The following is a 72,089-nucleotide window of genomic DNA, read 5'->3' as shown; positions in this document are numbered from 1 at the left end:
CTCTTCTTTCAATGAAGAAATACTCCCCAGTTCTCATATAATTAATGCTATTGCATCAGCATTGTTTACCTCAAGAGGTAAGCAATGCGTTTACCTCTTGAGGAGCCGCCATTGTTGTTTAGAACGAACAGTCACCTCTCCGTGTCGTCTCAACCACCAGCCAAAGCCATAGCTGCCAGTAACTCCTCACAGGACGCTGATTGGTCAGTGATCTGGCTTACCGGACACAAACACATTACTTGAAGCCTGACCAGATTTTCTTGTGACATGTGATCCCGCGATTTTCGGGTGATCTTGTAACATCGCGTGAATCTATCTGCTGTACAAGGTAACCAAACGTTGGCATTGGACGTAAATCGTGAGATGTAGAATTATGGGTGTGGGATATGACGATAATAGATCGTGAACGATCTTCGCTTCCTAGCTTGGTGCTTATTTGTGTGTATGCTGGATTTGCTTATCGAGTTTTGTCAGGCGAAGTATGCATTTAGCCGTCGAGACTTAATCAACGTCGGGTTACAGCACTGTACCGCCGTTACAAGCGTCTTCAAGCAGACATCTCCAGATCACCGGGGTCTACGTGGATTGTTATCGGCTCTGAGAAGCGACGTAGGCGGCATAGAGAGAGGCAGAAGCAGAAACGGGGATGTCGGGCGGGGCTGCTGGCTAGGCTAAGGAAGCATCCACACAAACCACTGCTACCAAGCATCTTTCTCTCTAACGCCAGATCCATCGTTCACAAAATGGACGAATTGGAGCTACAGATGGCAGCTAACAAGTCCGCCAGTTACTGCTGCCCGATGTTGCCCGACGGACACGTGTCTTCACTCGCTGATAGCTGACGCTCCAGTGCAGCTAGCAGGCTGCACAATCCACCGCCTGGACCGAAGCAAAGACTGGTACAGTAAGAGCCAAGGGGGACGGACTCTGTATCTATGTGCATAATGGCTGGTGTACAAACAGAGCCTCTAAATCAGGGGAACGGTGACTGTCAGTGATTTGGCTGTCAGTTATGTGTCGACCCTTCTATCTGCCAAGAGAGCTGACAGTAGTAATTATTACGGCTGTCTATATTCCATGGATCTGTGTCTAATAAGCTACCTGATTTACAATTCCAAATTCAGTTCCTTTTAATGTTATGTAGCAAGAGTGCACTTTACTTGAGTGTTGTTGTTTACCTTTTGAAACCAATGTTCATTTTGGGATGGGATTTATGCAAAAGTCTAAAGCAAGTCAGAATTATTGTTGAATGTTCATACTTTGCATAATAGCACACTTAATTAAAACCTGTTGAGCCTTAATTATCTGTTAATCTTTTTCATTATGTTTTATTACCTTATAGGGCTGTACTTTTTTTAAATGGGGAATTAGTTTGGTTGTAATGTTCGGTAACTTGCAAAATTGTCTTTAAAACCAGCATGAAAAAAAAATTGTGATAAGATCGTGGATCGTGATCCTACCTGAAAAAAAGTTGTGTTATGACATTTTTGCCATATCGCCCACCCCTATTCAGAATCATCTGATTTGGACCCAATTCCTAGGGATACTAAAGTGAGTTTTCCTCAAGCACACTTGGGTCCAATAAATAGAAACATCCTATCAAAGCACACATGATATCCTTAATAAAGAGCCTCGTGGGAATGTTGAATCACAACAGTAATCAATGTTGTGCACCATCCTCAATTCAAACAACTTTTTTTAGAAAATCTTCAAAAAATGCTTCTTTTCTCTGCACACTCACAAAACAGAAAATATAAAAATTGAGAGAAAGAAACCAGGGGGGTCTTGCCAAGTCTGGCAGGCAGGGAAAGCAAGCTAATTATCCCATGGTGCTTGGAAGCTGAAGTGCTCATTGACAATCACAGGACTGCTCTCAGGGTGTATATAGCTATTAGGCTGAGAGACGAGGGTTGGCCAAAAGCACTGATCATTGTGGTCATGCGAGCCAAACCAGATCAACCACTAGCCTACAGCTGTTTGACAAGTAGCATTACAGGACAAATCTCTGCATAATTTATCTGACTCTCCAAATATTGGTGGTGAAAGCCTTAACTAGAATAGAAAGGGGACGTGGGAAAAACAAGAATACATTAAAAATATCAGTAACCCATGAGTAATGTGGTTAATGTGTTAAGAGGAAACCACATCCCATGTTTGTGTATTTCATTAAGTGGAGCTGAACATGTGTCTGTGCTGGTGCTGAGCCTGAAAGTCTCTTATTATCATCGACGCTAGGCATTTATTTAGATTGCAATCCCATTGGTGTATACTGTATGCGCCATAGCGCCCTAGGAATAGATTCAAATCTACTTGTTAAAACAAACTCAGAAAGTAGTCATCGAGCGATGGTTGCTTAAAGTTTGTTCAAGCCACATACACAGTTCCCATTCCCCTCCTCACTAGGGAGGTGACCCAGGTGGTGCTTGTCATCTGCCAACAGACTACCGCAACTCCTTCCTCATCGAAGCCCCGGCGCTTGCCACCGAACCTCTGCAGATAGTCCAGAATGCTGCTGCATGTCTGGTGTTTAACCTCATGCTTTCTCACTCCCCAGTCTCCCACCTCCCTGCAGCTCACATCCAGTTTTAAAAGAGAACCTATCATGATAAACTCACTTTTTCAGTGCTTGTGCATATGCATTTGTATATCTGGAGTTCCTACCAACCCACAGACTTTGAAATAGGACAACCCAGTCAGTTTTTTGGGGGCTGCCTCGATCAGAAAATATGTGATTCTACAAGCCATTCAGATTTGGCTCCCCTTCCTATGTCACTCATTAGAATATACCGCACACAGCTTGAGAACTATCTTCGCAAAGGTGCGCCGTGTTTTTCTTGAAAGCCAATCAGAGCAGACTGGACTTTTTCGGAAGGGGGTGTTAAAGAGACAGGCGCTGATAGTTTCACACAGATGGTGAAAATAGGTATATTCAGACAGACAGTACGATACAAATTGTGTTTTTTTACCAGGTACAATTGATAACATTGATAACCTTCAGCCATAAGATGTTTCATTCTCCCTCCACCGTTCCACTGCATTTACTTCACAAGTCGTTGCCAGGCACTTACCGTCAATCTAAGCCAGGGGTGCCCAATACGTCGATCGCGATCTACCGGTCGATCGCGAAGGTAGTGTGGGTAGATCGCATGGCATTAAAAAAAAAAAAAAAATTAAAAAATTAAAAAATTAAAAAATAGACGTCAGCCTATCAGAGCAGATTGAGAACTGTCTGTCAGAGTTTGACAGACGCTTTCAAGACTTTGTTTTACTGGTGCAAGTCGCTACATTCATGTGCTACCCTTTTCGGGAAGATGCTGAGGCTGATTCACTCGCATCAAAAATTGCAACACTGTTTCACCTGAACTCATCTGGAGTGGAGGATGAGATTTTGACACTACAAGCTGACATTCAGCTTAAGTCCAGGGCTCATGGACAGTTCTGGAACTTACTCACAGAGGAAAAGTACCTCAACATGAGGAAATGTGCTACCTCCTTGACTGCATTATTCGGCTCCACTTATTTATGCGAGTCAGCCTTTTCCCACATGAAGATTATTAAGTCCAAATACCGTTCCACCTTGACTGATGATCATTTGGAAGTGTGCTTGAGGCTGGCTATCAGCAGCTACTGTCCAGACTATGCATCCCTGGCTGATTCCATTCAGTGCAAGTCATCAGAGTAAGGTAATGACAAAAAATGTACAGTTATATTGTACAATATGGGTTCATGCAGTTATGCAAGGTACACCAACATATATTGTACATATAAAGAATACTCAATATATTTATAAATAAATATATGTTTTGCATTTTTATAGTAGGTAGATCATTTTGACTTGGTCATTTTATAAGTAGCTCGCATGCTGAAAAAGTGTGTGCACCCCTGATCTAAGCCATTTATCCGTTTTTTTCCACACTTACTGACGAAACAGAGATACCACGTGATACCTACGTCGTTTAACCATTAGCTCACAAGCCTTGCTAGAGCAGGGGAACAGAACATCAGATAACTTCCACATAGATAAACAGAACATTCATTTTAGACCCGCCAAAGAAAAAGATGGTCCACTTGGTCCACTTCCAAGCAGACTCTGATGCGGTTTATTTGTGGTGTGAAAAGCAAAATGTCCAACCACAGGATTTTGTGATAGTAGAAGTGCAATTTTAGCATGATTTCAAATGCTAAACTACTATATATTGGCCAGATGGTACTATTAAACTGTTTTTTTTCTTCAGTCACAGTGGGTCACCAGCTCAGTTATTAGTGCCACAGTGATCCCTGGTACACAACTTTGCCTTATTTATGCCTGGTATTGGATTAGTACTTGGTATTTAGAGATACCCTGAGCTTAGGTATAAACATCGTTATCAGGAGTGAAAAAGTCTTTGTATATGGCGAGGTAATCATGAGTTACCGACAAAAATTTTTGATAGCAAATACAATCATCAATGTCAACGCTAACTACAATGGTAATAGCACTGATGATGGGTAGAGAAAAAAACAAAAGGTGAAGACCGTGACTATATTTACATGCACACCAATATTCCACTATTATTCCGAATATGACAATTTGATACGGGTCGTGTAAATAGCATATTACGTTTGGATTTTCTGAATGAGGCATTCTTCCGAACGGAGCAATTTCCGATTAAGACATGTGGGATATGCCGATATTATTCGGGTTTTAGGTGCATTCTTTGGACATGTATACAGCGCATTTAAAATATGCATCTCAGTTGTGGTTTTTACAGCACTTTGTGACACACAGCCTCTTGTCTGTTTACGGCCAGCCCTGCGCATTTGCAGAGATGCATGCCCCCCAAAAGAAAAGCCCGCATTTCTGGTTGGAAGGGGAACTACTTACCTACCTAAAGACTGTGCATATCCAAAAACATGGTGATATCCCAAATATCGGAGGAAGCAAGAAAAACGACACTAGAATGGACTGTTAGTCCGTGCGTGTGCATTAATTGCGTGCCCGCCTCACAAAACGTGTTTATTTAGACCAGTCGAAGGTTTTGATCAGTCTCAGGCTTGATCTTTGTGTGAGAGCCGTAAACAGCCCGTTGAGAGAAACTCCTCAGTCTTGGACTATTCATCCAAGTGTGTGTAATTGAAGTGCTGAGGCACTCTGCAATCTACTGCTAACAGTATCACCCCCCACTCCCCATCCCCCCACCCCAACCCCAACCCATGCACACTGACAGAAAATGGACTTGAAAGTAAAAGTGGCTGAAATTTGAATCATGCATCCAATCTTGAACACTAACGACAGATTTATGCAATTACCCCCTGTCACATATCTCTCCCCGATTGGGGTGAGGGTGATGTCGGGTGGGGGGGTGGGGTATAGATAATACCTACAAGGTCCCCATCTGGATGTAAATATGCCTGTTCTTTTAAATGAACGGCTTTATAAGCACAAAAAAGCCATCAGAATCCTCACACCTCTGCCACCCTCTGGCAATGTAATCACTTTGTGCATTGGATATTGCATTTATTTTTTAATATTTCACTCTCTCCCCCCCCAACCCCGTCTGTTCGTCTCTCCCTCTACCGCAGCTTTCCTCCCCTGTATGCATTCCATTTTCATTCTCCCTCTAAATGGCATTTCTTCCCTAGAAATTAGATATCAGCCGGGCTGTCCCTTATTATTTCAACCCAGGAGTGAGGACTCCAGTTACGACCTGGATGCCGCCCTCTCCTGTCTTTTTCTCATTCTCTCCTTCCTCCCCTCTCTAACCCTGTCTCTTTATCCCCTTCATCTCCATTCTCACCTCTCCCCTCCCTGTCGCCCTCACCTCCGAGGCCTCGCCCCTCCTCTCCTGCCTCACCTATCGCTTGCATTAAATCAAACGGAACACATTAAAAGCGGCACGCGCGGCAGACAATGGCTTTTATGATTGCCTGCCGTGTTCGGCCTGGTTGTGCTGCACGAGCCCCGTAAAATGCCATTTGTATCACCTCATTTCATAGGGCCCTCACTACACAGGCAAAACAGAGAGGGAGACTGAGAGGGAGACACGGCGACCGAGCAGAGATATAGTAGGTTGAGCGCGGAAGGCGGGATGAAAGAGAGAATGAAAAAGGGGGGTGCTAGCGTAGTACAGACGGGGCCAAATAGTGAGAAAGTGAATTAGAAAAGAAGATATATAAAACGAGAGCAGAGATAGGGGGAGGGGGGGCAATATGAATAAAATCGGATGATATAGCAAAAGAAAAACATCTGCGAGAGCGACGGAGCCAGACTGAGGGGGCAAGACAAGACAGGTGAGAAATGAGGGATAAATGAATGAATAGGAACAGTGAGATAGGAGGAATGGGTGGAGGAATAGGTGTGAGCAGGCAGAAAGGCCAAGAGAAGAAAAGAGGAGGTGAAAAAAGGGTGGGAAAATGATATTGGTGAGAGGGCTACACAGTGACTGAGATTACCCCGGAAAGCCCCGACACTATTCAAATAAGAACAAGCTGCCAGGACAACTACGAGGATTTAGAGCAATAAGAAATATATAGCAACCCAGGGAGAGAGAGAAAGAGAGAGAGGGATGATGAGGGCACATCTCTCCCTCCTCGCCTCCCTTCCTCTCTCTCCATTAGTACAGTGAGCATATTGGGCTTATTAAATTCTAATTGTCTGTAATGGCCGCCCAGGCTCTCTGAGGCACTATGTGACAGGGTGAGAGTGAGCGGAGGTATTTGTTTTGCTAATTGGAAACCGTTCAGCTCCCTTAAGTGTTCTGCTGTTCGCCGCCGCTCGGGGAGCAGCTGATAAAAAAAAAAAAAAAAAAGAAACGGTGGAACGACGGATGGATGGATAGATAGCGCAGGTACCGCGGGGAGGGGAGACCGGGCGGCGCGGCGAGCGTGGAGGGCAGAGTGTAAGAGGAGCACCTTGGGGGTATTTACCGGTGAGAAGGAATATGAAAAATCAATGAGGACATAATGAGCTTCATTTAGAAAGTTGTCAGACAGCGGCGGAGGGCTGTTTAGCATGCTGGATCCGCTGTGTTGAAACAAAAGCTGTTTACACAACACACCACGTACAGTACTGAGGTTTCAGGAAACATTCAACAAAAGGCTCGGATTGCATTCAAGCAAGACCTCTTTCAGGAATTATATAACAATGTATTTATGGTTTGTTCTTTATTTTTCTGAATATATTGTGTCTGGATCCATGTGCTGTGTTAGCCTTTGTATAGCCGTATATCAAGGTTTGTTTATTTCCCTCTGTGTTCAGGAGTTCCTTGACCCCACCAGCCCCCGCCAATATCTCTCACGTCCTTGCAGCGTCCTTACACACAGCATGTCTCAGAAAGCCATTTAGAGTTCTTCACTTGTTCCCTATACCTCCTCACTACCCTCTAGCCTTTTCCCTTCCTCCCTACGGCAATATAAGCAGCGGAAAGACCAGAAGGTGCGAAGAGGTGCAAAAAGCCTCTACCGTGTTTCCATATGGCCTTGCTTCCGCCGAGCTCCGCACACACACACAAACAGACATGCAGGTAAAACATGCACACGCTGTATTCGAGGTCAGGAAACCTTCACCACACAGTACCTCAAGAACCCTTTGTGGTGTCAAAGGTAAAAAAACGAGGGATGTCACTCGATTAAAATGGTTAATCGTGATTATTACCATGATTTTTGCGTAAAAATATTGATTTCTTTGGTAAGAAGCTGTGTAATAAGCGGGATAACGTACAGCTAGCGGGTCATTGTTGTGAAAGAATCCCCTTCAGGGCGATGAGAGATGCGGCATCCCTTACGTATTAATGGTATTCAACTAATGCTTATTTTCTTTGTCGATTGATCTGTCGATTATTTTCTGACTTAATCAATTAGTTGTTTTGTGTATTTAATGGTGAAAAATGTCGATCACTGTTTCCCAATGCCCAAGATGACGTCCTCAAATGTCTTGTTTTGTCCACATCTCAAAGATGTTCAGTTTTACTGAATTTGACTTTTTTATCTTTAAAAAATTACTCAAACCGAAAACGATTAATCGATCATCAAAATAGTTGGCGATTAATTTAATAGTTGACAACTAATCAATGAATTGTTGCAGCTTTATGTTCAACCACTGCCTACCAACACCTCTAAAAGTCAACAGGTTGGGTTTCTTTTGTTAAAAACATACAAAAACAGAAGTGTAAAAGCAAAAAATGTGGTTCTTAGTGGGGGTCATTTACGGGACTATTTCTTGGCCGGGAGCAGTAACATTCTGACGTTTTCAGGAAGAGTTTGTGTGGATTAAACAAATGAGATATAACATGTTAATTAGTAAGCTTTAAATGTGCTGGTGGTGTGATTTTGTTACCTTCGAACAGAGCCAGCCGTGCGGTTTCCCCATTTCCAGGTTTTTTTTATGCTAAACTAAGCTAACCGGCTGAATGTACACATGAGAGTGGTTATCGGTTATCTTCTCATCTAAATCTCTGCAGGAAAAGCGACTAAGTGCGTTTTTCACAAATTATCAAACTATTCCTTTAAAGTCCTTCCAACCATTGATTTGCATCGCGTGTAATCTTTCCAGGCCTTGTTTTTGTGTTTTGGAGGGTAATTTAGCTTCAACAATATATTTTCTGTTGTTGTTCTTGGCAGCCAATGAGTCAATCATGGCAGTCGATTGAAATTTCTTCTCCCTGTGGATTGGTGACAAATACCCCCCTTCCTGGCGTATGTGGGTGTCCCATTAGAACTAAACAGAAGTGCTTTTGGCTGCCTTGTCTCCTTTCCCCCTGGTGCCTTTTTAAGTGCTGCCGTGTTATTTTTACATCGCTGTGTGTCAAGGCTTAGACGGATAGGCACTGTATGACTGGCTGTTGGGAGACACGGAGGCAGGTCCCACAGCGATTTGTCTCGGCGATTGTTGGGAAAGTGCGTATGGGGACGGTGGGTGTGAAGATCAAAGTGTGTGTGGGGGCGTGAATGCATTTCCATGTCTGATTTGTACGTGTTCTTTCTCGCTTTTCGCATGTGCCAGTACGTGCACGGGGTGCATGTGTGTATCTGAGCACAGGGATGTATGTATGTTCAGTAAAGGCTTGTTAGCGTGTGATGTTATAAAAGAAGTCTAAAAGTGAGGCGAAAAGGAACGGGGCGTTGAAACGCAGATGGATATATATTTTGGGAGTAGCAGTGGAGAATATATTTGTTTGAATCAAAGAAATTGGAATACCGTGGCAACATATGGCGAGATGCACAGTGAACTAATCAACGGATGTCTCGAGAGATACGCAACTATATTTGTTAAACGAAGTAGCATATGCCAAATGGTGTATTTGCAGAAAAGCACAAAAAAAGGCAGATGATAAAATAGAAAGATGGATGAGTTTACAAAAACAATCTGGATTAAAGGATACGTATCTTGCTCATTTCCAGGTTCATACGTGTATTTTGGGTTTCTACTAGAACATGTTTATCTCATGCTGTTTGTCTGAATATACCTGTAATCACCCTCTTTCTGATACGCTCCGTTTTACCACATGTCTCTCTAAGACCCCTCCTGAAAAAGCCCAGTCTGCTCTGATTGGCCTTTGCGAAGGTAGTTCTCAAGCCATGGGTGATATATTCTTATGAGCCTGCATGTGACATAAGAAGGGGAGCCCAATGTGAATGGCTTGTTGAAGCACATGTTTTCTGATCTAGGCAGCCCACAAAAAACTGGGTTGTCTTATTTCACATTTTGTTGGTTGGTAAGACTCCAGATACCCAAAAGAATCTGCACAAGCACTGAAAAAGTGAGTTTTTCATGACACGTCCCCTTTAAGTCAACTTTACTTCACAAACAGGTGCTAACACACAGTACACACAAAATATAATTTGCACAAACAAAGACTGTTTAAGGACAAAACCCCATCAATTTTCAGTATCAGTTGATGTCGATTCTTTTGGTGATTATTTCATTAATAGTTTGGTCTTTGAAATAATGGCTGAGTGGGCTGAAGTCATTATCACAATATTAAAAAGGATATTCTCAGATACTGAAACAGATTGCACGAAACTAAATATGTTTCCCTGTCAGGTTTTCAAAATAAGGTGTTAACAAATGGAACTGTATAATATACAAAATACATACAGTATATGGAAATAAGATTGATTGGATTATATTCACCAGAAGTATAACACATTACATGTCCCTCATAAATTAAGAAGAAAATACCACTTATTTGTCAGGGAAATGTCTTTATTCTTTGATTTCGGGGTCGTTGGAAAGAATGTAATAAATAATGCCTGACTATTACTGATTTGACTTCAGGACATCTCTCACTACATACAGGCTGAAAATCAAAGATTCTTACAGTATTCATTTAGATATTGTCCAAAGTAAAAGTCCCTAGATATGTACGATTCAACCTTTTCCCATGGTCTAGTGTTACAAAAGTTAACAAAACTCAGACGATCCAAAACCCAAAGTTATTTGATTGATGATAGAAGGAGAACAGAAAAGCAGCTCCTCATATTTTGTTGGAACCAGTGATGATTTGGCGTTCCCCTTGATAAATGACTTCACTGATGATGAATAATCGATCACTGAAATAGCTGTCAGTAAATTTTGACTAATAATATCAGCACTAATTAGAAGACAGACTCTATACCCTTATTGTAATTTTTAAAGGTGCTCTATATGATATCAAACGACTATTGCTATGTAAAGATATAGTGGAGTAATGTCTACCTGAGCAGATAATGAAGTCATTCTCCCTCTGTGTGGGTTGTAATCAGAGCTTCTCTGTGCTTTGTTGACATAGACCCCGAGTGCATGTTTGTGCATGTGAGCATGCCCCACTGGCTCAGCCATTGCCATCTTGAGAGCCGAGTTGAGGCATAGTAGGACAGTTTTACCAAGCATGCTTTCTAGGGGGGGGATTTTTTAGCTTCATGAGATAGCTTCGTCTATGAGGAGGTAGAAGGAAGTTACTGCTTTTATTGTTGTAGTCAGATTAATGTGACGTCCTATGCGTTCCGTAGCCGTTACTAAAACAAACCATAGCGAGCAGAAAAGACAACGCAGAAAACGGCGGATGGTCCACGTGGATATGACCTGCACAGACACATTTTAAATCCAGAGTGGTAAACAGTAAACACTACACATACAGTAAAGTATGGAAACACATTGCCAGGAAAAGGAGCTGTACATCATGGCTAATGATGCATGCTAACTCTGTCATGGACAGGAAACGTTATTTATTGCAGTAACGCGCGGTCAAGCCAGCCGTCATGCTTATCTCCATGGTCAAATCAGCCGACGTTACAACTGTAGAGCACCCATATACTGACATTTATGATGGAGCGGACCATGGATGCATGCGGGATATCGCGGGCGGCTGTGGTTCAGAGGGTAGAGCAGGTCGCCCGCCAATCGGAAGGTCGCTGGTTCGATCCCCGGCTGCTCCGGTCACATGTCGATGTGTCCTTGAGACACTTAACCTCAAATTGCTCCCGAAGGCACAGCCACCGTTGTGTGAATGAGTATTTAGATTAGATCCTGATGGGCACAGTGGTACCTTGCATGGCAGTCTCTGCCATCAGTGTATGAATGTGTGTGTGAATGGGTGAATGCTGACATGTAGTGTAAAGCGCTTTGAGTGGTCGGAAGACTAGAAAAGGGCTATATAAATGCAAGTTCATTCATCATGTATAAAGAGAACAGAGCTGACAAGAGAAGTTAGAGGAAGTATACACGTTTGACTACGTCCGGTTTTCAAAATAAGGTGTTAACAAAGGGAACTGTTTATACAAAATACATATATGGAAATAAGACTGATTGGATTATATTCACCAGAAGCACATACAAAAAAAAAATTCCATGTCCGTTATAAAAAGCATCAATTTCGATATTTTCCAAAGTAAAAGTCTCAAGAAGTGTATGATTCAACATTTTCCCACTTTTAAAAAGTTAACAAAAATCGCAATAAAGTTATATCAAATCACAATAATTGTAGAATCGCAATACTTAAAAATTGCAATACATTTCGAATCGACACCCAGGTATCATGATACGGGAGATATGTGTATCGTCCCAGCCCCTAATGGTTTCACATCGGCGTCCCCCTGTTCTCTGCCTCCCATACATCTGCATAATGTGAGCCCTGTCAACAGCCGAGACAAAATACTCTCCACCGCTACACACTGACTTGGTAATCCCCAATTAGACACAATAATACTATTTAGTGAGCAGCTGTCCCCACAGACACCTGACACACACACGTAAACACACATGCATTAACACAGCCAAGCACACGCGTGGCAGCACGCACACACGCACACATACACACATGCCGTTTGTGCACATATGGCCTAGCCTGCATGCTCTGCTAGAGCGTGTTAGCTGCCTCACCAGATGCCTGCTGGATAATCTAGGTGCCATAATGTGATGTTTTGCCAGCCAGTGTGTGTGTGCGTGTGACTGTGTGTAGTCTCGCCTGCCAAGATGTGGGCTAAAAACTCTGTCAATTGGCTTGTTTGCAATTTAAGTACCTTTTGGGTGAAGTTGCTCATCTTGTCCGGTGTCTTTTCACTTCCTCCCCCCCTCCCCTCTCTGTCACCCTCCTCCTCCTCCTCCTCATCTTTCTTTTTCACCTCTGTTTTTTTCACTCTTCACACATCTCTCATTTGCACTCTTTGCCCATCCTCTCTCTGTTTGGATGTCACCCCAACACCTGTGCCTTCCCTCCCCAGCCTCCACTTCATGCCTCCTAGCAGCACATGTTCTACTTAATGCGCTGTCCAAAAAATCCTCAGTGGTTATTGTCTCTAATTTGTTATGTCAAAGCCAATGTCTATTCGGATTGCTTTAGACCGCACTGATGGCAGACACTTGATTTAGAGTGGCATGAGAATAGGGGAAGAGCAAAATTTAAAAAATACATAAAAAGAGTGTTTTTTGTGGGTAAAGCTACTCTATGAATTGGAGTGAGCAAACCTCGCCCAGTTTGTTACATTGCCATGATAAAAATGCTTCTTTGAGTGATTTCCATCATGGTTGCTATATATGTATCACACACACACTCAAACACACCCACACCTCTGCATAATTTCTGTAACAAGTAGCCACTTATTTACAGCAAATCTACATTTGCCACTTAACTTGCTCGCTGTGGCGGCCCACCACAGTGACACAGTCATGGTGGACATTCATCTAAGTCTTCCTCAAGCCACCCTCTTGCTTTTTTTTTGTCTCTTTTTGAATTGCAGCTCTCTGTTTCTTATTATGTCAAACCCCCCAATTGCTCTCCATCTCTTACGTTCTTCATGTGAGTGAAGGAGTTATCGCACAGTCACCAATTGAAGCTGGATCACTTTGTTCATACAGTCTGAGACCTGTTCTGGGACAGATTGCTCCTCAAGAAGAGGATCTGTAAAGATGCTAATATGGGATTCTAATTTTGAAAAAAAATTTAACTTTCTCTGTTCAAAATGTACCTTAAAGGGACATTTGTCAAGTATTCAATACTCTTATCAACATGGGAGTGGGCAAATATGCTGCTTTATGCAAATGTATGTATATATTTATAATTGGAAATCAATTAACAACACAAAATAATGATAAATATTGTCCAGAAACCCTCACAGGTACTGCATTTATCGTTAAAATATATGCTCAAATCATAACATGGCAAACTGCAGCCCAACAGGCAACAACAGCTGTCAGTGTGTCAGTGTGCTGACTTGACTATGACTTATCCAAAACTGCATGTGATTATCATAAAGTGGGCATGTCTGTAAAGGGGAGACTCGTGGGTACCCATAAAACCCATTTTCATTCACATGTCTTGAGGTCAGAGGTCAAGGGACCCCTTTTGAAAATGGCCATGCCAAGCCAGGAAGACATGGTTGGTACCAACGGATTCCTTTGGTTTTCTAGATTCATATGTCAGTGTCTTCACTCTAGCTTACAACCTAAAAATCATAAGTTGCGTTAATGCGTTATCGCGTTAACTTTGAAAGCCCAAGTAATTCATAATCATTTTGAATTATAATATTCTAAATATAGCGTACACTTAAACCTTTTTTTATTCAGGTGGTTACGTTTTTCTGCTGCTCTCGTCCACAGCCGCTTCACCTCGCCATCAGACAGCCCCTTCCATCGGGGAACTGAAGCCATTATATCGCTCTCTTCAAAGCCACCAGACTCCATTCACAAAAACAGTCATTTTACATGCAACCTCACTTCAAAAAAATTAACTAAGAGTTGTTTCATTGTCTATTATTCTGACAATCATTTTCACACTCTCTCATATTTTTTATTCATTGTTTGGTAACTCTACTTCAGAAAAAGTTCCCAGGGTCCAAGGGGTCATCTTCAATTTTCTTGTTTTGCCTGATGTCCAAAATCCAAACACATTCACTTTACGATAATACAGGGAAAGCAGCATTTCATAATTTTCAAGAAACTAAAACCAGCAATTTTTGGGGCATTTTTGCTTGAAAACTTATTGAAAAGATTCATCTTTTCTGTTGATCGACTAATGGATTATTTATTTTTTATTTCAACTCAATTGCATTCTCGGGGTGTCGATTGGCTTCACCAACTCCTGCTTGTCAATACAAGACAAATGGAACGTGTTACAGCAGAAACCAAGTCACTGCAGCGTTATTCAAACACTGCAGAGCAAACATTTTTGTTAAGGCTTAAAGGTGCAGTGTGTAGGTTTTGGTGGCAGCTAGCGGTGAGGTTGCAGATTGCAACCAACTGAAACTTCTCCCGTGTGCCAAGTGTGTAGGAGAACTACGGTGGCTGACGCAAAAACGTGAAAGACCCTATCTAGAGCACAGTGTTCGGTTTGTCGATTCTGGGCTACTGTAGACACATGGCGGCCGGCTCCGTGAAGAGGACCCACTCCGTATGTAGATATAAATGGTAGGGCTGGGCAAAATATATTGATATTATTACCTCCGCCAAGGCCAAAGGAGGAGGTTATTTTTTCACCGGCTTTGGATTGTTGGTTTGTTTCTTGGTGTGTTTATTGGTTTGTCCGTTTGGACAATAACTCCAAAAGTCTGTGATGGATTTGAATGACATTTTTTGGAAGGGTGGGGCGTGGCACAATTAACAATCCATTAGATTTTGGTGGCGATCCGGCTTCGGAATTTTTTTTTAATTACTCCGCTTAGCCTGCGCATTAACACCAAAGGCCACCACAGGGGGGCAGCGACGTACATGAAACCTGCCTTGGCAGAGGTCTGCGCTCTCCGAGTGCACTTCTAGTATTGACATTGCAATATGAGACTAATTATCGTCTTAGATTTTGGATATCATAACATTGTAAGTGTTGTCTTTTCCTGGTTTTTAAGGCTGCATTACAATAAAGTGACTGTTCTAGCTGTTCTATTATTTGTCTTTACCCACCTAGTCATTATATCCACATTACTGACGATTATTCGTCAACAATCTTATTGTGTAAATATTTTATGAAAGCACCAATAGTCAACCCTACAGTACCGTTGCAATATCGATATTGAGGTATTTTGCCCTAAATATTGTGATTTTTGATTTTCTCCATATTGCCCGGTCCTGATAAACGGCTCATTGTTAGGTAATAAAAAGACAACAATTACTATTTTCAGGTGATTATACACTTAAGAAAACATAGTTGATATTACATTCCATTTCTGCCAATAGGTCCAATAATCTGCCAATAGTAGGCGGTGGTATAATGTACAAATGAACACAGAAGTGGGCCAAAAAGGCAAGAATGAAGAAAACTCCAAATGTTTTATAAGGGAGAGAATGTATTCAGTATATCTGATAGGCCTCAAGCATGCACACAATGCACTTTGCTGAGGTAGAATGTAAAACAAATAACTTATATTACAAGAAAACTCCTCAAGTGGTTTAGATAAATCTGTTAAACTGTGATTTGTGTCCTTTCTGACTCTGTTGCAGCGATGTTATAATGTTCCCAGATTTGATGATTTCATTTAGCGAGTACAACGTTATTATAACTGCAAGAAATGATGATAACAATTCCAGCCATGGGAATCAAAGTCTTTGTTGTATGCCTGTACCCTTCTCTGTCTCTCTCCTCCTGTTTCCAGTGTGCCTCTACATTTTCATCTCTCCAATAAAAGCAAAAAAAAAATGCCCCCAAAAATGTAATCTTTAAATTCATCCCGCGGAATAACACCACCACCACCACCAACATGATTGGATCCCCTGATATTCCCCCATAGGCACACTATGATTAAACCTATAGGCTTGACGTAATGCCTGTTGTCATTTGAAATGTCACTTCACTGAAATTTCAGCATGCACAGATTGGAATTGCATCTCTTTATTTATTTAAGTCAGAAAAAGGGCATTATTTCCATTTGTTTATACCCTTTCAAACTGTTTGAAGTGTTTTACAATTACAGGCCAGACAGAGCAGACAAATGATGTTGACGGGGAGTCAGGCCAAGTGGAAGACAGAAAGGAATTGTACTCGCTGAAGTTAAAATAGAAAATAGCGAGCGGTATTCAACCGATGACTGTAATTTAACCAAACCTCTTCAGGGGTACTTGACAAGGCATATTAAACAGGGCGACGGCTTTTGTTGGAAAGCACAATAACAATGACGATGTGACTGAGAATTGGGTCTGTATCCTCGTGCTTTTTTGTTTTCGGCTTTAATTATTAATTACGAGGCACGTCGAAGGGGCAACAAGCTCAAGTCTTGAGATCACAAGAAGTTGGGATCTCAGGATCGATACAGAGGGTAAGGAGAAAAATATGGGATTCCCACAGCTAGAGCTATAGTAGCTCTTTCAGCCCATAAACACCACTGATGTGCCATGAAGCAGACACGCTCAACCTGCTCCAGTACATTTACTCAGGGGCCAAAAAAAATGCCAAACCAGAAAGAAGGCACATATCTCCCCCCACAGCTTCCCAGAGACAGAAAAGAAAAGTTACTTTGTCAGCCAACTTCGCCTGCATACCAAAGGGGTTAAAAAAAAAAAAAAAAAAGGCAGAGCTGCTCTACACACACACACACACACACACACACACACACACACACACATATATATAACATACAGACAGGCAGTCCGACAGACAAGGTTGGAGAGAATAGATGTGGGCAGGTTCAGTGATTCCGATGTCAGAGGCGGTCTGAACGCTCTCTGTGTCTATCCTCTCTCCACTAGACCTTACATGGCAGTTCTCCTCTCCGGGGTGTTCTAAGAAGACAGGAGGGGCGGCGGGAGGGTGAAGGCGGCGGGGCGGAGGGGGGGGAAGCACGATGGCAGGTACTAGGGGATTGTTCCAATGCCCTTGACATGAGGGAAATGCTGGAATGAGAGAGAACAAGAGCCAACGTATAAGAGGGGGATCAGAGAAAAGAAAGCCGGAGGAGGGGGAGTTTTGTGTGAATGCATGAAGGAGCGTTTGGTTTTGCTTTATTTTTATTAGAGCTGAGACGATACACCTCCTTCTCCTGATTCAATACTATCACGATTACAGATGTTCCGATACCATTTTGTCCTTCCCGATACCGATTCGGATACCTGAACTTTTGGTATCAACCAATACCGAGCGCTGATGCGATACCAGTGCGATTCCAGTGGCATCCATGATTCATCCAGGGGTGACAGCACAGTGAAGGATACTGTTTTGGAGCTGCGAAGAACAATTGATTTCCGGTTAAACAAGTTGATTTTTTTCTGGGTTAATAAATTATGGTATCGGATCGGCGCATAGACTGGCGTATTCGCTGATACCGAATTTTGGGCAGTATCTGACACATTTCCGATACTGGTATCGGAACAACTCTAATAGTATTATGATTCAATATTATAATTTATTGCGTTTTTTGTTAACTTTTTAAACACTAGACCATGGGAAAATGTTGAATCGTACACTTCAAGGGGCTTTTACTTTGGAAAATATATAAATTAATACGGTAAAGATGTCACAAATTAAAGGTATTTTCTTTTAATGTATAAGGGACATGTAACGTTTAATACGTCTGATGAATATAATCCAATCAATCTTATTTCCTTATATGTATTTTGTATATATAGTTCCCTTTGTTATCACCTTATTTTGAAAATGGGACGTAGCCACACGTGTATACTTCCACTAACTTCACCAAGTCTTATTGTTAGCTCTCACATCAGCTCCGTTCTGTTTATACATCCATGGTCAACTCCACGGAATCCACGGAGAAGCGAGTGACGGACGGGTTGACCGCACGTTACCGCGATACGATAGCGTTTCCTGTCCATGACAGAGTTATCATGCAGCTTTAGCCGTGATGTCCAGCTTTGCTTTTCCTGGCAATGTGAGAAACCCAAAGTGTTTCCATACTTTACTGTATGTGTAGTGTTTACCACTTAGAATTTAAAATGTGAGGGTGCAGATCGTATCCATGTGGAACCTTCGACGTTTTTTACTTTCTCGTTTCGGCTCGTTGAGGTTTGTTTTGGTTTTTGACCGATATGGAACTGATATGACGTCAAGTTCCTCAGACTATTACAATAAAAGCGGTCACTTCCTTCTACCTCTGCATAGAGTCAAATGAAGCAAATATATCGATATGTAGATTTATTTTGAGTGTGTAGCCTCGTTGCAAAAATCAAGGCTTGTGTATTTTACAGGTTCCGGCAGAGTGTGTGAGAGCAGTTCAATGTATGAGAGTAAGTGTGTGCTCACTGCCCAGACCCAGTATGAGTCCCAGGCCAGGGCTTTTCTTTTGGGCTAGCAGATGTTTTGCTCTCACCTTGCCATACCTCATAAAGCGTGATGGCTCAGGACCCTGGGGCCAGTCTGGCACACACACACACACAACCACACACACACACACACACACACACACACACTCACACACTCACGCACACAGTATGCATGCCCCCCTCCATGCCCCGCCCCACCACCACAAAGCCAAGCACACACACACACACACACACACACACACACACAGAGAAAAACACATGGAAATGCCCACACGCACACACAGATGCAGACACATAGAAAATGGGCAGAGGTGCGGTCCGCCGGCCCGTCTCCGCACGCTGACATACAGAAAGAGAAAGTGTCAAGGGCAGAGCATCGTGAAAGTTTGGACGCCACGAAATCTAAAGCCACAGGACAGGCAGGCAGGCAACCAGCATACAGCACTCACTCACACAGAGAGGAGGGAAGAAGTGAGAGGGAAGACAGCTGAGTCTACTTTTTGAAGTAGCGGCCAGAATATCACAACTGGCTACACAATAATAAAACAATCACAACGCATGTGTTCCACGCCAGTCACGAGATAATGAATCCGTAGGTCGTTTGACCAGAACGATAATTATACATCCTGTCATCGACTCTGTCTGACAGCGAGTGTAGTCTGCGTTCATTTTAGAAGTAGTCGTTTTTATCTATCCATCCATCCAATTTAGTTTTGTTGGGGTTGTATTTTAAAGGTGCAATCATGTAGTTTGGTATTTCGTATGCAACTGGATACTGGAAGGTATGTGTGCTAAACTCTATGTAATCACGTCATACTATTGCAATATACTATGTTGTCCAGAAACCCTCACAGGTACTGCATAAGCATAAAAAAATATGCTCATCAATCATAACATGGCATAACTGAAGCCCAACAGGCAACAACAGCTGTCTATTTGACTAAGACTTGCCCCAAACTGCATGTGATTATCATAAAGTAGGCACGTAGAACCCATATTCATTCACATATCTTGAGGTCAGAGGTCAAGGGACCCCCTTTGAAAATGGTCATCCCAGTTTTTCCTTGCTAAAAATTTTGCACAAGTTTGGAGCGTTATTTAGCCTCCTTCGTGACAAGCTAGTATGACATGGTTGGTACCAATGGATTCCTTAGGTTTTCTATTTTCATACTGTACCAGTTTCACTATAGCTTTAAAACTGAACCAGCTACAACCCTAAAAATCGCAAGTTGTATTAATGCATTAAAGAAATTAGTGCCGTTGAAACAAAATTTGCGTTAATGCGTTATTGCATTAACTTTGACAGCCCTAAAATAAATGCAAAGAGACTCTTTTAGAAAAAGTGCAAACAGAGCTTTGAGCTTCCCCTTTTCTCTTTATTTGTTTAAATATTGTTTTCTCAAAATGGGCCTGTTACTGCCCTGCCAGTAGTTTTAATCTTGGCTTGAATGTAGTTAGTGTTAATGTGTAGATGCTCACTAGTGAGCCTGGAACTTGGGTTTTAATACAAAATAATTGATTCGATTGGCTCAATTGAGTGAAGCCATCGCCATATTAACTGTATTAGCTGCGCCCGCGGTCCGCGACTGTCAAAAAAAAAATACAAGACTGAATATTTATTATCAATAAATTCACAGTCCGCCATCTGGTGAAGAATGTTTTACATGACAACAGAAAACAAAGTTCAACACCCTCCTCCACCCGACAGTAATGTATGTCAAAGCATCAGGTTATCATAGTTTATGAAAATGCAATGACAACATAGCCCTTCACTGCTGAACCATGATTAATGAGTTATATGAGGCTACATGATCAAAGGAAGTTTTTCTTTCACTTTTGTCAATATCATCTCTCTCTCTCTCTCTCTCTTCAGGGAGTCACTTCAATGACATCAATTATTATAAGCATTATTAATCCACCAAACCTCCAAATTTTAGAGCGACCCCTAGTTATCTGATCTATTCCATAATCAAAAGCCTTTCATCAAATCACACATCCTGTTGTGCTTCGAAGTGTCTCTATACAGCAGCAGTTACAGTTACCTATACATGCCCTAGCTATAGCTGGCTTGATTGAACTCTCTGCAGGAGTCTGCCTGACAGAACGATCAGCGCTCTGATGTCTTCGGTAATTTTTGATTCAGCGGGAAACACTTCAAAAAGCTCCTCCAATACCTCGTTCACGCGCGATAGAAAATTTCCGACCTGCTGCGAGTCCGCGCCACTTCACAGGAAGGATGATTATTAATAAATGCAATAAACCTTTTTGAAATCAACAGATGGGGAAACAACGCAGCACCTCGTTCCTGCCACACATACTATTGTACCTTTATTATAAACTGATGGGGGGGGTTTCATTTATTATGAAAACAATAAATGACCAGTTCTCTATTTGTTATCCAGTACATTGTCACAGATTTATTTTCTCTTCAGCCAGCACAAATTAAATGCACTATTTCACCTGCATTTATATAATTTAGCTTAAGGCTACGGAGAATAGAAAATGCACAAACTGATCCACACATTTCATGAACGTACATGTTAGTAGCTTTACGTCTGAGAATGAAGTGTATGCAGAAAAGTTGTAGGTCTGTTTATTTACTTTCCCTCCACAAAAACTAATTTCATTTTATTGAATTTTTCATCTTCTTCTAGGTTACAACACTTCTGAATAAAGGACCAGACAGAAAAGAGAAAATGGAGACATTAGGAGACACACAAAGAGACAAAGAGCCTGGAGAGAGCGAAAGAGGTGAAGCCCCAAAGTGAGTTTTAAGGTAAGCCTCTACTTCGAAAAAGACTGTCAATAATAAACAAATAATACAAATAAATAAATAGTAAATATTGATAAAATTAGTGATAAATAAGAAATAATAAGAACAATTAGAGAAACAATGCTGCTGAAGAATGATGAATATGCAGAAAAGTTGTAGGTCCGTTTATTTCTTTTTCGCCACAAAACATAATTTCATTTTTATTGGATTTTTTCAACTTCTTCTAGTTTATAACACAGGTGAATAAAGGACCAGAAAGAAGAAAGAAAATAGAGACATTAGGAGACACACAGAGAGAGAAATGCACATTCACAAACACACTCACACACACTCACACACACTCTCACACATACACAGACAGATTGAGTTGACACACACAGAAGCAGGTTTGACAGAGAGTCCACAGGGCAGTCGACACTACAAACAGCGCTTGAGATTCTCATTAAAACCCCGGAGAGCAAATCCTTTTCAATCGTGGGAGCATTACCCCGGGGTAATCCACTGTGGATTATACTGAAGTGTAATACCGAAGGCAACCGCAAGGTGGCAGAAAGCCTGGCAATACCCCAGCACACACACCACAGTGCTTATACACAAGGATGCACTTCATGTTTGTAACTCTCAAGTGACCAATCAGGGGCAGAACTGACTGCAGACATACTGAACGATTTCTTCACCTTGTCAGTACATGTCACTGTTGGGATGTCATTTGGGATTATAAATGATCACAGGAAACAGAAAATAGTGTCCACTTATATAAACTGAAGTATTTTTTTCTTGTGTTGTGTATTTTGAAGAGGCCATATTTCGTTTAAAGCCAACATATTGACCCTTGTGTTATGCTGACATTGGCTCTACTTCCTCATTGTTTAGGGTTCCTCAGATCCCACAGCTGTATGTGTTAAAATGATCATTATTTTAAAAATTAAATATGAATGTATTATTTTCTTCTGACCTTATTTAAAAATAACACAAATTAAGGAATTATTTCATGTTTATATGTTATCCAGGTATTGTACACTGGGATTGTGCTCAGAGTTTAGCAGTCTGGAGTCTTTTTGTTGATACATGTGCAATGAAATCGAATAGAAAAATAATATTTTATGTAGCTTGAAGTTTTCAGACTTGTGTGCATTGATCCAATTTCCGTGTGTATACAACCTAAATCACCTATTTCAATACTGCAAATATGTAAATATTGCAGTAGTTTCATCAGTGAGCTATAGGCTCAATCTTCATTGTGTTACCTCATTTGACTTAACAGACATTTATTTAAATGAAAATCTTCGAGATTGCCACTTTAAGTGTATGTCTTTGAGCTGTTAAAGAGGGCTCTGGATCCCCAGTACCCCAAACCAAGCCACCTAGAAAGAGTGCCAGGCCTTGAAGCAAACTTTTGTAGTGGCCAAATAGTAGAATTACAACTTCCATATCCACCACATGATGCCATTGGACCCAAAAATACTTTTTCCCATAGACTTACATTGGTAAAGAGACGTCTGTAACTCTGTGGATAATTTTTTTTTCAGGTAAATCAACTTTCCAGTACGAACACTTGAATAGCCCTTATTTAAATCATTAGGACCTAAAAGTTGTAAAAAGCACTAATAGCTGAATACAGAGTTATTTCCCTTCCTCCATTCAAGTGAATGAGCCTGATACTGAGGCCGGAGTGAGGGCTGGGAGGCGGAGTTAAAGGAAACGCTATTGCGCCTGCTCTATTGGCCCGATGAATGCGGAAGATCACCGGATGATCCGGGATCTTTGGCACTCGGCAGTCGAGCCATTTTGGCTTAATGCGCCACTGAGCAACTCTCATAGGAAAGAACGGGAGCCCTCCTCCCACGCTGCATCCAGTTACTCTTTATACATCCATGCCCCAAACACAACATTAAAGGTATGGAATTTAGAGCGTATCTATTGCCTCTCCACGGCTCTCAACTTGGCGACGGCGGCTCGCAGCTAACGGTGCTAAACAGCACAAACACTGCAAACAGCAACAGTGCTGAGAGAGCTAACAATGTTTACCTGAGGCGGAACCAAAGGTTGGGCGCTATACGCTTCCAGGCCGTGAGCTAGCCAGTGGGGCACGCTCACATGCACTAACAAGAACCTCAGATTACAACACACACAGAGGGAGAGTGACTTCATTCTCTGCTCAGGTAGACATTACTCCTCTATATCTTTACAAAATAAATAGTTGTTTACTGCTATGTTAATGCTCTGGATATCAAATAGAGCTCCTTTAAAGAATAGGTTCTTTTTCTAATTATGTCTTAAAATAACTCTCACATGTCCATATGTGCATTGAATGAATGAGTTATTGGTCGCTGTAATTATTTCTCCTCCAGCTGCGATGAGTCCTATAGAGAGTTAGGGGACACAATCTGCTCTTCTTGTTCTGAGCAACATTGCTTTTAAAGGTTTAGCTGAAGCATATGCGATGCTTCAGCAGTCTGAGTAAGTGTGCATTTTGTTTTGTATTGGTCTTTTTCAATTCCCTCATTCCTGGCAGCTTAGGGGTTAAGGCGCTGGCCATGAACAGCTTATGTGGTTCGCTTCTGTGTGGAGACATTCGTTGCATGTTAATGTTATTACCCCTCCTTCCACCCTGTTTTCCTGTCATCTCTCTACTCTCTGCTGTCAAATAAAGCCATATAATGTCCAAATAATAATATTATTAAAAGTATAAGTAACTTTTGAAGATGCCTCAGACTGCTGAAGCCTCAGTAGGCTTCACAACTTTTGCATGAAGTACTGAGAATTTTGTTTCCCATTACTCACATTGGAATTGGCGTGACGTATGAGGCGTGTGTTTTTCTATCCGGAGGGAAGCGGGGAGGAACAGGGAAAGAGCCTAGAGAGAGCGAAAGAAGTGAAGCGCCAAAGCGAGTTTAAGGTAGCGCAAGTACCACAATTGTGTTCCATCATTTTACAACACCACCTAGTGCAGAACATTGCAGTCACGCCAGCCTCCACTTCGAGAAAGACGTTCAAACTAGCCCTCATGTTGTTTTTCGGTACGTGTAACCTATATATTACGGTTTGAATGCAGTGTGTAATTTGTTTTAGATTACGGTTCTAGTAATGTAATGAAGTCATGAATCAAAAGCTGTAGTGTTTCCGAGCACCAGATTCCCTTAAAATATTTTTTTTCACTGCAGCAGGGTCTGACAGTCTGCCCCGCGGAGTCCTGGTTCTGGTTCTCCAGTGCCTCCCTTCTCTCGCAATATGGCCTGGGTGTCCAACAGCGTGGTGACGGTGTTGGCTCCTAACGGGGACCAGTGGAGCAGCGAGGCGAAGCTCTGGCTCCTGGCCGGGAGGAAGAGCCTCTTCTGCCGGGCGCAGAGCTCGCCACCTCCCACCGAAGCTCCGACTGCAGGGAGGCCGGCTCTGGTTCTTGTCCGCGGCGGGCTGGTCACTCGGTGAAATGAGCTGAAGGATTTTCTAGTGAACCTGCATGATTTTGTCTGTTTACAACGTTAATACAACAGTTTTTCTCGGCCCTGTGAAGGGCATTTTGATCCCTTTACTCCGATTACAACTAAAACGTAACATCATATTTACACAAGACGGATCCTTTCTAGCCATAACCGTGCCGCCCGGATGAAATCAGGAAAATCTGATGTGGAATTTTAGAATTAAAGCCCTTTAAAATGTCACATACAAGCTGTGTTCCCTCTAAATTCAGATTAGTTCACTAGAATGATCTCGCCGGTATGATCATGCACATCAAAGCGTTAAATCGGCATAGCCTAAAAATATTGCAATATTATTTGTAAGCCATATCACCCAGTCCTCTAAGTATATAATGATAAATACAAAGGAGGTAGAGAACTTTGTGTGTGGTTTTACTAGGTAAAAAATAAATCATAAAAACCGTGACCATTTGACCATACAATGTACCGTGTGTATCTTCTTCTAACTTGCCCTTCCTTGACCCCGGCTGGCCGTCAGAGCAAAACACCAGTCTCTTGCAGGTTGAAGGAATGGTAAGCAGGCTGCCGTCATGTGTTTGTATTCGTGCATGCCGGTGTGTGCAGTCTAACACAGCGTACCACCTTTCATCTGTATTTGTGTTTTTTAGAGGTACATGCATACACAGACGTAGACGCACACAGTGACGGGCTGTCTGTTTTTTTTCAGGCACTGTAGCGCTTTCATCTTCCCGTGTGTCAATCCACTTTGGCCTATGTTTTTTATCCTTTTGGATGGACACGCACACACACCACAACACACAGCGAGAAAAAGCTTTTATGTCTGCATGCCTAACCTAATATTCAAAGCCCGAAACTTTCCGAATGTTATCTTCCTCAGACTAGTATAAATGGAGCAACTTGAGAGGTGCTAGGTTTAATCTTTGGGCCCATCACAGATGACAGCGCAGTGAAATAATCAAAACCTTCTACAGCCGCTCTGCAGATTCCATTGGTTATGAAGGCCAGAGATAAAAGGATGCCTTTGAACAAGAGATTCTATGCCTCTCCCAATTTAGCCTAAACTGGTTCACTACCCCCTGACGAGACCCCCGCACACACACGTACACATATATGCACCTATACTGTAGTGGAAAGGCCCGCAAGGACATGGTCATGCATGGATGTTCAGCACACACCGAGAGGCATATATATACGTGCAAAGAAAGAAAGCACATGCCTGCACGTGCACACAAGCACACAAACACACACACGCACACACGCAGGCACAGCACTTGTCATTACTCGCTCCGTCAAAGTAGATCATACAGGCATTAATTGAGAGTGCAATCATGCTCTGAGCCCACGGTTCAAAGGAGCTGATAATAAGCTGTGATAGGTCCAGCTGATGGAAAAGCCAGGCAGGCTGCTGGCATGCGCAGACACATGCTGTTTTTTTTGTATATGTGTGTGTGTGTGTGTGTCCTTGTGTTTCTAACCATTGTGGAAAAATCAGGAACCTTTTCAGAGAGAGATATTTTTTTTTGTTTTAAGGCGAGAATAAGTTTAATTTTAGGGGACAGTTAAAGCTGGACTGGGCAGATTGGAGCAAATATGATTTAAAAAAAGTTGTTTTCATAAAACGGTCAGTATATCGTGACAGTAGTGCATGAGACAGGTAATCTGAAAAAAAAAAATGTCATATGCCTCTGGTGTCCTCCGGTGCTCCTAACGGCATCTGTAAGATTTCACAGACCGAAAGAAAACAACCAATCAGAGCCGAGCTGGAGTCTTGCCATCTCTGAGTAGCTGTCAATCACTCGTGAACTCCGATCAAACGGTCAAACTAGGCAGCGCCGGTCAAATATTAATCCATATTCTGTTACTGTAATGCCTATTTCTTGCATAAAATGTTTTCAGAAACATCTTGTAGTGTACTGTTTAGCTGTAAAATGAGAAAGTTTGTGTCCCGGCAACTATGTTTAGATAAGTTTAGGAAATACCAAGCACCGCCCACCAGCCGGAGCAAACTTTCTCATTTTACATATGGCTGACAATCGATTAAAATAGTTAATCGCAATTAATAACAAATGAATCACACTTTTATCTGTACCTTAAAAGGGAGATTTGTCAAGTATTCAACACTCTTATCAACATGGGAGTGGGCAAATATGCTTGCTTTATGCAACCGATGTATACTGATGTATGTATTTATTATTGGAAATCAATTAACAACACAAAACAATGACACATATCGTCCAGAAAGCCTCTCAGGTACTGCATTTAGCATTAAAAAATATGCTCGAATCATAATATGGCAAACTCCCAGCAGGCAACAACAGCTGTCAGTGTGTCAGTGTGCTGACTTGACTATGACTTGCCCCAAACTGCATGTGATTATCATAAAGTGTCTGTAAAGGGGAGACTCGTGGGTATCCATAGAACCCATTTTTATTCACGTATCTTGAGGTCAGAGGTCAAGGGACCCCTTTGAAAATGGCATCCCAGTTTTTTCTCGCCAAAATTGAACTCAAGTTTGGAGCGCTATTTAGCCTCCTTCGAAACAAGTTAGTAAGACATGGTTGGTACCAATGGATTCCTTAGGTTTTCTATGTTCATATGTTTCGTACCTTTAAATCTGAGCTCACTACAACCTCCGAAAAATTGGTTGCGTTTATGCGTTAAATAAATTAGTGGCGTTAAAAACGAATTTGCGTCAACGCATTATTATCGTGTTAACTTTGACAGCCCTAATTTTACAGCTAAATAAAACTCTAAAACATGTTTCTGAAAACATTGTATACAGGAAATAGGCATTACAGTAACAGAATATTAATGAATATTTGATCAGCGCTGCCTAGTTTGACTGTTTGATCGGAGTTCGCGAGTGATTAACAGCTGCCTCCATTGAATGAACAGCCAATAGGAACGCTCTCTCTCTGAAATGACCTGTGATTGGTCAAAGTCTCCCGTCACGGGCTAGACTTTCTAAGGCTTAAAAACAGAGCCATGAGGACGTGTAGAAGTCTATGTTTTTTCTCAGAACACTTGAATTACAATATGCTGAAAAGTTATTATGGAAACTTTTGCCCAATGATGCCAAAAATATTCTGCCTACTGCCACTTTAAATAGCATTTGATTCCATTTTCATATGCAGGGGTTTGCAGCTTGATTCCATCTCTCCTCTAAAATATCTTTCTTTCACGGCTCATGGACAGATATTGGAAGGAAACCTCATCTTTGCACCTGGGTTCAGGCTCAGTGCACCGCACAACCCTAAACCAATGCCACCCAAGCCACAAATCTGGCTTTGTAGTTGTTACCATAGCTCTATATATACTGAATGTGTGTGTGTGTGTGTGTATCCGCTTGCATCTGTGTGTGCGAGCAGCCACTCTAGCCGCTAACTTGTCTTGTAGCTGGCTCTGTATTCCTGGCATTGCTGTGGTCGATAAGACAGTGGCATGCAATATTAATGCTGCCTTCCACTGTGGTTGGTAAGAGCCTCGGACAGCCTCCGCTACTGTTTCAGAGAGAACCGAGAACAAACAGTGAGCCTGAAACACAGAGGTGAGGACAGAGCAAGAGAGGAGGGAATAAACAGAGGAGGGAAAGTGAAAGAGGGAGGGGGGGATGGGGGAGGAGGAGGAGGAGGAGGAGGAGGAAAACGGCGATAAAGACAGAGGAAAAGATATAAACAGAGTCAGACGGATGGAAAAGTAGAGCAATAAAGAGGAAGGGAGAGTAGCTGAAACACAGGAGAAACAGAGGTCGAGGTCAAGAGAGGCGGAAAAAAGAAGGGAATGAGCGGTGGATGGAAAAAGAACGACAGGTCGAATAAAATTGGAGGCATGGAAGCAAGGTGGGGAAAATGAGAAGGGGATGAAAGACTGATTGAGAGGATGAGTGGGTGAAAGTGGAGTGCAATGAAAGAAAAGCTAACAGCAAGATGAGATGGAGGAGGGGGGGTGTGAAAAAAAAAGCTTAAATGGAGAGAAAGTGAGAATGCGACAGGGCGAAGAGCTTACAGAAAAGTGAGAGATTGTAAAAGCAGTTAGGGGGGGAGAAGAATGATGTGAAGAATGATGAGAAAAAGCGAGCGATCGTGATAATGAGCAGCATCGAGGACAACTGAGCAAGGCAGATGGAGAACATAATTGCACATTGTAAGGTCATCCAATATCAATACAGTCATAAATACTGAGCAGCAAAAGTCTGTTTTGCACTTTATGTGTCACTCCCAAATATGACTGCACATGCTATTACTCACCCCGGCAAAGCCTCTTTAGCCGTTGCCTGGCAACTTTGAAGCAATTAAAAGCAAGGGGCGCCTGTAACCTGACAGAATTTATGAGTTTGGGGGGAAAATGCTCGCAGTTTACATGACTTTTAATTGACAGCACAGAGAACCCTGACCTAAATTTGCACTGTTTTTTTTTTTACGCCGCACTCGGCTTTTAAAATGTGGGATCCTCGGGAGAAAGTTTTCAGAAGTCAGTTCTTCTTAAGTGGACTAGATTTCTCAAGGGAACGTCTCAACTGCTTTGGATGTCTGTCTCATTTGCCATATTTCTTACTGTATATTTCTCTCTCTTTCTGGCTCCCTTCTCTCGATGCATTCAGCGGGGGAACTCCAAAAATGTTTTAAGTGTCAGCGGGCGGTAATTTATACATGTTCTGTTGGTAGGTTAATGATTGCACACCAAGAGCATTGAGAAAGAAAACCTCCAGCTCAAGTTCAGCGACATTTCCACGAAACGGCACTTAAATTATGGCCTTTCAACATGTAAATTCCCTCGGCTGTGAAGTTCACTGATTTGTCAGCAGTGCTTTTGATGGAAGCTCGCGTGTTGCATTTTTTCGGTCGGCGCTCGGCGGAATCGGAGCGGCACTGTTATTTTGCAAATAGAAGAGAGGGGTGATGGGTGGTGGTGTGTGTGGGGGGAGGGGGAGTAGCCATGAATCTGCATTTAAGTAATTCAGTTTCCGGTTAGGATTTTTCATCTCTGTCTGCCAAAGTTGTTTTCAGGGAGGGAGAGTTATGTGTGGAAAAATGCATAACTCAAACCCATTACGGCTTGCTTTTAGCATCAAGTAACACTGAGTGAAGTACACTGGTGCTGCACTTGATGATGCATTATCAACTCTCAAGTGGACGGATTGTGGCTTTGGCTGTGTTCATAGCCGTTTTCAAAGTCAGTGTAGTTGTTAATTCGAGAGAAAGGGAAAAAAAAACCAACACATTTCTGAGTCCTGTCCAGTTTTAAACCCTGGCATTTGTATCCTCAGATTGTATAAGCCTTTTTTTTTGTAGGCAAATTCAATTTTAGCTCCAAAATACCACCATATTTTGGTCTCTATGCTGTAGAGAACCTGCCATTTGTACAGATTCAATTAACGAGGACCTATCATGATCATTTCCAGGTTCATACCTGTATTCTGGGTTCCTGTATGTTTGCATGCTTTAATGTTAAAAAAAAAATGCTTCACTTTTCTAATACCTGCTTTGTTCCAGCACCTAAGGAATTACAATTTAAGTGTAATCCTTTTTAATGCAGCAACAAATTGGTCAAAAACTTAAACAGGAATTCAAATTCCAGTATTTAATGTATAAAGAATATAAACATAGAATTTAATTTAATAGATCGGCCCCGTTGTCACAGATATCCTATCCAGTTATTTGAGTCAGTAACTGCCCGGTATCTGACCCGGTATTGGTATCAGTGCATCCCTAGACATCACCGCGTAAGGATAGAAAAGGCGGGACTTCAAGCGAGGCGTTCAGGAGCAGTGTTTTTGTGGGGGAGATTAACTCCCTCTGGCATGGACTTTGGGCTTTAAAACTTTGCAGACCTTTTACATGCCCAAAAAAACTATATAACACACTCAAGGAAAGAGAAAAAAACTAAAAAAACATTAATAAGTCCCCTTTAACTTTATATTCAGTAACAGAGAGAAAGGAAATAAAGTAGATGATTGACTTTATTGGGATTGACCTTGGTGAAACCAAATTAGTATAATTTAGTTTATAATTTTAGTTTGCTTTGATTAAATTGACATCAAAAGAAAAAAACTGTATCACCTACTTCATTGTAATGATTCACTCCCAACCTCTTCATTCAAAAGCTTCTCATTTTCCAATCTCATCCCACACACACACACAATACAAATAAACACACACACACACACACACACACACACACGGCCAACTTCTATGTGTTGCGCTCATATCTTCCCCTTCAGCCCACAAGTGTTTGGTTTTCTGTTTTCCATTTGAGTCCTCACATCGCCAACACTGTATCTATCTACTCACATTGACACTTCAAACCAGTAGGGTCAATGGCCATGTGGCACTGCTCTGTACACCAATAATGCCTCTCCCTTTCTCTCTCTCTCTCTTTCTCTCTCTCTCTCTCTCTCTCTTCCTCTCTGATTCATTTCCTTTACCCAGTATACTCTGAAAATTCACTTCAGTGTCGATTCCTCTACAAACACACAGACAGTCAGACGGTATCTCAGCATCTACAGATCAACTGGCCAGTGTAGCTTCTGTTTAATCCCTCTATCCTATAGTGTGTTCTTGGCAAGGAAACTACACACTTTGCTTGATCATAAGAAAGATGAGCAGTGGGTTTGCGTGAGTGAGTTTGTGGGGTAGCTTAAGGGTGGTAGATTACATATGAAAGTGTAACAGATATTGATTATTCTAGGGATAAAAAAAATCTACATTGATGTTACATAGTTATATCTATAAACTGAGGTCCTAGCTTTTGGGCTATTGATTTTCAGAAATTATATGTTGGATGAGAACACTGGCAAACTATTAAAAACCTATAATTTGCATGTATTTGCTGAGGCGCTGGCTGTAAAAAGACATTGCGCCTTTAGTACTGTTTTTTGTTCAGGATGACTGTTTTCTGAACACCAGATATGAAACATGTCCTATGAATGTAAAACGAAACAAACTAATGAATAAATAGAATGATTTATGCCATTTTGCAAAGAGATGGGGGACAGCTTAAAAGAAAGACAAAAACCCTGAATAAATATGAGGAGAAAGATAATGAATGCAGATGCTTTCATACAAGGAGCAGGGGTCACTGGATGAGTATGAAAATGATGTGAATCATATGCTGTGACCTTCACTGTACTAGACCTCAGCTGAATTGATCTATTTTTTGAGATTTTGGGCCGACATGTGAGGCGGCGCTCTAGACGGTGCTGACCTTTTGAGGGCGAGTTCAAAATGGTGGAAGCTATTGCAGCTTTTTAAGCCTCTGCCAGAGTGTAAACTGAGACTTGAGTGGAGGTTTACGAACAGTGGGCAACCTCCGGGTCTGAGAAGAGAAGCCAATGCGGAAGTGCTTTAAACTTGCATCCTATCTAATAGCCAGCAGGGGGCGACTCCTCTGGTTGCAAAACTTAGTCTGATTGTATAGAAGTCTATGAGAAAATGAGCCTACTTCTCATTTGATTGATTACCTCAGTAAACATTGTTCATTTAGTAAATTATGGTCCCATTTAGAGTCAAATAGACCATAAAGCAGGGGATGTTTTAGGGCATTACTACCTTGTGATTGACAGGTCGCTACCACGACTGTGTTTTTGTATTACAACTTTCTCAGTTCATGAAAGTGAATTGTAATATTTTTGGTCGCCTAAAAAAGACTACCGGTAAGATGCGCCGTGTCGTCTTTGTAGTGCTGTTATTTTTCTTTTATTCTTTCGGATGCACGCAAGTAGGCGGGGGCGGGGAGCTTTCGATTTTGATGGTAGAAATAGTAAGCTAATTTCGATCAATTTCAGCCTTAGAATCAAAATCGTGACACCCCTAACAGGTACTATGGGTTGGTTGTATTATTGCAATACATTACCGTTTCCTGTCCATGACAGGATGTATGCAGCTTTAACCATGATGCCTAGCTCTGCTTTTCCTGGCAATGTGTGAGACCCAAAGTGTTTCCATACTTTACTGTATGTGTAGTGTTTACCATACTTTCGATTTGAAATGGTAGGGTGCGGGTCGTATCCACGCGGATCTCAGACTTCCTCGTCTGTTTCCTCCCTTCGGCTTTGTTTTTCTTGAAATGGATATGACTTCACGTTACTCATAGATTACAATAATAGAAGCTGTAACTTCCTTCCACCTGCACATAGACTAAAATTAAGCAATTGAATTAAAATGATATCGATTCAGGCATTCAGATATCCAGCCAACTGAAGCAGATTGCAGCAAACTGAAGCCACTCCCGTGTGCCAAGCGTGCAGAAGAAGTACGGTTACCGACGCAAAAACACGAATGGCCTTCTCTAGAGCCAGTTGTTGTAAGACTAGCATAGGTCATTTGGAGCAAATGTGCGAGAGAGAGAGAGAGAAAGAGAAACAGAGAGAGCGGCAGCGAGTAACGTTATCGCTCCAGCCCAGGCAGGAAAACTTAACAGTGTTTGGTTTGTCTGTTCTTGGCTACTGTAGAAACATGACAGTGCAACATGGTGGACTCCGTGAAGAGGACCCGCTCCCTATGTAGATATAAACGGCTCATTCTAAGGTAACAGAAACAAAACTATTCTTATTTTCAGGTGAATATACACTAAAGAAAACATACTTATTGATATTGTATTCCATTTCTGCCAATATATCCCCTAATTGTTACATACTGGTTCTTTAAAAAAGATTGTTTAAAAATTGTGAAAACAAAACAAAAACAAAAAAAATGCAATACTTTAGTGAACTGATTTTACCCTACCCCTAGTATTGTGTGAGTAGCATTATGTTCAGAGTGATCATCTCTTTCAAAATATGGCTCAATACACTGCTTCCATCAAAGCTTTGGAGGTTTGAGGTGGGCGATATGAAAGCAGTGTATCTAATCGTGTTTTGGTGAAATGGTGACTCTTTGGAACATACTGAGTACGCAGGTGGGGGAGCGGACAAGTGGATTATGCTGCACGAGTGGTTTGAAGAGCTTCTATTGTTTTGGCACTTTTTACTTTTTAGAACCTGCCACTCTTTGGATCAACTGCAACCAACACGAATCCAAGATGCCCACAGTTAGTTTGTAAAGAAGCAAACTACAAACTTTTTCAAGGCCCCCTTTTAATGCTACAGGGGACGATCATTTGATAGTGAAAATATAGAATTTGGGAGTATCTCTGCTCCACTTCTAGTCATGCTTTCCCATCTGGCACTGAACAAAATACTTCTCCCCTCAACACTTCAGCACTCTTGGCAAGTTGCCATTCTGTCAAATCTAGCTAGCTAATGAATGAACACGTCAATCATGCATTAAAGGCCCAGAGAGTAGCAGAGTTACATATGTGGATACCCCATCCTGCATTGTGACATAGAATTGACAGACTGCTCACAATCCCTTCGGCTCGAGGAACAAAAGATTTTAAATAAATCAAAGGAACAGCGTGGAAGTTGTTGAGGACATTTCGAGGAGGTGACGGCGAGGCCACCAACACAGCAAATACCAATGCGACTGCAAGACAGAAGACATTTCCAGCAAAATCTCCTGACAGCTGATCTAATGAAGTACCTGTAGCCAGGATGGAAAGATCACATGCAATCCGAAGTACACAGGAGAGATGTTGGCTATGCAGTTTTGGCTCTGCAAAACATTATTAAATGATCAAGGCCATGCAGACATAATTAATGCACTATTTCTGTTATATTTTTTGGCACAATTAGTCATTTTTTGGCACCATCCGTGCAACTTGATAGTTGTCTCTTTTGAGCGGAAATGCAAGCCAGAGCTGGCAGGATACATGTTGATATCTAACTATGAAGACTTATCATTGTATTACAGTAACTCTGGCTAATGCATTTCCTTTTTGAGGTTGTCTAGTCATTCTAGCGCCACGGCAATGTCGATCTGGATATTGGTTGGTCGATGGCTTTGGTGCAGACTCACCCAGAGGTTGAATCATCTGGATGTTATTTTAGTTTTTTGACTGAAATGCAGATTGATTGGCATGCAATTTGGTGCTCATACCTGTGATGCCCAGAGGATGAAACCTATTGACTTTGGTGATCCCCTGACTTTTCATCTAGCAGCACCAGCAGGTCAGAGTTTTCACTTACCCAGTGAAATATCTCAACATTTACTGGAAAATTGGCACTACATTTCGTAAAGACATATGCAGTTTCCAGACAATGGCCTTCCACTGACTTCACCTGTAGCGCCACCATGAGGTTGATATTTGTGGTTCACAGTGAAATTATTTATTGGATAGATAGTCACAAACTTTTCCTCTCAGGATGATATAAAAGACTTTAGGTGATCTCCTGATATTCTCATTTAGTGCCATCATCAGGCCAAAAGTTCAGTTTGTCCAATACATTGACCAAATACCTGCTAAGACTGTTAATATTCTTACTGTATGCGCCATCCTTGAGCAGATTCTTGTTGAGAATAGAAAGAAAAGAAAGAAAACAGTGTCGCACATGCCATTTTCTTTTTTTTTTTTTTTTTTTTACTTTTTCTTGTTGTTCAGCTAAGTACAACAAACAAAGAAGCTGTTCTTCTTGCTGTCGCAAGGTCACCACCTTGTTTTCTAGTATGCGGGTATGGAACGCGTCTGCGTACACAAAAGCCCTACTGCAGTATGTAGAGAACAGGGCTGACCTCAACCAAATCAATTCTTAGTAAACTAACACTTATAAAATGTTGCAGACTAATCGATTAGTTGATTTGATCGACAGATCTGTGAAACGGAGTTTCTCCACAAAATATCACACACAAGTGCCACTTTATATCTTGTGTTTACCAGAGATGTGCTCATAAGTTTTGTGGAAATAAGTCATTCACCATGAAAAAAGCATAAAAAATGACTGACCGACTACAGAATCCATCCTTAGTATAGAAGCACCAGAGTGTCTGCTGTCCATGTGCCAATCCACAGCTGTATGTGTCCGTATTGAATTATTACTGTAAGAAAGCTGTAGTCTTTTTTTGAATCAGCCTTCATACATTTCATGTAGATAAAGTGCATGTTTCTATTAATGAAACTGGTAGATATGTTACAGAATGTAAGTTGCATGACTAATACAGACTATAATCAGGGTTGTAATACATTTGTTTTAAGCCCCGACACACCAAGGCGACGGTCGGCCGTCGGACAGTTTGGGGCCGCCGGTGAGCGGTGTGTCCTGCACAGTCGGCTCTAGTCTGACCGTGTCGGACGTTTTTCGGCCAATTTGGCATGTTGAATCGTCAGTGAGAGAAATCACTCTGATTGGCTGTTGGCCGCTTAAGCAAATCAGTGCACAAGAAGAAAAACGGAAGTGAGGAAAGAAAGCCAATGAGTAAAGTCAAGACGACACACAGAAGGTTCTTCTCATTTTTCATCTTCATCTCATCTGATATTTTCACAACGACATGGCCATCTGGACTGAAGTAAAGTGACGAGTGAGAGTGGTGTGAAAATGGCCGCTTTGTTTCATGTACGTAACATAGCAACGGCTTGTATATCCGCCATCCTCGTTCTTCCGGTTTCCCCTTTTGAATGATGAATACAGATTACCGCCACCTGCTGGTGTGGAGAGTTATTTCCGCTCATACAGGCGCAGAACGTACGTGCTAACTGGCCATCGGGCTGTAGTCTTTGCGGTGTGTTCAAATGCAACTTGTCAGCCAAGACAAAGGCGGCGTGAGGTGACGCAACAGACGGCATTCACCGCCGCTAGTTCTGTGATGGCGGCTTGGTGTGTCTGGGCCTTAAGGGTGAAGGCGGACACACTTTCTGTGCATTCCAATACCCATACTACCATACTATTTTGTATGCCCGAAAAAAGTGTTAGTATTTCCCAATACATAGTTTGTCAAATGCAGCATGTCAAAAATACGAGTATGTCCAACTACATGCGGCCGCATTTTGCAGTATGCAAGCCATGCTTTTCTGGCTATTCTGACCCACAATCCTCTGCGCAGCAGATATTGGGGCTGTGTATTGGCAAGAATCTGGCAATATGATATATATCATCATATTAATGAGTGTGATACTGTAAGCAAGGCGATATATTGCGATTTTTTTAAATAGTAGTTTTAGGAAAACTGTCGTAGTATAAAGAACACATCTGAAATACACCATTTTAGAAAAGGCAAAAACAACAAATGTATACCGCATGCAAAAACTACATGATTTTTGCCCCAAACTGCATGTGATCATCATAAAGTGGGCACGTCTGTAAAGTGGAGACTCGTGGGTACCCATAGAACCCATTTTCATTCACATATCTTGAGGTCAGAGGTCAAGGGACCTGAAAATTGTCATGCTAGTTTTTCCTCGCCATAATTTAGCATAACTTTGAAGCGTTATTTACCTCCTTCTCTACAAGCTAGTATGACATGTTTGGTACCAATGGATTCCTTGGGTTTTGGTTCTAGTGTCAGTATATTCATTCTTATCTTTAAATCTGAGCCCGCTACAGCCTCCGAAATATGGAATAGTGATTAGGCCCAATAGCGGGCCGTCGGATTTTGAAGAGGTTAATAAAAAATCATTACAGTGTTTTAGAGAATCGATACAGTATCGCACAACATAATATCGCGATACTCGTGTATCAATATTTTTCTTATAGCCCTCGCGGAAATATGAGCGAAAGGGTCAAAGTTCAAGGCGCAATGTTATGACAAATTAGTTTGTCCCAACTGCATGCATACTGCATGCAACAGTATGTACTTTGTAGATGTTTGTGCAGTGTGGACTAAAAAGTAAAAAGAAAAAGTATGCGATTTGGAATGTAGCCTCTGTCTTTATCTCTCCGAGTACAAAGCTGCAAACTCTCGGGTTGAAATTATCACCATGGCATATAACAGTGAGTTAAGCACCACTGCACAGTAGAAGTGAATGTCTAATTCAGACCCTGTGGTGCAATTTACATCTAGTAATTAGTATGCTACATATCATGATTTGTCCAATTCCCGCCTAAGAATGGGTGTATTAATGTGTCAGATTCTTTGCCTATGGAGGAATGGGCTGGCCTTTCTCTTTAATCCCCCTTCGCTCCTCTCTCTTTTCTCCCTCCCTCTTATTCATGCATCATGCAATCACACACACACACACACACACACACACACAGAGCCCAATTTGTTTTCTGTTACTTTAAACAAATCTGTAACAAAGTAAAGAGAGCTGTTTGAATATTGCACGCCACTCGCTGTGTTGCTCCACTGAGCTGTCAGCTTTAGGGGAGGCATTTGTACCAACTTTTAATGAATTCTTCCAAGTGCAATATATCAACAATTCAAAATGCTTTGTGTCACATCTGTTCAACTCCCTTCTCTCCCTCTCTGAGAGCATGTTTGTGTGTGTTGATATGACGTAATATAATATAAAGATGCTGAAATATTTATCAATACCGTTATCTATTAATGAACTTAAACAGTTAACGTGCCTTCAATACATATTGTATTAGTAGGGCTGTCAACGTTAATGCGATAATAACGAATTTCCACTAATTTCTTTAACGCATTAACACAACTTGCATTTTTTTAGGGCTGTAGCAGACTCAGTTTTAAAGCTAGAGTAAAGATACTGGTATCATATGAAACTAAAAAACCTAAGGAATCAATTGGCACCAACCATTGTCATTCCATTTTGGCAAGGAAAAACTGGCATCGCCATTTTCAAAGGGGTCCCTTGACCTCTGACCTCCAGATATGTGAATGGAAATGGGTTCCATGGGTACCCACAGGTCTCACCTTTACAGACATGCCCACTTTATGATAATCACATGGGATTTGGGGCAAGTCATAGTCAAGTCAGCACATTGACAGCTGTTGTTGCCTGTTGGGCTTGAGTTTGCCATGTTATGTTTTGAGCATATTTTTTATGCTGAATGCAGTACCTGTGAGGGTTTCTGGACAATATTTCTCATTGTTTTGTGTTGTTAATTGATTTCCAGGAATATATAGATACTACGGCTGTCAATTGATTAAAATAGTCACGATTAATTGCAAGTTAATCACACATTTTGTATCTGTTCAAAATGTGCCTTAAAGGGAGATCTATCAAGTATTTAATACTCTTATCAACATGGGCAAATATACTTTATGCAAATGTATGTACATGTTTATTATTAGAAATCAATTAACAACACAAAACAATGACAAATATTGTCCAGAAACCATCAAAGGTACTAGCTTTAAAACTGCCCGCTACAGTCTCAAGAAGACAGAATAGCGTCCGTGTCCGCTGACGTACCATTGGATTTTTAAGAAGTTATCTAAAAACTGATGCAGGGTTTTGGAGAATCGATACAGTATCAGAAAAAATAATATTGCGAAGCTCATGTGTATCGATATTTTCTTACACCCCTACATGTCATGTTTTTTAGTTCCATATGATAGCAGTATATTCACTCTAGCTTTAAAACTGAGCCGCTACAGCCTAAAATTTGCAAGTTGCGTAAATGCGTTAAAGAAATAAGTAGCGTTATAACAAATTTGGGTTAACGTGTTAACATTGCGTTGACTTTGATAGCCCTAACACATACATTTTCATAAAGCAAGCATATTTGCCCACTCCCATGTTGATAAGAGTATTAAACACTTGACAGATCTCCCTTCACGGTACATTTTTAATGCGATTAATTTCCGATTAATTGCAATTAACTATGGACAATCATGCGATTAATCACAATTACATATTTCAATCAATTGACAGCCCTATGTATTAATATTAATACATTGTATTAATGTTCTATTCCATTTATTCACTAATCTTGATCATGCAGTATTGAGTCCTCTGCTCCTTTTTACCCCGTCTCTTTTGCTCATTCACTTGATCTTCATCAAATCAGCCACTCATTTTTTCCTCAAAACTCTGATGCCCTCTGCCCTTAGCTTTGTCCGCCCAGGGAGACCGTCAGACCCCCGGGCATCAATTTCTAATAACACCGTCCTACTCGCTCACCTCGTGCCCCTCCAGCTCTAATATAGGAGACAAATACGAGCACGAGCATAAGCTCCCGTTCACCCGCTGCATAAATTGACTGGTTAAGTCGGGAAGACCCCATCACGGTGCCTGGAGACAGCCACCGCCACCAGACAGTGCTCCACTCTGCAATTAATCTAAAATGGCCAGCCTTAGTCAACGCTCCTGTCGCCCCTGGTTACAAGGCTGACCTGCTTCAGAACAGATTGCAACCTGCTGTTGGATGATGTCATCATTGTGAGACCTGAGTTAGTAATAAATTGCTGGTGAGAGGGTCAAGCTTGTGGCAGTAAGTGAGGAAAAGACTAATAAGATTAAACAGAGTAACATACTTTTATATAATTACATAAGATCTATAAATGTAAAGACGGTTGTTAATCAGGATGGGTCGAACAGTATCTTTGTGGTGCGGTTAATCCTACATGGATTGGACGTATGTGGTTTGCCACATACCACACTGTATCTATCTACTATCAGTGATCTATACATAATATATGGTACGAATAAAGATAAGAAGGAAGGTGCTAAACAAAAGGGTCATATATTTCAATATATTGTAATTATAGTATTTTCTATATCATATGGGAATGCATCATTTACATTGTGTAATACATAATTTAATACAGCTGCTGTATGTACTGTTTGTAGCTCTAAGTCTCAAGGATTTTTTGTGATGTTTTGTATTTTACATATGTTTTTATTCATGCTGGTGCCGTGGCTCTAGAGATGGCAATGTCGGTCCACTGTATCACTATATTAAATACATTAGAAATGACGAATGAAATAGATAATCATGAATAAATTGTGTAAAATACAATACTTAACCAAAAATTTGTGAATCAATTGAATGAATTTCATTATTATGAGATATCATGTTGTCATTCACTTTCATAGTAACACAGTTTTACTGGATACTATTTTTGATTAATTAATTTCATTTTTATTCCAAAGCAGACTTTTGAAAAGGGGCATTTTTAAATATAAATGGCTCTTATTAAATAACAATGAAGTCCTGAAAAACTATGAAACCCTTAATAAGAATGAAATAAAATGGTATAATCTGTTGAGAGCCAATGCTTTTCTTTAATTATTTAAAGCAATATATAAAAATTGTTTCAATTGTATATTTTCCACAGTTTATTCAGGTCATTATTTATTTCATAATGATTTATTTATTGAGTATTGAACACTTAATAGTCCACCACTTTGGTCCTGACTGGAATATCCCATCAATGGATGGGTAGTTGTGAAATTTGGTACACACATTCATGTTCCCGTCAGGATGAATTGTAATCACTTTGATCTCTTAAATATTCATTTAGCTCCATCATCGGGTCAACATTTAGACGGTGTATTGCTTTGGTTTATGACCGCATACAAAAACTAAAGGCATTCCCATCATCTTTAACTGTACTTTGTGTTAAGTGCTATGTGTATTTAGAAAATGTTTGCATAATCAGTCGCTAAACTAAGATGTTGAACATACATGGTAAACATAAAATCCACAAACATTGCTGTCATAGTATAAAGACTCACCACCATATGTATCAAATCTGAGTTAAATAAAAAAAACAAATCACTGTGAAATGCTACTATGGGGACTAACATCATTACACATGAATACAACTGGACTCATTGCACAAGAGTCTCAGCTTTCCAGTCATACCTAATTTATGTAATTCTAAGACTGTTTAGGGACCCCAGTATGCAGAAATATGCAAATACACCAATTTAAAACAGGCACAAATAACACATTTATACTGCATGCAAAAAACTGCATGTTTTTGCCCAAAACTGCAAGGAATTATCATAAAGTGGGCATGTCTATAAAGGGGAGACTCGTGGGAACCCATATTGTACCCATTTTCCTTCACATATGTTGAGGTCAGAGGTCAAGGGACCCCTTTGGAAATGGCCATACCAGTTTTTCCGCGCCGACATTTTGCGCAAATTTGGAGCGTTATTTAGCCTCTTTTGCGACATGCAAGTATGACATGGTTGATACCAATGGATTCCTTACGTTTTTTTAGTTTCGTGTGATGCCAGTAGCATCACTCTAGCTTTAAAACTGAGTCCACTACAACCTTCAAAAGACAGAATAGCGTCCCATTCCCAGTGATTTTTAAGATGTTAATTTATAATCGATACAGCGTTTTGGAGAATCAATACAGTATTGCAAAACATAATATCACGAAACTCATGTGTATCGATATTTTCTTATACCCCTACATGTCATGTTGCTTTTTCATACGTCAGCGGAATAATTTGTCTTATCTTCGCAGGTCTTTAGACTGTGAAGAAAATGCAGACAACATTGGGCTGAAGGAACCTTTCAGTTCCTTGAAAAGTAGTCCCAAGACTAAAATTAGCAGGAACTTCTTGGTGAAGACGTTGCTACTGTCTATAGTTGGGAGTTATGGTGCACTTTCACCAATGGTCGATGACATCAGCTCCTCGGCAGTACACCCGCCATGACATACTGACAGTTCACTAATGGGCCATGAAGACAGTGCTAATTTGTGTGCCGGTGTTAGCACCACATTACTAAAAACCAAATGTTTTACAGGGAAAGAATATCATCTCAACCTTTTTCTCTGTGTGTGTGTGTTATCCTGATTAATTCAAATGAAGAGCCACAGGGAACATAGTCAGGGGCCCAGAGAAATGCACACAGAAGATTATGGATATGGACTGCAATTATCATAATTTCTATCAAAATGTGAAGTGAGATTTTTTCTTTTATCACAAATACAATCTGGACTCCAACCACTTTATTCATTTTCACATAATTGGTATTGTTAGACTTGGAATAAGTTGAATTTCAATTACATCTATCTTTTGTTTCACAAATGAAGGCACTTTTTAATATGGAAATTCATTTTTTTTTTCAAAATAAAAAAACTTGTAAGCTGAGATTTATAGCCTGAAAAAAATTAGATTTGATATTTATAATTACATTCCTATGTGGACATACAAAAACCTAACAGTATATGACCTCTATGATCATACAACTCTGATCGGGACTTAGAAAGCTTGTGTATTTTTACAAAAATAAAGAATACACGTTATTATGAAACTGTCACTTTCAGAGCTCTGTGAGGCTTGACACATATTTTTTTCATCTTGCAAGCTAACCTAAAAACATTAGCTCCACCAATGTAAATATCCATTGAAGCATTGTGCAGCTGCTGAGTCTCCTTGTCTAGCTCGACAGCTCTGGCAGTAAGACAAATTCCTATCATCCATTGTTGAGTTCTCCCTTTTACTCTGAATGGCTGTTAGGCCTTTTAACCAGCGGCTGCAATTAACATGTCATTTCTTGGCTGTCAAATGCAGAGTGTGTATTTGAGTGTGTGTGTGTGTGTGCACATACTGGCATAATAGCTAAATGATAATTTAGACCACATATGCAGCATTAACTGTCATGAATGAGAAGCATATCATTTTGCCGTATCCCAAGTTCTTCTCCTCATCATTCCTTACCTTCTGTTCACTTTGACAGCACGCCAGCAGAAACATGTATCTAGATTCGATCCTTTCCTCTCTCACATGCAACGCGGTAATTATTAATAAAGACAAGCTGTGCACGCTTGTAAGTCTGTTTTGTGTAGTGCCATGTATTGTTGTCTTGCTATCATGCCAGCAGATGATCGCACGGCGTCAGAGCACCCTCTGAAGGATGTGGCGGCAACCAAGGCTGCGAGCCCCAATCAATGGCAGTTGGAATTTGCTGAAGTGCATGTGCTACCTGTTTGCAGCTAATGTCAAAACCAGGGGCAAACACTTTTAGCTGCGAACACCAGCTCTATAGCTCACTCTGTCGGGCGGTTTGTCGGTCCACAAAAATTTCCCCACCCTTTGGCCACAGTTTTTGCCCCGAGGAGGCTGAAATCTGGTAAGGAGTGTGTGGGTGTGAAGGTGTGTGTTTGTGTTTGAATTGGCAAAAAGAGGGTGTGGCAGTTAGAGACATTCTGATACAATTTTTTCCTTCCTGATGCCGATTCCGATACCTGAACTCGTGGTATCGGCCGATACCGAGTACCCATCCGATACCAGCATGATAAAAAAAAATCGTATTATATCTTATATCTAATATATTCTTTTTCTTTTTTTTTTTTTTTTAAACAGCTTGTCCGATTTTCCGCTGCGCAATATTGCCAAATGGCTGTCATTTTCCTGACTTTCGTTGCCGTTACAATCTCCGTTAGCACCGCACTGTTTTTGTCCGCTATCGTCACGTGACAAACTACCTGCATTCAGTTCTTCTTCGCTGCTCTAAAACAGTAGTTGCCGGAGGCAGCCATGATACTGTACATCCAGGGCGACAGCACAGTGAAGGCTACTGTTTTGGAGCGGTGAAGAAGAATTAATTTCCGGTTAAACAAGTCTATTTTTTCTGGGTTAATAAATTACGGTATTGAATCGGTGCATAGACTGGCGTACCTCGTCAATACCTGCTCTCGAATTTTGGGCAGTATCGGACGCATTTCCGATACTGGTATCGGTATCAGAACATCTGTAGTAGCAGTGAGAGTGACCCATAATAAAAAGGTGCATAACTTCTAAACGTATTCACGTACCATTGCCAAACTCACAAACCGTTTGTCGTAGACCCTCGTGGAAGGCATCGTTGGTCTCAGCAGAGAGTTCTTCTTTCATTGGTGGGAGTTAGCCCTGCCTCCTATACTTAAGCCACGCCCTCTTCCATGCCTCTCATGAACCGTTTGTTGTAGACACTTGTGGGAGGTGTGAGAATGCATGCACACATGGATGCATACACGTACGAGTACAAGTATAAATAACGGGTTGTATAAAGTTGGTTAAGGTTACTGTGCCTTTATATAGGCAACAATGTTTATCATAATTAAAAGAGTCAGTTCATGCAAATTATTAAACATGTTGTTAAAGATTACATAGCAACGAGGTCCTGGTTGTTCAGGCTAATCCACACACTTACAATCCATTTAAAAAAAAAAAAAAAACATTGTTAGAAAACAAAAATGCTTTCCATGAGGGCGCCTGGGTTAGCTCAGTTGGTAGAGCGGGCGTCCATGTATTAAGGCTTGGTCCTGACCGCGGCGGCCCGGGTTCGAAACCGGCCTGTGGCCCTTTCCGCATCCACTCTCTCTCTCCCCCCTTTCAAGACTCTATCCACTGTCTGTCATAAAAATGGAAAATGCCCCCAAAAAAATAACTTTAAAAAAAAAAAAAAATGCTTTCCATGCAAAATTGGAGCCAGTAGGTCAAGGCACTGAGTCTAGTAGGTTTAAATTAAAGGGGCCCTGTGGAGTTTTCTTCTAAACAAACAAAAGCTTGTGTGTATGTGAGGTCTGCAAATGTGCTGAATGCATTTCCTTATAATATTTTAAATTCTACTCGTAAAGACACTGCTTCATAGCGCTACGAGTGGTCAAAAGCTCCTTCAAGTTGTGCCAGACAGTACTACTGCTACTACTACTAGGGGCATTTCTGACAGAAATCACTTTCTGTCTGACCTCACACTTTTGGTTTGAACACATTTTTTCCCAAATGTTAACCTATATTTGAGTGTCAAGTTGAGAATGTTTGATTAACCATTAGGCCTAACCACATCAGTGTGTGTATATATACTGTATATACACATGTGTGTGTCTGTGTGTATCGGCTCTGATACTTTTGATGGACATTTTTAACAATTTTTTAACATTTTATAGACTAAACAATAATCCATTAATTAGGACAAAACAAAAACAGTCCTATTATACAGTATATAATCAAGTTGTTTCTCATGTCACCTGTACAGCCTTTGGTGATGGTTAGCTGTTGTCAAAACTAAAAAACTAAAATAAAAAAAATAACCTTTCAGCTGATGAAACTCTCTGTAAAGACTGAAATGCAGTTACTCTGCAAATAATAAAATAGTAGAATACGGGTCAGAGTTATTGTCTTTGAAGTAGAGGGATGCAAAAAGTACACACAAAGTAATTAAACCTGTCTCATTATCAAAAAGGTTGGGAAAAAGTCAGAAAATCTATTATAATTTTCTGATTTGTTCAGTTGACTTCCATACTGAAATACATTTGCTCACAGATTAGTGTCATGCCACCAAAACAATCAGTAAATGTGAGAAAATAGAAGAGATATAATTGCATCAGGTGGGTATAACAAGTGACGGCGGCGCATCTCTCATGTCACATAATTTTTTTTTTATTGTCAAATTGCCCACATTTTTTTCCACAAAGAGGACGTTGTCAGTTCTATAGAGGTATTTGGTTGCACTACAGTTAGGAAGGCAACACTGTCAGGGATGTACTATATTGTTATGTTATGTACGGAACGTCAGTGCCATTATGCCTCATCTCCTGCAGTATTATTTGTATTGTGCGGTACTGTTTTTTTATTTTCCATACTAATACAACAATTCAATGGATACAATGGATATATACAGAGGCATTCAGGTATATACAGTATAATCAGACACACTTACACCTATGTATACAAACACACACATAAATACAAGAGCCTGCACAACCGTGTGGATGCGTGCATGCGTGTGTATGTGTAAAAAAGCCAATACTCATGGTGCCCTGGTATGAGGCAGTATGTGATCCCAGGTCTCCACTATCCAAGCTGGACATGTTTCACTCCCACCCACCCCCCCGACCTCCACATATGTGTGTGTCGCACTACTTCCTGCGTTGGCAGTGATCGTTGGCATTCAAAATTGTGTACTGCAGAATCAGCCAGTATGAATATTATCCTTTCTGATTTGTGAAAAAATGGAAATTCTGTAACAACACTTCGCCACACCCATGGGCACATAATAACGAAACAAAAAAAAATAAACAGTATAATCACAGAAGGAGATAAATGTTATGTCCTTGAACAAAACAATTAAATGGGAAACAAACACCCCCCCAAAAAAAAATAAAAAAAATAAGTAAATAAAAATAAAATAAAAATAAATAATCAAACTAAATTAAATTAACTCAAATTAAAATAAATAAATATGTAAATACATATTAAAAAAATCAATTAAATGAAAACAAATATTATTGGGTACTTACTCTCAAAACTGAATGAAGACTTCCAGAGTAGGCCAACAGAAAAAAACATTGCACTGAGGTTGCACTACACTCCCTTTTATCAGATACTTCCTCACTGGACATCTATTGAAACAGTAAGTGCACTGTTAGCATTTTCTATACAGCTACAATACATGTTGTCAAGCTATGACTTGAGTAATCGTGATCAGGGCTCGTGATGTCAGCATAGCGCGAGGGGTTTGCTGTAAAATGATAGTACAGTAATAGTGGTTGCTTGCCTTGATGATGTGTTAAAGGTTGGCTGGTTCACACAAACTGCAGTAAACACCTGTCACCTGCAGCTCTTCATCGAATCATCAGGCATTCCCTTTGACCAATCCTCCCTTAAATATTTAAAACTCATCCACTGTGCAAATCAATGCAGTGGTGGAAAAGTACTCAGATCCTCTACTTTAGTCAAAGTGCTAATACAGGAATGTAGAAATACTCCATTACAATAAAAGTCCAGCATTTTAATTCTTATCAAAAGTAAAAGTACTCATTATGCAGAATAAAACTCTTCTATTATTATATATTACATTATCAGATTAGATTGTTAATACTGATGCATGTGTAAGCAGCATTTTACTGTTAGAGCTGGTCAATGTGGAGCTTGTTTAATTTGAGTGGGTAACACTTTAGTTTACAGCCAACACATTACATTGTAATTATTTAGCATAGTGCAAGTTTTTTTTTTTTTATTATTGGGTATGTTTTAATATTTACTGGGTACAAGAATATTGTTACTATGGAACTAAACAGGAAAACGGAGGCAAAACAGAAGTAGTTAGTTGTGGTATAATTTATTTTGAAATTAAAATATACTTAGAAAATTGGAAAGTTACATTATAAAGTTTTAAAATATGTAGTATTTATTATTAATAAGGTATACATCATGGTTGTATGAGAACAACATATTTGTCTAAGCCTGTGCTTGCCCTGACATCTACCATATATGAATTAATAGCATTCTGGTTTGCAAATATAGTTTTCCCCTTTTGGGGACTATATAGACTATATACTGTTGGTCTTTTGTATGTGCCATGCAATTATTTGTTATGTAACATATAATTTAATTTAAAAAAGCCCATCCAATGTTTTAGTTCTAGGTCCCTCCTAAGTGCAGGTTTATCATTCCCTTATTTCCTGTTCTTCTTCTGGGAAATATGCTTTGGTACCATTCTATGTATTTACACTGTACTCTGCAGGATGTAATCAAAAAATGTTAAAAGTGGGGCTCTCAATCGATTGAAGTATTTAATCACATTTAAATTTAGATTATCTTAAAGTGGACATTTATGTAAAGGGGAGACTCGTGGGTACCAACGAAACCCATTTTCATTCACATATCTTGAGGTCAGAGGTCAAGGGACCCCTTTGAAAATGGCCATGCCAGTTTTTCCTTACCAAAATTTAGTGCACGTTTGGAGCGTTATTTAGCCTCCTTTGCGATAAACTAGTATGGCATGGTTGGTACCAATGGATTCCTTGGGGTTTCTGGTTTCATGATGCCAATATCTTCACTATAGCTTTAAAATTGAGTCCGCTACAACCTCCGAAACATCGAATCACGGCCGGGCCAAATTCGCAAGTAGCGTTAATGCATTAAAGAATTTAGTGCCGTTTATTATCGCGTTAACTTTGACAGCCCTAGATAAAAGGTTGATGTTTTTTCCAATAACATCACCATTTTTGATGACAGTCATTCTTATGATATATACAATTTTGACTGATTTACTCCGTGAGTCTTTTAAAACCCATATGTAATCTAAAATGAACTGAAAAGTTTTCCACTTCACCGCTTTATCTCACCAAATTGGTGTCCAACCTGGGATAAGTTTGCATGTGAATGATGAGGGTGTGGCCTAAAGCTGAACTTATTGTGTGTTTTTAAATGAAAACCCTTATCCACTGAATAATGGGTATCCATTATCACCTCATGAATGGTGGATTTATGTCAACCATTTCTGGCATTTAATGGGGGGACTGGGAAACAATTGGGCGCAGTGTGAGTGAAGACAGTTTCCCCAGTGACCATGCTGCCTGCTCAGTCTGGACCATCAGTCGACATCAAAACGCAGTCTCCCATTTGCTTATCTTCCGCAGGCAGCAGGCCTACTATTCTCTGAACAGTTGCAGTTGCCCACCCTCATTTAATGATATTTGTTATTTCAATTCCACTCCAAACAGTTTCCTCTTCAAGTTTAGCAGAGGAAGAGGCGAAGAGCAAGGAACAATCTCTGCCTTTCACATTAGGATATTGACTTTCCGTTTGCTCAGGCTGTGGCAGGGATGCTTTGCCTCTGACTCTGTTTCTAGAGTTCTTTTCTCTCCCTGCTCTGTTTAGCAGTAAGCAAACTGGGCTGTCAGAGGGTTAAGCTATTATTGTTTCAATGTTCTCTTTCTGCAATGGTCTGTAACCCTTTCACCATGTCACAAAGACCTTCACTTACAGTACATAATACTGTGCTGGAGTTTCATTACTTTTGGAATGTAATTTCAGGGCCGACCCTAGGCATTTGGGGGCCCTAAGCAGGATTTGGTTTGGGGTCACCCCTCATTGTAATGTGTTGCCACTCTACGTGGCACTGAACCTACTTGTGTAAGGACCAGTGTGTAACAATTAGGAGGATCTATTGGCAGAAATGGAATATAATATGAATAAGTATGTTTTCTTTAATGTATAATCACCTGATAATAAGAATCGTTGTGTTTTCATTCCCTTAGAATGAGCCGTTTATATCTACATGGGGAGTGGGTCCCCTCTCCACGGAGTCTGCAATGTTTCAACAGTAGCCCGGAACGAACAAACCAAACACTGTTAGCTTTTGCTGCTTGTGCCACAGTCGATAACCTGGAGTCACGAGCAGATAGCCAATTGGAAGGAGAATTGACTAGAGTGTATTTCACCTGAGTGACCGTGACGTAGTATGTTTTTTTCCTGTGAGTAAGACTGTATTTCCCCGGTGTCAGACTTGATACTAACTTATAACACTGATAACATTAGCGCCAGTAAAATACCTCCGCTAATTAAATCAATGCTCCACTTTATAACGGCAGTGGTCATGTCAAAGCAATCAACTAATACGCCTATTTGGAAATTACCTCTGTTAAGTGTATTTCACCGATGTTTCTGACTGTGAGTAACAACGACCTGGGTGTGTTTTTCAGGGGCGGATTTAGTGATTTTGGGGGCCCCAAGGGCAAACATTGTCTTGCTGGTGTATTGCCTTAACAATTGAGCATGTAAAGGCTAAAGTGAAACCTAATAGCAGCAACACTATCTTTAAATAGACTACAGTAAAGACAGTATTTCCCTATTACCCCCTAACGAACACATTGTCATCCCAACTCATCACACACTGACGCTTTGTCACGCCCCTTCGCATCACTTTTTTGGTAACAAAACCACTATATTTACCTTTGGCGTCGCTTTAGGTTTAGGCAACAGCACCACTTAATTAGGTTTAGGAAAAAAACAACATGGCTGGGCTTAAAACTACTACGTCTGTAAAGCGAAAATGAAACTGAATGTTATGAACAGGGGGACACGAACAAACAGCTGATTGTAACGTGAAAGTGAAACCTAACACACGGAACACGAACAGCGGTCTCCTGGATGAAAGCCTTGTGTTTTCCCATTCAAACTGGCTCCCCCATATTTTCTGTTACACATTTTCAAATATAAAATATTATTTATACTATGGCTTGGCTGAATACTTGACGGCTATTATTTACTGAAAGTTGTGCATCCACATCAATATTTTAAATCAAATATTTAATCAATAGTCAATTTCAATCCAGACTAGATCATTGTCTTGTTTTAAAATGATGTGTGACTGAGGAGTACCATCACACCCATATAGTGCATGGACTGTCCCCACAGAGGGTGCTGCTGGATTCCACATCAACTTAACCTTGCTGTTATTTGCTCACTGAAGTTGTAAACATGACACACGCTTTGAGACGACGGGGAGACGAGGCCTTCGTGTAATTTTTGGACCTTATGCAACTTGCGCATTGAGCACACAGGGCTGCCCGGTTTCTTTTATAAGCTCTCTTGTGGGACATTTCAAGCACACTTGGGGGCCCTGTGGCAGCCACGGGGGCCCTAAGAAGCCGATTAGTTCGCTTATGCGTCGGGCCGGCTCTCTGTAATTCTATTATACGCACAGTTTTGCTACACATTTGCTCTCATGGTGTCACCAACAAAGACTCGTCAAATTAAAACACATCCATTGCAAAGCAGAAACAGATGTGCATGAAGCAGAATCTAGATTATCATTTACATGCAGTGATAGATAAATACAATTAAGAGACATAGTATTAAGATATTAGAATGCTTAAATGTAGTCAGAGTGATTTCAGATGAATTACAGCTAAATATCCATATCACGCAATGGCTCTCTCGCTTTTAATCGTACATGGGTTTCCATGGTGTGCAACTGTGGAATGGGGAAACCAACACCAGGATTGCTTACATGTGGGGTTTTGGGATAAACTTTGGGATTTCTGGATTAGCTTTGACATTAGTGAGTGTTAAACGCTTTGGTTCTGGATTAAATTGTTTCCTCATTCAACTCATACATTAATATCAAATATGTAGCTTTGCCCTGATAGAAGTGGCATTAAAAGCTTAGCAAATTTGCTCGGAAAAGACCAAATTAATGACCATTGCGGAGACTCAGATGCGCTTTTTTTTCAGTTACAGTACATTAAAGGGGTTTAGCTAGAATATGCATATTGATAAATGACAACCAAGCCTTACTCTTTATCTAAACCGTCGCTTCTCATGCTCTTTCAACAATGTCAAGTGTGCCAGTTACAAAAAACTGAATTTTTCAATATTACACACCTGATCTGAATATTTCAGTCATGCATTTCCTACCTTTTCAAATTGATATTCCAGCATTAAATGTGTTGTTCCGTCTCTTAATCATCCCTCTCTGCATTCCTTGATACAAATGATCGGCTTCTGGTATGCAGCGTGATTGTTACATGAATAAGGCTGATCTCATTAAGAGTGGATCACAATAATATCAGACAGTGCTAATAATAGATAATTAAATTAATCTCTTCTAAAAGGAAACAGAAAGTTGACAGGGGCAGCAGGAATAATTATAAATTGATTGAGATGATTGAGTAATTCTGGAAACAAAAGTTTAATAGTCTCTAATGCCAGCATATGCTGCATGAATAATCACTGGAATAGACCCTTTGCAAACAATAATGATGCTCATAAGTGAGCGCACGCAGTTTGGCAACGGAAGTACGACAGAGTGCAATAGTTTGTCAAGATACGCAAGGGCATTAATCACCAAATATCGCAAATGCAATATGAGCAAATTGACTTTCCAGATCCGTGTGCTATTGCGAGTGGGTAGAATACATGAGCAAGTGTCCTCATAAAAGCCTTCAATTATTTTTAAATACATCATCATATCTACACCAACCATTTACGGAAGTTGCTATGAGCAACCACAGACGCATTCGGCTGAAAGTCACAATTTACTCGTTAAACCGAAACACCTGTTGCTCTGAAATCCTTTCAGAATTCTGTAGAACTTCAGTCCGCTGTTGGAATATCGATTCTGACTACGGAACGCGCAACAACCAGACAGTTTAGTGCTGGTAAAAGTTTTAATTAGGGCTGTCAAAGTTAACGCGATAAAGCGTTAACGCAAATTCGTTTTAACACCACTAATTTCTTTAATGTATTAACGCAACTTGTGTTTTTTAATGTTGTGGGACAAAATAACGCTCCAAATTTGGGCAACATTTTGGCAAGGAAAAGTTGGCCATTGTCAAAGGGGTCGCTTGACCTCTGACCTCAAGATATGCGAATGATAATGGGTTCTATGGGTACCAATGAGTCTCCCCTTCACAGACATGCCCACTTTATGATAATCACATGCAGTTTTGTGCAAGTAAGCACACTGATTGATTATTGCCCCAGACTGCATGTGATTATCATAAAGTGGACATGTATGTAAAGGGGAGACTCGTGGTTACCCATAGAACCCATTGGTTGGTACCAATGGATGGGTTTTCTAGATTCATATGATACCAGTATCTTCACTCTCGCTTTAAACAGGCTGCTACAACCTTAAAATCGCAAATTGTGTGAATGCCATAAAGAAATTAGTGGTGTAAAAACAAATTTGCCTGTTCTCAGATTTTGTTCTTTATGGTTTTCAATTTCCAGACATCAAAAATGCTATTTCACATTCTAACGACGTCAACCAATGAGAAAAGAAAAAAAGAAAGAAACCTATGCAATCTGATTTCAGGTTATTGTTTTAGACACCACAGTTACACAATTACACAAATCAATCCTAATCAACATGGGCCACCTTTCAAACAAGATCTTCAGAGAGAAACTAATAAGACATGCTAATGATGCCTAGTGAAGCCAATCTCTCCAGAGTGACGGACTAGCACCCAGCCAAATAGCCTACTATTTCACCAAATCATCTCAAAAACTTTGTTCTAACACATGCGGAGAGACAGATGGATGCATGGACAGACCAGTGGATAGCAGAGAGGGGTCTTTGCACCATTTGTCATGGCTGTCTCGCATGCACCAGCCAAAAACGGAAATAAATCTGTTTGCGTACACATACATAGAGCACAGAAAACACATTGTCAAAGACAAACAGAAACAACTCTTGACAGGCCTTCATTTTTACAGCAGAGCAGAATAATCACATCACAATCTGATGCTTACCATTAATGTGAAAAAGACAGCGTTTATGCAATTAAATTCTCCTTATCCTAAAGCACTCAAGGAATTAGTTAGACTCAATTATCAGTGAGGCTCTCTGGCAACATTCCTTCTTCTTTTATGCACACACGTCCGGGTTTATTCAGAATGATCTTCGGCAGACTTGTAAGGTGGTGCGTGGCAAGGAAAAAGGATTCTTTCATGAGCATGTGAATGCCTTTCATTGACGACATACTTTCTGCTAATGGTTTCACCAGATGGAAGACACTTCATGTGCTACCTGCAGTCTAGTAAAATGAAACAGATTTTTTTAAAGGGGGGCAATAACATCATCGTTTTGTGTCCTTTACATTTATAATGTCAGTGTTAATATAATGCATGCACAGATAGTCAAATGGACATCAAACTGTTTACTGTATATAGATTATTTTTATCCATTCACAACATATTTTAGTCTCTTCTGAGAATGTGTGGATTCCTTTTGTTGTTGAGCGTTTCCGTTTTCTTTTGATTGGTCCTTGGCATTACAAGAAAGAGTGATCAATAACTCAATCAATAAGTGACTTTGTGGTGAATTGTGAGACAGGCGTCGAGTTGAACACCTGATACAGTACACCTACACTTTGGCTGTCAGTACTCCCTCTATCTACCCAGCCAATTAGACTGTTGTCAGGCTATTAAATAGGCGTTATCAGTTGCTATAAGCCCCATAGATGTGGGTCAATAGGGGCCTACTACACCCACTAGTAGGTTTTATCATCTATTCGCATGGTAGATCACCGAAAGAAGCTATAAAAGAAGATGACAGTGACCTCTGGCAACCGTAGTAATTATGACAGGAGCAGAAGCTGAAGTCAGGTGCTGTAGTATAGACAGTGGGAAGGACAGGGACAATGGATGGGACACAAAACAAAGGCCTTTCACCAAGGTGACCGGAGTTCACATTCCATGTGAAACCAACAATGTGTAGTTCGTAGTTATTGTAACCAAAAATGTTTTTCCCCAAAGTTAACTAAGAGTTTTTTTTTTGCCTAAACCTAAAGACATTTTAGTTTTGTTGCCTAACCCTAAATACTTTGTAGTTGTGTTGCCTAAACCTAACTGTTTTTGTTTTGCCTAAACCTAAAGAAGTTGTAATTCTGTTGCCTAAACCTAAATAATTTGTAGTTGTATTGCCTAAACCTAAAGAAGTTGTAGTTCTTCTGCCTAAACCTAAAGAAGTTGAAGTTTTGTTATCCAAACCTAAAGAAGCATTTTTGTTCAAAATGTGGTGTTGAACATGTTGCTTTTAAGGTTCACTTTCACTTTGACAACATAGTAGGCATAGTAGGTCCCTAATGACCCACATCTATGTTGCTGATAGCGACTGATAAGGCCTATTTAATGGCCTGATAATAGTCGAATCGGGTGCAGCAGCACCTCTGTACACAGGAGATACAGTATGTTATTTTGCTTATTTTTCAAAGGTTTTTGCAAAAGGAGCCAAGCCAAAAAAAACAAAAAACAAGCATGCCAAACTTGCATCACATAGTTGTATTAAGCACTCTTTTCAAGTAAGAACTGCACACAAACGGGACCCTATAACAAGTCAACGGGTTTGTACTTTTTTGAAGGATAGAGAGGGGAGGAGATTTTTGTTGTAGTTTTTCCACTATGGCCCCTCCACCTCCGCATATTTGTGAGAAAGAAACATCTAACCTTGCCACTCCTGCCATTGCCAGTAAACACTGTCATTGGGATCTATTGTGAAACACACAATGGTCTGATGTTTAGAAACCTTGATTTGCACCTCGTTCATAATGCCATGACCCAAGCGCACACAAGAAGCAGCACAAATGTAACCCCTTGTACCAATCCATTTTCTTTAAAATTATAAATATATAGGCATGTAACTAAATGGATAAATATACTGTATAGGCATGTAAGTAAATGGATAAATAAATAAATAACAGACATTTCTGAAAAAGTACAAGCTCTTGCTTAAGGGAATGACATTCCAGAGTGGATTTGTTTCCATGGAGACCCTCCTTTGTTAGCCATGCAGTTGTCTAGCAATTTTGCAATAAGTGTTCCATGGCGATGCTTTGTGTGTGTGTGTGTGTGTGTGTGTGTGCGTGCGGCCCTGTATGTGTTGAGAGGGTTTTTTGAAGGTTCATGCGTGGTTGTTACCAATTCACAGCAAGCCCTAGAGACTGTGCTATTCTACATAAAAAAGATCACTGTTGCATATTCAGATGATCTGTCCCACGGGGGTCATTAGGAAGCATGTTTCGAAGGAGCCAGCAATCTAGCACCGCTGTTAATGAGCTATGGTTATGGCTTTATTAAAACTAACACTTGTTAGCCGGTCTTTATGCGGACATCCTTATGGAGGATTAAAAAAAAAAAAAGATAGAAAGGGTGGGCGAGTTTCATTATTCTGCTCTCGGTGTCGAAGTTTGGGAAATTCATGGACATGCACTCAGCTCGCTGCCGATCACTTCTGACAGACTTTTGAATATGCAGTGTGCATTAACCGTTCGGTGTCACTACCAGCCCGGATATTTTGGGAGCAGATATGTGCTGCCAACCTCATAAGTGATATGAGACACTTGACAGCATTGTAATTCAGCACGATGGGAAGCTAGCCATCCGCCGACTAGTGACAGAGCTCTAATTGTGGTGCAGCAGCTGAAAGCCTGTTGACAACCATTTCCATGCATTAGTGAGAACCACTGTACTTTAGTTCCATTAAAACAATGTCTCTCCAGCCACTCCTGAGCTAACAGCAGGGCACTATATTTTTGAATCTGACAAAGTGAGATTATAAAACATTGCATCCCGACGCCCTAACACACAGGTACGCAAAATGTATGTACAGTATACTCAAAGCATCTGTAAACACATGAATATTTTTCTTTTACTTTTATGAATTGCACTTGAGCACAAAGCGTGATCTGCCCGCCTTTAATTTGGAGCATCTAACACATACAGTTCGAGAGCGAGGTGTTTTTTTTTTCTCTGTGATGTGAGTCAGTTTGAATTCGAGCACCCAGGTGACTACAACAAGTATGATGACGGCGCATGGTAAACTCATAAAGCTTATTTTTCCAGGTTGCAGCGTAGATCTTCTTTTTGATCTCGTCTCTCTCTTCCTACCCGCGTGTTTGTGTTTCGGTGTGCCACGTTTCAGCGTTTCCTCTCGGGGGAAAACAAGAACAAGCGAGAAACATCTGGTGGGGTCATCTCAACCTGTTGTGCAGTCTGCAGCATGTTCTCTCGCTGATACAAGGTACTTTTACTGTAAACCGACCAAATAGACACATTACAGTGCATTTTTATTTAGCTCTGAGTCAACATTTTTGTCTAAATTTATGTACTTAATTTTTTGATTTTTATTCACCCCCATGTTAATAATAACTATGTAAGCAATTTATCATCATTCCTATGGACCCATCTGCCTGAATAAGCAGACTTGCTGGCTTCTAAACACTGTTTGCCTGGGCTGAATTTATAAGTAGAGACTGTATGAGACGATTATTTGACATTTATTATTTAAAGGATCTAGAATTTTACCGTAAATAACTTGGTTGGCTTTTAAGGGAGATATTTGCTGCTTGATCACTAGGGCTGGGATGATTCACCTATCTCCCCATTCGATACTGTCACGATACTTGGGTGCCGATTCAATATGTATTGCGATTTTTTTAAGTATTGCGATTCTACAAGAATTGTGATTCGATATTACGATTTATTGTGATTTTTGTCAAATTTTATAACACCAGACCATGGGAAAAAGTTGAATCATACACATATAAGGACTTTTACTTTAGAAAATATCTAAATTGATGGAGTAAACATTTTTTTTATTTTCAGCAGGTATCACAGATGTCTTGAAGTCAAATATATCAGTCATGTTCAAGAATATATATTTTTTTCCAGCAACCCAAAAATTTCCCTCACAAATTAGTGGTATTTTCTTTTGAATTATAAGGTGAATATTATCCAATCAATATTATTTCCATATACAGTATGTATTTTGCATATACAGTTCCTTTTATTAACACCTTATTTTGAAAACTGGACATAGTCCCACGTGTATGCTTCTGCTAACTTTGCCAAGTACGTCGCCAGCTCTCCCATCAGCTCTGTTCTCTTAATACATCCATGGTCGGCTCCATCGGGGTCATTTGAATGCATTTAATATAAATGTCAGTATATGGATGCTCTACAGTTGTTGCGGCGGCCGATTTGACCACGGAGATACGAGTGACGGCTGTCTTGACCGCACGTTACAGCAATACGATAATGTCTCCTGTCCATGACAGGAGTTAGCATGAGCCAGAGTTAGCATGCAGCTTTAGCCATGATGTCTAGCTCTGCTTTTCCTGTGTGAAACCCAAAGTGTTTCCATACTTTACTGTATGTGTAGTGTTTACCACTTTGGATTTGAAATGTGAGGCTACAGGTCGTAAGTCCGTGGACCTTCCGCTGTTTTCTGCTCTGTCGCTTCAACGGTTTGTTTTGGTGACGGATACGGAACGGATATGACGTCACATTATTCAGACTACAACAATAAAGGCGGTAAATTCCTTTTTCCTCCGCATAGACTCAAATGAAGCAAATATTTCGATTCTGGCATTAAAAACATTATTTCAAAATTGTAAAAAACAAATCGTGATACATGGGTGAATCGATTATTTTTCCCACCCCTAGATAGTGTATGATACAGGTATTTAACATGTATTATTTAACAGATCTAGAATTCTGCTTGGAATAACTTGGTTGACTTCTAAGTGAGATATTTCTTGCTCGATCACATGCTTCACATGGTCAGAGAGATCAAAGCAGCCCAGACAGCACACCTGGGAGGCAGCGAGGATATGCTGATCTCTTCAGCAGTTGATTTCCTTGCTACACAGGAATGCCCTGCCTCACTGACAAAAGAGAGCAGGACCACAGAAGCGGAATTGTTCTCACCCCAGCTCGGCATGTTTTCCTCGTTGTCAGGGAGGCAGCTTTGGGTTGAGTTCAGGGTCAGGTGGACGTGGCTCGGGAGAAAAAAAAACCTGCCATGCTCGTCACATCTGCAATTATCCGCATCCACTGAAAGGCGGCCTTGACAGAGCTCTCGTTGGTGTTTACACCGAATGGCAGGTACGGCTTGGCAGTCCACGCATGCCGGCAGGTCTTCTCTGCCAGACGCAGGGTGCTCCACATGGAGGCAGATAAAGCCTGCCTGGTGCACGGCCACCACTGTGAACATGCCAGGACAAGAGAGGCAGAGAGGACGCAGTCCAACAAAGCCATTGCTTGGCTCTGGGAGCGGGAGTGGGAGTGGGTGCTAAAGAAAAGTGGATGAGGAGTAGTTTAAAAAGAGTCTGACTGGGCAAACTGCTAGGCTTGGGTTCACCCTGACTGGCTCGCTGTATACAGTAAATTATGTAAAGTAGTGGCCGTGGCCTTTTTTTATTCCAACTGCAGAGAAACCAAGGCTTATATTAGAAACGGGCGCTAATTTCCATGAATATATTTTGTTATGTTTAGACATTTCCCAGTTTGCTGTAGGTGCAAATTAAACACTTCCTCTATGTTTAGCTGTTGTCTAACGCAGTGGTTTCCGAGTGGGGTGCCAAAGATCAGAGGGGGCGGCAATAATTTGTTTGCTTTAAGGTCGTCAAAGTTAGATTTGCACGTGTATAACTAAAATCATATTAACACACTCACTGGGTAATTTATACAAAAGTCTGTAAATAAAACTATTTAAAATATATATATTTTTTTGCTTCTTAATAGGCCACATTATGTTTAAACCCTGTATTTTTGCACAGTGTCAGATGAAGATCAGAAACTATTTCCTCTCCTGCTTGCCACACACAAAGAGAGGCACACACCTCTATTAACTGGGCGGTCTAACAGCAATCTTACAGACCCATCAATTACATTCATTTAACCATTTATATCATATTATCATATTATGCGCAGCTATTCTTAGATAAAAGTAGAGGGTGCTTCAAGGATAATAGGTTAGGAACCATTGGTCTAATGCACATTTCTTCAGCGCTAATTCCATCCATGCAAGTTAGAGTTTCTCTTTTTAAGAGACATGTTCTTACCCACTAGTTAATTCTAGTCTGTTCTTTTATTTTGCCATTTTTTTCTGTTCAGTGTAAAGCTGCTGTCCGCGAAGCTCAACACTTCATGCACAGCTTTTTCACATTAAAGGCCTTCGAGAGGCGTAAATAGCCTAACCCCTCCCCGTCCAGGCTTTTAAAGGTCCCGTAAAAGGTAACATTACCTCTTTAATGTGATGTGAAATAGGACAGTGTGGGATCAATGGGCTATTAATAATGGAGGGAAAGGCAGTTTGATGGAAAGCAAAGGCATGATTGTTGTCTTTATTGGCTGCAGTTTTAGTTACCCCTACTAGTGCATGATGAAGTTGCCACTGTAATGCACTGTTTTCCAGGAAAAAGTGCCAATTTCATGGCAGCTTTAATGTCAAACGTCTGTATTAAGTGTTGAGTTTTAATGACTTTCCTAACACCGAACAAAAGAACAGCAAGAAGTAGAAGTGACTGGAATAATTACGTAATTATTAGTGAATGAGAACAGCTTTTCAGTTAATAAAGAGAAACTCTGAGTAGCAGACTGACAAGTACAGGTAATTCCAGCCCCATAAATGTTTTTAACCATGCTAGCGGCATGACTCTGAGCATGGTTTCAGACTTTTATTGTCCTCGGACAATGAACCCTACTAGCTTTGGTGATCCCTTTGTCCTCTAGTGCCACCATGAAGTTGACATTTTTGTTTTTGTTGAGAAATGTCTAGATAACTATTGGATGGCCATACCATTTGGTAGATTCATGCTCCCCTCAGGATGGCATCTAGCGCCATCATCAGGTCAAAAATGGAATTGGTCAATACTTTGGTTTATGACCAAACACCTGCAAAACTAATGGGATTCCCATCAACATCATTGTTTTGTGCTAATTGCCAATATGGTTAACATGGTATTGTACCATCAAAATATCCGCATGTTCACATTGTCATTGTGTGAATGTTACTATCACTGTGCTTGATTATAGTCTCACATAATCGGTAGTGTGGCTATAGAATCTTAGCCTTGGACTTTTATCAGAGACTGTCATCTATTTGTTTAGACTAGGGGCTGTCGCAATAACTGCAATATAGCAATATTGCGCTATTAACAAGCCAACCTAAGGGAATGGCAAGTAGGGATGCACTGACTCACGTAGCTGGAATGAATATTGGTGACAATGGGGACCATCTATTAAATTCAATTCTTTGTTTATATACTATATACATTATATGCTGGAATTTGAATTCCTGTTTAAGTTTTTGACCAATTTGTTGCTGCATTAAAATGGTTTAGTCTTGAATTGTAAGTCCTGTTAATTTTGAAGATTGTTTCAGCCAAGTTGTTGTACAATTTATTATTTTGATAATAAATAACAATTCACTAAATTTGTATCTAATATCTATTTGTTACATGTTGTTTTTACAATGTTAGTAAAGCAATGTTTAAGTCAAGGCTGATGTTGCCTTAAACATAAAATAATGATCCCAGTCACTTCCCCGCAGTGAGGCATACAGCTTGTTAATTAAACACTGGTATCAGATCAGTACTCGGTATCGGCCAATACCCAAAGCCCAGGTATTGCAATCGGTATCGGGACTGATTGTAACGTGACGCACGGGACATGAACAGAGGTCTCCTGGATGAAAGCCCTGTGTTTGTTGGACCCATACACGGCCTCTCCCGCACACCCGGTGTGTCTCTTTTCGCTCTTAAAACTACATCACTTGCTCTAACTGAATGCAAAAACGTTGACATTAAACGTATCCGTTGGCAGAAACGTCCAATGCCAACATTTCTTCCTGGCGACTGGGCTGGCAAGACACAAGCCGAGTTCTCGTGTCTTGCTTGCCAACTTTGGCTCAGGCCCGACCATGATGGTCAAGCCCAAAGAGCTTAAAGAACCTCTAGAAATATCTCCGTGAAAGTACCATTATTAGATGATGGCATGATTCAGGACCACAATGATTCCCAGAGCCAAACACTCTACAAAATCTGAAGTGATTCAATTTTCTACTCACAAGTTTACTGCTCACCTGCTGATATGGCTTGTGTTTGAATGAGTTCATATCCATTCTCACGCCATATGAGTTGGAAAACAGGTCTTTAACTTTTGAAGAAAACCACTTACAGACTGTCACTTTTCATAATGGGATGTGTGAGGAAAAGTGCTCGGTGAAATCACGGATGTGTAATTATTCATCTTTATCATTTATTAATGTGCTTTGGTTTACATCTGATTGCTTCTTAATAGAATAGTTCTATTAAGATTGCACATTGGGTGTGTTTTTAACCTTCCACTGCCTCCAAGATCCCCCACCCCCTTCCAAAAAACTAAACAAAAAAAAAAGCTGCCTGGCATTATGCAAAGCAGAATCTGTTATTTATCTTGCATTACTTTGAATTACTAGCATTATGAAAGCTACATTGATATGTATTCACTTTGCCTGCCTTCCTGCACCTTGGGCTCCATTTGAAGTGAAATTGGACCATCACATCCCTCAATGCTCGACTCGCCTCTCTCTCTCATGTGGAAAATCAGTGGCTGAGACTCAGCTGTCAATCATATGGGAAGACTGACTTCTGCCTATGATGCTTATCAATAATGAAATGGGCAATTTAACAGCCTCTAGGTCTCTCACTCTCTCTCTCTCTCTCTCTCTCTCTCTCTGAAATGGAACAAGTTGCTGTATCACTGGCATATATTGCGCCGCCTATATCGCCAACGATAGACTTTGTTTGATTCCTACACCGGCTCATGCTTTATCCCTCCATATGCGAACACATGTCACACGTTGCATTGAGGGTGCCCCTGTCTTAGGTTGAACACCTCTCTCATCGGATGTGAGCATTACCCTTGTCATAATGCAGAAGCCTATTTAAGACTGGCAGCTTGCTGTGATGGATGCCAGCTCAAGTAGATCAAGCATTTGTGTGCCACAGGAGAAACAAATGGCACTCCTCATACTCAGTGATGATGGATACGACCATCAACTGTAATAGCAAGGAGCTTTTTACTTTTCCCCTCTTTTTTTTTTTTCCTCATGGTGAATTATTGATGTTGTAGTTAAACCATTTTTTTCCCCTTTTGATAGGTCACCAGGCTCTTTTATGATATTTGTCTGTGGCGCTTCATGATTGCTTTTTGTTCACTATTTTGTATGATCATAGCACCACAAGGACTGCTCAGTCATGGCAAATATCATAAGCACGATTATTTTGGTCAATATTGAGATCACAATTATTTAACATGATTACTCTTTGACTTTGGAAACATCATGCATTTAGAAATAATGTTTAATATATTTTTTAGGGCTGTCAATCGATTAAAATATTTAATTGCGATTAATTGCATTTTGGTCCATAGTTAATCAGGATTAATTGCTAATTAATTAATCGAATTTTTTTAATTTGTTATGTATCTTAAACTAAGATTTGTCAAGTATTCAATACTCTTGTCAACAAGGGTCTGCACAAATATTTTTGGAAATCAATTAACACAAAACAATGACAAATATTGTCCAGAAACCCTCACAGGTACTGCATTTAGCATAACAAATATGCTCAAATCATAACATGGCAAACTGCAGCCCAACAGGCAACAACAGCTGCCAGTGTGTCAGTGTGCTGACTTGACTATGACTTGCCCCAAACTGAATTTGATTATCATAAAGTGGGCATGTCTGTAAAGGGGACACTCGTGGGTACCCATAGAACCCATTTTCATTCACATATCTTGAGGTCAGAGGTCAAGGAACCCCTTTGAAAATGGCCATGCCAATATTTAGTGATTGGTTGCATGCTACCATGGTTGGTACCAATGGATTACTTATATTTTTTAGTTTCATATCATACCAGAATCTTTACTCTAGAATTAAAACTGAGCCCGCTACAACCTAAAAACCACAAGTTGCGTTAATGCGTTAAAGAAATTAATGGTGTTAAAAAATGTATTCGCATTAACGCGTTATTATTGCGTTAACATGGACAGCCCTACTTTTCATAATCGTTGGATGTCAAAATCGTAAGAAATAAGATTTTATTAATTTCCCAGCCCTAACCTCCACAGCCATTATTTTGATGGCTTCATGTGTGAATTCATAATATCTGTCATGGGTCGTACCATTCTGGACCTGTCCACAGCACAAACAGCACCATTAATCCCAAGTAAACTTAGTTTAAAGAAACTTCAAGATTGACTTTACGTGACTTAAGTGTCAATATGGAAGCCCCATAAGGGTATTAGCAATGTTAGCCTAACAGCCTAATATATTTTCTCACACAGCTGCTGAGTGACTTGTTCATTTGCAACTTGAGGGGCACGTCGGTAAGCTCCGGGACTTACTGAAATGTTGGCAAACCCACAGAGCGGCCTCGCTTCCTTTTCACTTATAGTGTCTATTAGCTTTTACAAATGACCCGCATGCTCGACGACGTGAAATGCCTCCTCGGTTTCCTCTGATTGGATATGAAATGACTTCAAGGGCAAATAATAGAAGATAACAGGGAGAGAGAGTGAGAGATATTCAGAGAGAGTCTTTCATGCCATCCTTCTCTCCGGCTTACAGGTCCCTGTGGGTGATTAAAGCGCCTGGCGAGAAAGCCGATAATTTGGGTCCTGACTGAATACGCATGTCAGCAGCCAGAGCTGTACAAACTACCGGGGGCTTATTGGAATGTATGGATGGGAAGGAGGGTGTTAATGCCTGGGTGTATTGGCTGCAGCACAAAAAAGACAGAGACCATCCTTTTGTGTTATGCATGTCTGGCTTGGCTGGTTAGTGTTTGCTATGCATTAGCCGGCTCCCCTCTTTGGAGACTGGCAGCGTCTGCACACAATGTCTCGCTCTGCCGAGTGAGACAGCAAGAAGGACGTGTGCGGGTGGGAAAAGCGATGGGGAAGTTAGCGACAGAGGATGGATAAGGAAGGGGAAAAATGGAGGGAAGGAGTTGCAGAAAAAGGAGGGGTTGTGGGGAAAAGTTGCCACGCGGAGAGGGAGGTGCACTGGGGAAAGATGGAAAGATCAAACGATGTATGGGGTGAGACAAGAAATGAATAGATGGAGCAAGACAACAACAGAGAGACGAGCAGGAATCATCTAAAGTGAATCCCCATGGATCCAGATGTGCGCTGTGGAGTTAATAGCTGACAGATAAGAGGAGGGAAAGGTCTCAGATCAGCCCTTTAAGAACATGACTGTAAACCAACCTCTGCTTTAACCACCATACAAGACGCACAAACAGGTGCTTGATAGAGAGTGACATTGGCCCTTTCTTGTGTGTGACACCGCAACAGACTCATTGCAACAGCATCGCGCACTCGTGTAGCCTCTCTTCTCTTGCGATTGTCTTTTTTATTTGGGTCAAAGGAGTGGAAGCCGAGCCTGAATAAGGGGGTAAGAAGTGCCACTGGAACTTCAAAGAGGTTCAACGTGATGCAATTGGATGCAATGTAATGCCAAACCCCGGCAACTGGGCCTCGAGAAGCAGGTATTTTAACAGAGGGCAACAAATTCTGCTTAACAGCGCGGACGGAAACAACGCTGGCTGTCATTATCTCGAGCCGATCCCTCCCGATATTCAGAATTAGGCTCAGGACGTGGCTTGATTTAAATTCCATCATGAGCACTTCTCGTCGCAAGAGAGTCCGTGTCGTAAGACTAACATTTGAATGAGCTGAAATTGGGGTGCAATCGTGTGACACCGCATAAATTGCCTCCGCAAGATGAGAAATGGAATGATAACATGAACTTGTGATTAGCACCACGACAAGCAAGGGAGCGCTTTTTATTTTCAGGAGTACAGTTCTAAGAGCGGGATGAAATGAAAGAGGAGGCAAAGCGCTGAAACAAAGGGAGCGTTTCACATGACGAAAGTACTGATGCACATTTCCAGTGTGCTTTCCTGATTTCCCCCGTGCGGTTGTCCAGAGGTTAGAACTTCGTAGGCAGGAATCGTTTAGGCTTCATCTAAAGGAGTGTTGTTTAATTATAAATGAAATCCCCCCTTTCTCCAAACAGCCTCCAGTTATTACGTTCAGGAATTAATTTGGGACATGAAGAAGCTGGTATCGTTGACGCCGCCTGCAAGAGGTCCGCTTTCCTCAGAGATTAGCCATCTATCAGTAGTTGTCGGAAATTATTAGTTTCTCCATCTGCATCTGATTGATGTTAAAGTAAAGTGAGGAAACGAGGCAGGGGGTGAAAAGAAAAAGAAAAAAAACGCCACAACATAGACAGAGATCAGTGCCATTTGCGGTGCCCGCATGCGTCACAAGACTTTGTAGGCCAACGTTTTGAAGAAAGCTGACCTGCATACGCACAAGGCGAAGCTTTTGTACACTTATTTACCATAATTTGCTGCGCACTGTTTTCTAAGGCTGGGGGAAGAAACCCAGCCCTTTGAGATAAGCGGCCCTTTGTTTTTAATCAAAGGCCCGGTTTGAATGAGAAAAATGTTCCAAATGACTAGAGTCAAATGAAAAGGAGGTTTAGGCAGCCATAGCGCTTTTAGGAATCAAATCAAACCTCAGAACCACAGCTATGCGGGAGAAAGCTGTGAAAACACAATTAACTTTTCACTGCTTCGCACAAACTTTTGCCATCCTAAAATATGGTTTACTGTTAATATTCTCTGCATGAAGTGTCCTGGACTGGCCCGACTGAACCATCACTCAGAATATTTAGATGCTACGCAACTGATGTGAATTTTTCTTTTTCCCAGCCGGATGTGTTTTCAAAGTGCAGCAGCTAAAAGTGCGTGCAGGTGTGTGAGTGGTACTGAGGTGAACTTTTAATGCAAGTACTTTTTTGTTTGTTTCTGTGGATGAAAGGGATTTTAGTAATGGTATTAAGTGGGCAAATGTCATTCCCTTACTTGATGAATACATCATTTATGTAGGTCTTCATAGTGTAGAGCTGCAACTAACGATTACTTTCATTGTTGATTAATCTGTTGATTATTTTCTTGATTAAAGCTGCAGTAGGTAGAATTGGAGCAAATATGATTTAACATTTTTTTTTATATAAAATAGTCACTATATCCTGACAGTAGTGCATGAGACAGGCAATCTGAAAAAAAATCATGTGCCTCTGTGTCCTCCGGTGCTCCTAATGGCATCTGCAAGATTTCAGAGACCGGAGGAAAACAACCAATCAGAGCCGAGCTGGAGCCCTGCCATCTCCGAGCAGCTGTCAATCACTCGCAAACTCAATCAAACGGTAAAACTAGGCAGCGCTGATTAAATATGAATCAGTATTCTGTAACTGCGATGCCTATTTCTGTACTCAAATGTTTTCAGAAACATCTTGTAGTGTACTGTGTAGCTGTAAAATGAGAAAATTTGTGACCCGGCTGCCATGTTGAGACCAGTTGAAGAAATACCAAGCACCGCCCACCAGCCGGAGCAAATTTTCTCATTTTACAGCTAAACAGTACACTACAAGATGTTTCTGAAAATATTTGAGGCGAGAAATAGGCATTACAGTAAGATAATATTGATTCATATTTGATCTGCGCTGCCTAGTTTGACCATTTGATCGGAGTTCGCGAGTGATTGACAGCTGCCTCCATTGAATGAACAGCCAATAGGAACGTTCTCTCTCTGAAATGACCTGTAATTGGCCAAAGTCTAGAACATTTTCCCACATTCATTAGTAGTCACATGACTTATACATATATCACACACAAAGCTTATGGGGAAACAGTGTAGTGTAGAGTGTTAGTTATTTCACAGATAAAAACAGCATTCACTGTTTCTGCAGTCTGTCTGAATACTTTTCATTTCACTGAGGACAGAGGCAGCTATAAAGTAAATAAGAAGAAGCGCTTGGTTTCCATAGCAACCAGCACGCTGTTGTCACCCTGGTAGCCCGAGTAGCAGATCCTCCTGACTGTGAATGTCACAGTTTGAAACCATTTTTTTCAAATATCAGACTGCTTTTTTGTGTTTGGTTGTTGGATTGCCTGGTTGCTTTTTCATGGCAAGTTGGATCACGCTGCTTCTATTCAAGAGGTTTCCCACAGCTTTTGAAGGCTGCCTCCACCCTGGCTTTGTGAGGCAACTGTAATTTTAGTATTTGGCCAGTTAGTTATAATAATAATAAAGAAAATGAAAAAAGTAGCATGAGGCGTTTTGTGGCTCCAGAGGGAGCCGTACGTCTGATAAATTGCCTCAAGTGATGTCACTTGAGTCAGCATCGATTGGGGCTGAAGACTAAGTTTGAAAATTAAACAAATCAGGGGGTTGATATATATATACATATATATATATATTGGAGGAAAAAGGTCAAGGACTGGAGGGAAATAACACAGTTTTGGACTTTCTGGTGAGTTCTGAGATCAGTCAGAGCTGAACAAAAGCACACAGGCACCCTCCCACTACAGACATGGTTGGTGTGTCCATTGCTAGTTTAGAGCTAATGTCTACACGGTCGGTACAGCAAATTTTGCGTGAATGATATGAAGTGAAAAATGTCTGAAAGCATCTTTAAGACTTTGAGTGTCAGTGAATCCACTTAGAAAAAGGAGGAGGAGGTGCAGCAGCGAGTCAGACAGATTGAAATATGCATTTTAAGAACGGATGGAATCTTCCGCGAGGGACTAACATGTACTCTCCACAACGCCCACAGCTGCTGCTGGACCTCGGTTGCACTGGCTCTGCGGTACACTCCTCGATCACTCAGCAGCTGTCTTAGCTTTAGAGATATCTAACTTCTCTTGTGCCCTAAAATGACACGGCCACCCCTGCCTCTACATTTTAATGTCCAGCAAGACATACTGTATATATTAGGTTTAATAAATCCTTACACATTGGAGTTATCATCATGCTAATGAGGTCCTATCTCCTCAGAGTGAGTCTGCAGCCACTCTCAACCTCAACACCCCTTCTGTCTGGCAGGATGATGTATAGCTGTGCTAACTGCTGGAGCACTTCAAACAGTAGAACTGAATTATAATATTCCTATTGTCCCAGAGGACTGATTCAACTATGGGGACTGGACGGGGCTCTAATACTAAAGCCTTTTTCTTCTCCATATTTGTCAACTCACTCAACCCAAACCACATCCAAGTAATATATCAGGGTGCGGACAGCATATATCTCTTTGAACTGGCCTTCACTGTCCTGTGGCTCCTGTTTAAAAGGTCTGCAGCCCGCCAGTATATGCACGCTATCTCTACCCGTATCTCTGAAGGTCTTTTAGAAGTCACCACTAACTAGAAACTGGGGAATAGACTGTCTGGGTTGACGGAGAAGAGACGGGGGTCCCCCCAAGAGGCTCCATCAGTCCCCGACGCTCACACCTCATACAGATTCTCTTTCATGTGGACTATTAGCATCAGGTAACGCTGCAGTCCACCGCTTTGAAGTCGAGGCTGATATCAAAGGATCAGGGGGGAGACGGGGGGAAAGGGGACGTGGACGAGGGAGTGTATTTAGATATGACTGGTACGCTGCATGTGAATGAGCGGAATGTAGCATAAAAAGTGCATGGCGTTAATATCACCACTGATGGCAATCACTACTCGGTGCAATCCTCTCATTAAAGGGGACATATTATGCTCATTTCAAGGTTCATACTTTTATTTTGGGTTTCTGCTAGAACATGTTTATATGCTTTAATGTTCAAAAAACTATTTATTTTTCTCATTCTGTCCGTCTTATAATACCTGTATTTGACCTCTATCTGAAAACCTCAGGCCCAGTCTGCTCTGCTGTAAGCCTGTACCGTGGTGGATGTATCAACATCTCTGTTCCCAAACAACCGGCTATCGGCCAGTAGCTAGTAGTGCTAGTAGGATGACATAAACAGAATTTAACGTAGTATTAGCAAAGAATTTACTTTGATTGTGGCTCTTTACCAATACATCACTGGTCTGTGGTTTATTGTAAATCTATTTTAGAGGTCCTTGACATGAAAAATGTTTGAGATTGCTCTCAAAAGTTTGTATGCTGGATTTTTCTAACTTCCATTTATGTCCATCGCTCACTTTATGCTCCTCTGGGAAGCAGCCGGACAAAAAGTAAAATAAATTAATAAGTGAATAGTTATAACAGTGTGTGTATTCATATTTGTTTTTACTGTTCAACACAGAGCTATTTCAGTAGAGACATTAAATATATATCAATAGAATAGAAACAATTTTGTTTTACTTTTGTACGGTACTTTGTAGGCGGACGTTTTACTGGCGTCCGCTAGTCGCTTTCAGTCCAAAATGGCGGAAGAGTAACTTTGCTGCTGAGCGCTGATGTTACAATGGAACGACCAATTGGCTTTTTCTCAATAAACATTCTTTGGTTCGAAACCTTTATTCTCATTGCTTGTATGGGTGACAAAAAATGTGATGTTCAATCCATTAATTCAGCATTTGTGCGATATGATATTAACCAGCATCCTCACTACTGAAAAACAGAAGAATAAAACATTATAGAAAGCAAAACAAACAATGATAAGTATCAAACTAAAATCTGAAAGAGCTGAAAAGACAAACACAAAAATGTAAGACACACAATGACAACATGACAGTGCTGGCTGTATTTAAACAGTGTCAAGGGGATGTTGTGAACACGTCAGACGCACTGCTGTCACTGTGAAAGTTGATCTGCGCAGTGTTGCATATTCCTCGTGTTTAAAAAAAAAAAAAAAAAAAAGCAGCTCATGACCCAGCACTCCAGATGTGTTTTTCACACACCACTTTGTGCTAAGACTCTCCTCTGTGTGTTGAGCTTCGATCCAGAGCAGTCCAAGCAGCGCGAGCGCTGCAGGGGAGGGGAGATTTAGCTGAAGTGCTTCCATCCTGCTATGCTAATCCTGTGGCTGCAAAGAGAGAGAGGATAACAGAGAGACAGGGCGACAGAGACCAGGGGCTTTGCATCTAGCCAGGGATGGTTCTGCAGGTTCAGCCAAGTGGGAAGACCAGATATGTGGGGTATTGGAAGGAAGCCTGATAGCTACATACATACATACCCATGCAGGGTCTCAGTCACAAACACAACTGTACAATCATGTGCACACGTGCACACATGTATAAGCAGGTGACATGTTGGGCCAATTGAAACCCAATTTGAGCCAGAAACAGGATGTGTCACCACCTACTGTATATGGACTATAAATAAAGCAACTGTCCATTATATGGTTGTGCAACAGTTGAAAGCTGTATTTGAAATCACTCTATTTGATAGCTACTGCACTAAATAGCTCTGCCTTTTCCGTTCATTGTAAGAATGGATTCACGCTCCACATAGTATCCTATGACATGCCAAAATTGCAAAAAAATGTTTTGTCCATAGCATGTACACCACTTTTTGCTAAATATCCGACAATGTACTTTATACATTTGCATTGATTAGATATGTAAATTGCAGTTTTATAATAACTTTTTGCTAAAAAATCAAGTGTTTCTTATTAGGGCTGCAACTAACAATTATACATCAATCATAATTATTATCAATTATTATGGCAATTATTTTTCTTGCTTAATCAGTTGGAGGGGGTTTTTTGGTAGAAAATGGCAGAAAATCACAAATTGATGAATTCAAAATGTGTTTTATGCAACCAATAGTCCAAAACCCAAATGCATTCAGTTTAGTATCATATTTCATAAATAAAATAAATTCAGTGAAGCTACTACTGGTTATACCAGTGGTTACCTTGGTAACATCAGGTGTGGTTTAATACTACAGCAAACTCTCGTTGAGCAGCTGCGTTGTCAGAAATACAACCGACGAGCAACTGCTGTATCTGTTTACAGTGCAGCCAAACAAACTCATGTTGTTTCAATAGAGAGTCAGTCTATAGACCCGTTTACAGCCAATGTCATGATTAGGCTACATCACAGTGTTAGCTGGAGGCAAGTTACACATCAAAACTGTCATCTTGCTGCGTTGTTGGGTGCCAAAATCAATATCACATACATTTGTGACTCAAAGCTCTAGTGAGCTATAATATCGGCGAAGCATTTCAGAGATGGAAAAATAACATTGCTAATAGTTAAGCTTAGCCTTCTTTTAAGCTAAACTCTTGGCTAAACTGCTAAGCTAGACTAAATTATTAGAGAGATGAGAACAAATGTTGCTAATAGACAGAATTAATAGAGATATGTAGAGAAAATGTTGCTAATAGACTAAACTATTATAGAGATGGAGAAATTTTTTTGCTAGTAAGGCTAAACTATTAGAAAGATGGAGAGAAATATTGCTAATGCTTTAAACTATTAACATATTAATACATTAATATGTATATATATATATATATATATATATATATTAAAAAGATTGCTAACAAGTGTCTAAATGAGACTACCAAACGTCATCACGCCGACGCGTCCACCTTCACAGCCTCGTTATGTATACCCGCGCTCATGCCACCGTGATGTAATTCTTTATAGCCTGACGTTAGCTTTTTACTTCTGGCGATTGCATTCATGCTTCAAAA

General features: G+C 40.7%; 1 long non-coding RNA gene across 1 annotated transcript; it reads left to right on the top strand.

The window, feature by feature from the left end:
• The first annotated feature begins 41,539 nt into the window (after positions 1-41,539).
• LOC119485575 lies at positions 41,540-48,254 on the top strand. The gene is made up of 3 exons (XR_005206307.1): positions 41,540-41,567; positions 43,736-43,738; positions 48,129-48,254. It is a non-coding gene; the product is annotated as an uncharacterized LOC119485575 (long non-coding RNA).
• The last annotated feature ends 23,835 nt before the right edge of the window (positions 48,255-72,089 follow it).

The sequence above is a fragment of the Sebastes umbrosus genome, chromosome 3 (genome assembly GCF_015220745.1).
Source record: "Sebastes umbrosus isolate fSebUmb1 chromosome 3, fSebUmb1.pri, whole genome shotgun sequence".
Classification (NCBI taxonomy): domain Eukaryota; kingdom Metazoa; phylum Chordata; class Actinopteri; order Perciformes; family Sebastidae; genus Sebastes; species Sebastes umbrosus.
The sequence above is the reverse complement of the archived record's forward strand: the minus strand, read 5'-3'. Positions and strand labels throughout refer to the sequence as shown.